This window comes from Vanessa tameamea, chromosome 15 (genome assembly GCF_037043105.1).
Source record: "Vanessa tameamea isolate UH-Manoa-2023 chromosome 15, ilVanTame1 primary haplotype, whole genome shotgun sequence".
Lineage (NCBI taxonomy): Eukaryota > Metazoa > Arthropoda > Insecta > Lepidoptera > Nymphalidae > Vanessa > Vanessa tameamea.
In genome coordinates this window covers 2,990,185-3,062,273 of record NC_087323.1, presented here as the reverse complement: position 1 = coordinate 3,062,273, position 72,089 = coordinate 2,990,185, and the positions used below count along the sequence as shown (strand labels likewise).

The 72,089-nt window shown below is 31.0% G+C and overlaps 1 protein-coding gene across 1 annotated transcript; it reads right to left on the bottom strand.

Moving 5' to 3' along the window:
• Positions 1 to 33,942: 33,942 nt before the first annotated feature.
• On the bottom strand, positions 33,943 to 36,710 carry LOC113399097 (connectin-like). The gene is made up of 2 exons (XM_026638133.2): positions 35,635 to 36,710; positions 33,943 to 34,684 (listed from the first exon to the last, which is right to left on the bottom strand). The coding sequence occupies exons 1-2, from the start codon at positions 36,686 to 36,688 to the stop codon at positions 34,194 to 34,196; spliced, it is 1,545 nt and encodes a 514-aa protein (XP_026493918.2). The 5' UTR covers positions 36,689 to 36,710; the 3' UTR covers positions 33,943 to 34,193.
• Between the last annotated feature and the right edge of the window lie 35,379 nt (positions 36,711 to 72,089).

Genomic DNA, 72,089 nt, shown 5'->3' with positions numbered 1-72,089 from the left:
AATTGTAAACATCTCGTCACTATTTCACGCCTCACTGGATATGGAACGCCAAGACGATCTCATCTGTTTTCTTAAATCTTCTGAGATTTTCCACGTACTTTTTTGTGTGGTAATTTTCATTGTATATACATGTGTGTTCATATATCATAAGAAAAAATAGCTAAATTATTTGCCTCAAATGCAGTTGAGTAATAATAAAACTTTTACCATAATATCTAAGAAACAATGTTTTTATTTTGAAAGTAGACTGAATGAGATTTGGTCGACCTTTGCTGTCAACTTTTCATTTGACACCCTGTGAGATAAATCTATACTAACGTAATAGATCCGAAAGTAACTCTGTCTGCCTGTTGCCCTTTACGGCGAAATCACTGAACCAAATTTGTTGAAACTTGATATGAAGCAAGCTTAGACCCCATGAATGGTCATAAGACTTCGCTCGCGTTTTCGGTGTTAGCTACTTACGTTTTAGGTCTTAGGCATATGAAGTAGCCTATGATTGTCCTCGGAATTCAATTTTGCTTAATAAAATTTTCATCGAATTCGGTAGTTTCATATGCCAAAAAATATATATTCAGACAGAGTTACTATAGATTCATATGACAAAATATATTGACGTTATAAAGCCCATTTGTGAAGATAGGCATATACTTAAAATATAAGTTTACGCGGGAGGGAGTAGTAGCGTTTGACGTAGGCGAAATTTCGCGAAGCTATAAAATTGAAACTTTATCTTCTGGCCCTTATGTCGGCATTGAAATTTAAAAGTGAAAGAAATACTTAGACACAATCAATATAATTTAAATAAGATATTTTGCAAGTACTCGATAAGAATAAAGGAATGCTTTTGTACAATATATATTTTGTTTAGTGCAGTAAGATGGTTGAGCGGTTAGAACACATGAATCTTAAACGATGTTAAAACCAAGCAATCGCTACTAAATTTTCATGTACTTTAATTGTACTTATAGATAATCTAGCGATAGGTGTCAAAGGAAAACAATCGTGAGGAATTCTTGGTGGAATAAGCTCCGATGCCTTCTTCAGAAAGGAGAAGAAGCCTAAGTCCAGCTGTCAGAGAATTATTGTTTCCGACTTCTGTGGCAAATCTCTGAAAAGAAAGGGAGACTTTTCAGGCACTTTGTGTGCCCAAACACTCTTTTAACCCGATGAGAAGGGAAATTCAACACGACCAGAAGGAGTTCGAGCGCAGAAACAACGGCTTTATGTGCTTTCCGAGGCACGGGTGTGTACACACTTCCAATTTCCAAACGTCGGATGATTACAGAAAAACCCTAATAACTTATTATCCTCTCGTCCTAGGTTTTGTATACAGAACCAGCGGTCATATTTAGCCACTACACGAAGGAGGCGATCAAATTACTATCACTGTTAATTAATTAAAATAATTTAATTTTCATCAAATAATAATAGTACATATTTATGAAGAAAATTTCGAAAATCGAATATTAAAACAATAACCGTTATATACAGCCTAAGCTCTAACGATAAAATTTAGAGACATTATTATTATCTATCATACGTGTGGGTTATAGTGTTACTAGATGGAAATTAACTTAGCGATAATGAACGTATCTACGCCCATATTACAGCCTGTATAGCGTACACATTCGCTTTAATAGCATATGTTACATCAAACGCCCAATATATAGGGTGTTGATTAAAGATATAGCAAGTAATCTAATGATTTAGATTATTTGTCATTAAAATAATGATTATTAAACATGATAATATAATTAAAATGTCCCTGGAAATTTACGTGGTTTCCAGTACAGTTACATCACGTAAGGAAAAAACGTTATACAATCCAGTCGCCGTTTCTTTCTTTTCTCCGTGTCTCTTTCACATCACATCACATATGTATACGGTTTTAAATAATACTAAATCAAAACCCGGCTTCGTTCGGGTAAATATACTAAACGAATGTAAATATACTATTTGGCCGAAATTATTGCTTGAAAAACACTTTCTGAACGCACTCGTCAAACATGGCCGCCCTTTGAACTGTCATGACATTGTATTCAATGGGTTGTCGTCGACTAAATAATCATTATTTTTTAACGATCTATAATTGTGGATAAGTTGCGATCGGGTCTATTGAAGACGTGAACGAAATTATTAATATAGATTATATAAACAATTTTTTTTTCTATATTAATTTTGGGATATTTAAATTTAAACTTATTTTGTTTTTATTGTGTTAATGCATAGCGGATCTTTAATATGATATTTTCTTATCATCATTCATTTGTCTCAAAAGTTGTTAATTTATTTTATTGCGTCTGGTTTTTAATACAATGAAAAAAATGTTTTTTAAGTCAGTTTGTCATTAGATGTAGAAATTATTTTAATTCCTGTAAGGCCGGCAACGCACCTGCAAGCCCCCCGGTGTTGCAGATGTCCATGGGCGGTGGTAGTCACTTTCCATCAGGTGAGCCTCCTGCTCGTCTGCCATTTACGAGTATAACATAAAAAAAAAATACCTTTTATTTACTCTCTTGTGAGAGAAATTTAAATTTAGACTTATAGAAACCAATAAATAATTATTTGCGTTTACTATAACTAGGTAAAACCTTTTTACATTATTTGTGCTGTGTTATTTGCACGTTTAATGTGATTAAACTAAAATTTACTGTTTCTGAGATATTGTATATAGGTGATATACTGCTACGTTCTTCCGGTTTGCAGAAGAGATTTGTTTGTAAATGTTGTTATTATGTTTTTACCGACACGATCCGGTACTTTAATCCCAGACCTTGGTATTTGTGGCCTTATAATATCGCTACTCGACCAAGATACTCGTATACTCTTAATAATGCTTATTTATTTAAATCACAGCCCAAGATACTTTACTTCAATTACATGGTGAAATACTTGATAGTAATACTTAGTTATTCTGTTCTAGTTTGGTGTCTGAATGAGTCAGTATAACATTAGCCACAAATCTGAGTTCCCATAGTTGGTTGTGGTAAAGTATACTATTCATCCTTACAGTGCCGACGTCTAAGGGCGGTGGATCACTTACCATCAAGTGAACCGTTTACCAGCCTACCTATTTATATATATTGTTGTGGATTTTTTTCCGTAGAAAATATAAACGTAGTAATTGAACAAGATCATCTATTATTATGATGTCAATAAAAAGTCACTATTATATGCATTTATCATTATGATATATCTTTCATCTCCATTCAAACAACTTTCCCAACACAAAAGTTAATCTTATTGCGATTGTAAACTTAATAGGCAATTACATCTTAAATAGAACGTTTCATTTATAGATCTTATTTCTTACGAAATAAAGGTTATATTTGTACAACTTAGCGAGCTCTTAACTAACATAATCTCTTTTATTAGATGTACTGAACCATGCTTTCCGCGCAATAATAGGGTACATAAAAATAAGATAAAATATAATTATATTAACACACCAAAAATGTTGTGCTAATCTTATCAACCTTATGACTATAGCATTAAAGTTCATTCTTAAGCAAAAATTAAATGATATTAATTGTAATTTTTTGCTTGTTAAAATGGGATTGGAATTAATCGTTATGCTTTGAAATGGGATTTGATTAAATTCTTAATTTCTAGGCTATAACGATATCCAAATTCAACAATTCTATTTCACGATACAAAGACTTATTAAGAGTATCTTTACACTAAAACTATTGACAAAGTACGTCGTGCAAAGATAATCTGTTCCTGATAGATTATAACACCTCGCCTGCACTGGTGACAGGAGGGCTGGTTCGTTTTTTGCCCAGAGGATAGCTAAAATGCTATAACTATTTTTAATGAAATGCAGTAACTATTTTTAATTCTTATCTGTATATATTTAAGGACTTAATGTTAATAATTCTTTTGTAAATAAATGTTTCTTCTGATAGACTAACATTGTTATTGTTTTAAGCAGTAGAGTTAATCCGTAAGAGAAACTCTTAGAGAAATGTTACAAATGTTACAAAATGTTTTTAAACTACTCGAGAAATGTTTAAAAAACCGACGTTCTCTCGATTTATGGTTAATTGAAATTAATAATTTTTAGGGTCACTGTGCTATATAACTTTTTGACATTAATTAATGATCATGTTCTACTATGAGTTTCGAGATTATTCTTATAGAATAGCTAGAGTTATGTATGAAATTATATTAAGCAAACAAGACATAATATTTGTGTCATGAAAATTAGACAGTTGTGGGACCACGACAGTCGTTGACACACAAGCTTGATTTTAAATTCAGTCGACCGCATCAATGGCGAGAGCCGCGAAGTCCATTTCAAAATATTCTCGAGGGAGTTAGTCTAAAACGTCGTTGAAAGTTTAATTTTGACATTTGGACTAAATGGACAAGAGACTCGGTTTCTTTTTAAACGTTTAAAAATAACGCACTGCGCGTTAGGCACTGGCAACTCATCTGAGCTTAGCCACGCCAAGAAATAATACCAGGTTTTTAGTGATGGTATATCAATGTTACGTCGATTTGTTTGTATGTACGGTATCTCTAGTCGTTAGTGTTATCGGTTCGATAACTTTCGAAATTGCGTTTCCGAGCAACAAAATGTAAGATATTCTCCGTTTAAACTTCCGTTAACTCAACTGACCGATGCCCGGTTTCTGAAGTTTCCAGTTACAATATCTGTGAGTGATTCACTTGTACACACACGACAAAATACAAATTAGATTTTACTTGTTAAATTTGTTTTATTAAAACGCTGATAATTTAAGGTTTGCCTTAACAAGTTTGAAACCAATAGTTAGTTCCTTAATGTGTCACTAGACATGCCTTAACAAAGAACAGAGTCTTAAATAAAATTTATATTTTTATTTAATTATGAATAATAGCTTCATAAATAGCTCATTATCATCTGTGACTTCGCTCGCATTTTATTGGTTGGTAGTCAGGTGTTAGGCATTTAAAAGTTAATTGTTTTTTCCTTATAGTTCAAGCTTGCTTCATATTAAATTTTACCAAATTCGATTCAGTGCTTTAGTTGCCTTTGAAAGAGAAACAAACAAACAAACATATAGATAACCAGACAGACAGACACAGATAGTTATATTCGCATTTATAATATTAGTATAGACGTTATGCAATGCCCAGTTTTTATTTCAGCTGCAGAATAATAAAGCGTTTCATAAATATTTTCAATTATTCACTAATGGCCTCATAATATCCTGACCAGCTGCGTTAAATAATTTAAAATTTCAAAGATAATTTAGATTCAACTCGATGGAAACATTGAAACATATTTTAATTTCCGCAAGAGCTATTCAAAGTCTACATTGATGCTAATATCGCAGTGGACGGTAAAATACAAAATTTATAATAAAATGTCAAAACTATGTTAAGCTGAGCGTATACATTGTGTATTATAGAACTCTTTTTTATATTGAAATTTTCACACGTTTATTTATTTTTCTATAGATTTTATTGTACACGAAATTACTTAAATTAAAATAAGACAGGTACACGAAGGAAAAATATGTGCAGCACAAGAGGCGGTTTTTCGCTTACTGGCGATTTCTTCCGAGCAACCTCGTTCAGGAAATGTTAATAATAAAACAGTATGTGCAACGACCATTTTACATAGAAACGTTGCGCTCACATCGCGCCTAACTAAATATTTTGAAATAATGGCCACTCCTAATTATTCTTACGTCGGACAATATAATATTGTTAACATAAAAATACCCGATCTATCTTTCGTTTACTTATCGTCATGTTGCATTTTAAATTGTAATATTATATCGAAAAGTTCAAACGCGTTTTGTAAACTGACAAGAATTTACTTCGTGGTAGGGCTTTACGCAAGTAGGTACCATTAGATATTTTACCGCCAAACACCAACACCCAGTATAATATTTTAGCTCCTGGGATTGGCGGTGCAATATTGTTATGTATGGAATGGTTGTTATTTCTTACAGCGCCAATATATATAGGCGGTGGTGACCACTTACCATCAGGTTGTCCATTTACCCATCAGCCTACCCATTACATAAACAACTGTATCAAAACAGACAAATAAAGTTAAACGTACAACATAAATAGCTGTGACGAGTATTTTAGTTGTGTGTGTACACCGCTTAATATCGAGCTTTCTGCTTTAAGGCTACGGATATTGAAATTCTACAGCGAACGATCACGTCATACGATGTATGCAATGTTTAAACTTGCATGGCCGAAAGAATTATGCATTCATCGATTTCCATACAACCATACAAATATGAGATGGACTCAACAACGGAATTATTAATGTATTGTTATCGTGCATATTTTTACATAATTTTAAATATTTCGCATCGTTTTATCGACGGTTATTAATTTTAACTGTGGATTAATTTTTATATTAAACTATGTTATAATTAATTAAGTAGATTATTTTTATATGATATCGATTCATTTCACTGCGCGCGACTACGGTATATTTATATTTCAAATTGTACGAAATATGGTTTATAAGTAATTACCATGGTCCATAGACGTTGGTGCTGTTAGAAATTTGCAACGCCAATCGCCAATGTACCACCAACCTTGGAAACTGAGACTTATTTCTCTCGTACAACACTGTGTTACGCTGGCTATTTCACCCTTCAAACCGGAGTATGTTATTGTTATTAATTAACAAACTTGCAGCCTACTTAGCTGGTATAAATATTGACAGTAACTTGATAAGTGATTTTTTTTTTACTTTTTATTTGAAAATTATTATAATGAGTAGAATTAAACTTGAATAAGTTTCCATATATGCTTATAGTTTTTTCGTTTTATCTATCTTAAGTATTTTAATAATGATGATCTCAAATTTAAACCACTTTTTCAATTGATTTGGAAGTCAAACAATTCGGCCTTTATGAAACTGCAAGATATGCATGCGGCATACAAGATATTTATCTCTTGTTTATCATTACACCAACTCATTAACTCATAACGCAACGCACCAATATAAAGTGGTACCCAAACTTGGGCTTGAAAAATTGCCTAAATCGAATACAAAACTCCCACCCAACGAATAGTAGCATACTGAACAACTAATAACATTTCATTCAATACATGCAAATGTTTTTACGACGCGAATAAAAAAAAAAATACACTATTGTTATAGTTATCTATGGTACAATACAAATCAAACAATGATACCGAAATCGAGCTTACTAGCCATTGAAAAGTTTCACTACCCAGTTCGGTTCATTATCAAAGCAACTCAATGATTTCGAGCCATTGTATTAGAGACATACTTGCAAAGTTTCAAGTCGGCATATTAAATAGAAGTTGATTAGACTATACTTCCTGCATTTGTTTCAATACTCTCTGTGTTAGTTAGAAAAGAAAAGCTGATAGAAAAGTATTTAAAACTATATAAAAGTAAAGTCTATTACATACGGGACGAGTAAAGGCAAATGAACAATTTTGAAATTTAACTGAAATGATATAATTTGTCGAGATCTTTAATAAGCTATGGTGTTCGTAATGGATGCATTAAGAAATTGCGTTTTGAAAGACGGTGAATTTGTTATCAGTAGGTTGGAAGTAAAATCAAAGTAAATATAAGTAATGAAGTTGAATCGTATTGTACTATTTATAAGATATAGCAATTGCACTTTTAGTAATTTTTTTAGTACATAATAGCTATCCTACTGTTAGTAAATTCCATTGCTAATTGCATTGTTGATCTTTATTCCTTCTTTGATTGGATATACGTATGACTGTAACATAGTACTAGAATATTATGTATATTGTATCTCAATCAATTAATTGAGTAGAATTATATGTATTTCTTCATCTTTTTTAAATTTATCACGACGAAAGCTCGTATTAATTTGCAATAAGTATTATTTATTATTTATGTTATAATAATTGTGACTAATATTCTCTCGACTACATATTTCGTTTTAAGTAAATTTATTATTATCTTTAAGTCGTCATTTACGGATCTTATAGATTACCCAACCGCGTATATTGTAGTTCACTAATGGTTGTGCAAACACAGGTGCAGTCTCTAACCTCTTGCTTTAATAATCCGACGGGATGATATTCCGACACGATCGACATTTTGCGCGCTTGCTGCCCCTTAGATTACTTGGTGGTAGAGCTTCGGGCAAGCCCACCTGGGTAGGTACCACCCACTCATCTAATATTCTAATAGTTGATGGCGCATTGGCGATGTAAGGAATGGTTAAAATTTCTTACAGCGCCATTGTCTATGGGCGGTGGTGACCACTTATCATCAGGTGGCCTATATGCTCGTCAGACAACCTATGTCATAATAAAAAAAAAAGATTTACAAGAGAGCTTGAAATAATGATATCTTAGTTAAAACTACGTTACATTTTAGTTTGGATTGATTTCTCGCTTCGCTCTTCGCTCACTATAAATTATATTGTGTTTAATCTGCCTTTATTAAAAACATAACACCAAAATATTTTTGTGTAATAATTTTTTGCTGTCCCGATTATTACAAAATAATTAAAGTTATATTTTTATTATCTTATCCGAATTGAGAATAAGTAGGAGTATATATACTTAGTTTGGTGTGATGTGAGCGCAAAGCACTGACACTTCGTTTATTATATCCGTTCTTCGTTCAGCCTCTAAACGAGAAACAACTGAAATAATTCTTACACAAATATATTTTCTTTTTTAATATATTTTTTTTATATAAAATGCAGAAAAACTGTTGAGATATTTTGGCCGCAAAGCAGCGGAAAATCTTGAATTGATTTACACCACGTGCACCTACTTTAACTAAATATATTACTTATTATGAATAATTAACATGTTCCTATAGTAAATGTATAGATATTTAGATAAATAAAAACTATTATTAATTTGTACGGAACTCCCGGTGGGCGAGTCCGACTGCAATTGATCACTTTTTGTTTACGATAAAATATTTTTGTTTTTTTTTAACATACTTAAATTGCAAATATTTGCATTTTAAATACTTAAATCTTGGCATAATAGTTAAACATTATTACTAAAACACACTTATCACAATTCATTGATTTCACTGGTGATAGGAGGTCGGGTCATTTTGCTCCCAAATAGTTGAAATAACATTTCAACAGGGAAAGATTTTTAAGACATTCTCTGCCTCGCACAACCACTCTGTGGAACCAGCTCTCGCCGGCGGTTTTTCCGAACCGATACGACTTGGGAACCTTCAAGAAAAGAGCGTACTCCTTCCTGAAAGGCCGGCAACGCACCTGCAAGCCCCCCGGTGTTGCAGATGTCCATGGGCGGTGGTAGTCACTTTCCATCAGGTGAGCCTCCTGCTCGTTTGCCACCTATAAATTAAAAAAAAAAACGGTCTTTACATTATTGACATCACTCTACGCGATCCTGATTTATATAGTAGCAATTTTTCATAAAAAGTAAATACTTAATATTCAATGGAAATAATTATTTTCTTAGTAAACATATAAACAGGAATTATAGTAAAATGCTATACGACAACAAAAGTTCAAAGAAATTTATCCGGCTTTCATAGTATGATAGTAAGCAGAAACTAAGTCTCTACTAGCTTCGAGAGACACCTACAACATCCTATCTTTACAAATGTTTTCGAGGCTAAATACATTTACAAAGTTCTGTAAGAAGTTAGGTTTCAAAGTGTCCAGTTTTGAGTTATTTCGTCCGCGGTATTTTTGGACATTTTCCAGTTTTTAACGAGCTATTTAGTTAAAAATAGGTCAATATATATAAAACAGTTTAATGCTTATATTAATAATATTTATTAATTCATTCAAGCCCGTCTACCAGGTAGGTACCACCCACGCATCATATACCATACCACCAAACCGGTTCTGTTCCGGTTTGGAGCGTGATTTAGCCAGTGTGACTACAGGCACAAGTGACATAAATTCTTTGTTGGGTTGGTGGTGCGTTGGGATATGAGGAATCATTAATATTTCTTGCAGTATTGACACTGCAAGAAATATTTATGGTAGTGGTGACCACTTATCATCAGGCGGCTATTTTTAAGTCCGGCTACTTGTGACGTAAATAATAACAATAATAATTCCCTTATACTATAAAATTAATTAATTTTATTTCGCATAATTCAATCGTTATCTGGTCAGTTTTTGATCTACTTTATAGTAATGAGTTACTATCGGGAATAAAATAAGAGTTCAAAGCCCTGTTTTAACACTGTCAGTTCATTTTTATTATTTTCCCAATCAAAACTTTTCCAAATGGAACACAATGCAGTACACATTTTATTTATGTTATCTATTTTAACTTTGCCCAAAGCATTACCATCAGTGGAACTAGTATTCATTTAAGCTAAAAAGAATATATTTAAAAAATAATTGGTATTGAACGGAACTTATTTGTAATGCATAGAAATTTACTAATAATATAATTGTCAACGGATGATAACGATAAATGTCTCCTGCAGTCGGTGCGCAGTAACTCAACGGTAACTCAGGATCAGGCTGTACGTAGATTTCTGAGTCACAGGCGAACACTACAATTTATATAGACTAGAACACTAATTTTAACTGAGAATCTCGGGTTCAGCATTCTTATCGAGATAAAATTATCTATCTATGTAGTTATCATAATGTTATAGAGCGTTATTAATTGAAAATTAGAATAACCGGTATGCTTCTAAACAACAGTACTAAATGTTCTATAACTTTTTGCGTATCGCTTTTAGTTTAACCTTTGTACATACATAAAGTGCAACTGGTATGGCTCAGTGGCGACAGAGCGGGATTAGAGATAGAGATTAAAAAAAGGGGAAAACTACAATATGAGCTTTCAGTTTCGAAATAAAAAAAAAAAACAGTAATTCCTGTTCTGGTAAAGATAAAGAGATACACATTCATCAGGCATTTTTTTGTACGACGGAGCTCTGAAATATTTGTGAAAATGACATCTATTTATAAATTTGGTTAAAAAAATGCAATTCGTGCCTCTTTTTTGAACGTAAGCAAACACATATATACACGTGCATCACTAGTAAATCATAGTACGGTAAAATAATGACAAATAAATAAAAATACACGCGTTTGGTGTATGAAGATTCCATTGTGGAAATTTCACGTCCCCAGTGAAAGCTTGGTATGCAACGTATCTACAAAAGATCTCGACCGGCTATTGGCGGACTTAAATTTTAGAAATAACACGAACATTACGTTGGAAATCAATGTAACGACGCTTCTTTATCTTCATTAATTATCGAAAAATGCTCGACATGTTTCGGAGAGAGTACGGTTCCCACGGTCGTAAAGCGGACTCGAAAAATAGTCTATCGAAATCATTTTGCCGAATCACGCTCGCTCCATGTCATGCCGATAAATAATTATGGTGGAATCAGAATACTTAATTATATACTCTATGTAGTCAGTATTGATATAAGTGAATATAGTAGAAACATATTATGGTATGATTCGTCAACCGTGGTATTGCCGCGTTTTAGAGATTAGTTGGAGTATATCTTTGGAGTTCAAGATTGCTTCATACCAATTTTCAACTATTTCGATTCAGTGGTTTGGCCATATACAGTCTTACAGAGTTACTTTCGCATTTAAAATAGATAATCATTAATAATTCATTCATACTTACAAATATTATTTTATTTGCAATGTTTTTTAATTTGTTTAGAACAAATCTTACAAATTGAATTACGACTATGTCCTACGAAGTTGAAAAATTTACATGTTGGTTAAATTTAGTTGACAATCCATTTTATGCATTTTCATCAAAATCTTGGGTTTACCTATGGGAATGAGTTGGCTCCAGACGAAAGACCTCCTTATAGATCAACATATACACGAAATTTAGTGTATAAAAGCTTTTTAAAAACACGCTCTTGCTACTTACTGTGTAGTTTTAACAAATTGTAATCTCGCGAATGACTCAGCTTAAATAAGCAAAACGAACGTGGTAACAAAATTATTTTCAGTAAAAAATATAAATATAAGTAAAAGCAAGCCGTTTTATACTTAACAATATCAGACAATGATTCAAACGGTCTGACCGTACTGGAGGGACGATGTTTTGAATTCGCTGCAAACTTTCCATTTATCCCGCACTTTATTATCCGAGAGGGTACTTGTTGCGTGCAACAACACCGTGTAAAGAAAAACAAACGATGCCAGATCGTAATAAAAACTGTTATACCATACATCTAGATCTTGACTGTGCAAGTTGCAGTTTTATTACTTTATTTAAAATCGGGTTTTATGCAAAATGTCTATGTTCCTTTAGTACACTTGGAAATTTATGATGTTCGAAAATGTTCATATACCTATGAGAACAAATAGTTTTAAGTTTCAATTTTAAATTTATTTATGTGTTTAAATTAAAAAACTACTGTTATCGAGCAAAAACAAGATGTATGATGAATTATATTAATATGTTAAAGAGACTATTATTTCTTAAACAAATGTGTACTGGTCTTATTCTTTAACACTGTTAAATATAAATGAAATAATAATAAATAAAAATATATACTGAGATATTTATATAAAACGGAAAATTTAAATTTGGAACAAATATATTTATTCTGCATTAAAGACGGTTCAGTTAAGTTTACGTTCAAATTCATTTGCTAGATAATGTTAATGTACAGCAAATCAGATCTGTGTTTCAAATCAAATCATTTTATAGGAACGTATTAACATAAAGCTCCCACCGGTTCGGAATGTATATTCTACCAAAAAGAACTGGCAAGAAACTTAGTAGTAACTCTTTTCAAAGTACAATTAAATTTATAAAATATATCCTGCGTAAAAGTAAGTATGTATTGGTCAAAAGCATTAGCGTCACGCTTTTTTTATCATCTATTTAATGTCGTGTTCACTAATATGTCTTCAATCAATTTGAATTTATGCATAAGGAAATTTAAAAAGAGAGAATATAACTTCTTGTAGCATAGTAAAAAGTAAATATCTCACATCCGGCCTCAGGCTTCCTCTCCTCTTAAAGACAAGATTTATAGCTTATGTATGTATTATAGCCATGCTACACATGTATAGTGTACACTTTCAAGCGATATTATTCGACGTTGAAAATGTGTATACCCCGAAATATTATTATGGAATTCTGAATTAAATTCTTATATAATAACTTAACAATTTGTGTTACCTTAACACAATAATTAATGCGTATTTATTTTTCTGTCAAGTCTTAATCACATCAAATGCAATCATAATAACTGTAATTTGATTACCACATTGGGTAAAAAATACGGTAGCAGATTATTCTTGTATTGTGGCAATATAATATTGAGTCAACAACAATAGAGTCCCAACAATAGCGGGGTGGACTATTGTAACAATATTGTCGGAGGTGAATTCGTGTGCGAGAAATTATAAAAATATATTGATATAGTTTCGGAATTTTTTAATAGTATGATTTTTATTTTTTCGATCAAATAAATATAATCGAATGTTTAAATGATGAAAGAATGGTTTGAGCATTTAAACATTTCGATTAAAAACAATATAAATAAATAAATAAATTTGGAAATTGTGAATAATGTATATTTACATTGATAGAAAAAATTACTTGTGACACAGTATGCAGACAATTAGAAATACTAAAGTCTAAAGTATAATTTAAAAATCCAGCCTAAACATATTTGATACACAACCAAAAAAAAAACGCGAAAGTGTGATCACTATAATTTATTTTGTATTGAATCATTGTATCCCGAAAAGTTATTGTGTATACTTGACATTGTTGACATTGTAAAAGTGCCGAGTTTCTTGCCACATATGTTTTGTTTTGTAAACGTTAAGTTGGAGTAAAATAAAGGATAACCTTATATAAAACTAGCTGACCGACAGACGTTGTCCTGTCCTAACTATGGAAATTGAATTATAATTGGTATAATTAATTCAGATATATTTTTTATTATTCTAATGCTTTATGATACACAACATTTTGAATTTTATTTTCTGGCGCTTATGAGAATAGTTTTGTACTTATTCCGACTTGGAAACTGTATAACTGGAAGTCACTTGTACATTGTAAAAAATATGGATTTTTAAGATTGATGCTACAAGTACTTATTGCCGTTGTGATATATTTATTGACATCGCATAGCATTTAAATGAAAAGTGTACTTTAAATTATGAATTGATAATTTTATCAAATTCTAATTCAATATTTTATCATCAATCGCGGCAACTGTCAAACAACAGACAGAAATCACAAACGAATAAATGTTTAAGTTTTCTTAAATTTTCTGACTATCGTCCCAAATTTATTATTTTTTTTTCTTAGATAAGACCCTCTGACAATAAGAAACTCAACAAAAAATGTATTCGGGAAATTGATCCAGCCGTTCACGCGTGATACCGTCACAAAGGAAAATAGGGATTCATTTATATAAATAAATTCACATTATAAATATTTCTAATAATAACCAAAAATGTATTAACTATAAAATATTTTTATATACTAAATTCCTCCCGCGGTTTCGCTTGAGTATGACTACCAGTGCAGGTGTCAGGTTTTCTATATCTCTGAAATCTTGTATTTTTGTCATTTGAGTAGTTAATAGGTAACAAATACATTCAATTGCATTATAATATTGATAAGGATTACTAAGATAGACTGAAAAATTAATTTAAAAATAATAAATAAATAATTGTTAGATGTGTTCGAACGCGTGCATCTTAACCGATGATTTTGGGATCAAACCCAGGCAAGCACCACTGAATTTGTGTTTATAAGTCATCTCGTGCTTGACGGTGAAGGAAAACATCGTGAGGAAGTCAGCCCAGCAGTGAGAGATTTACAAGGAGTTATTTAAAAAAAAAAAAATATTTTTTTTCAATTTTATTCAGAAGGCATAAATTTTATGAGCCTCCTCCTTACAGTATATAAAATTGAATTCTGTTATTTTCGAAGCATGTATACGTATTACATTAGTGCACGTGTTACGTATAAGATCGTTTCTTTTGTCTCTCACAGTATATTTATTACAAATTTTCAGACCAACTGCACCCAATGCGTAATTGCATAATGAATTTTTCATTACATTCGAATCAAACGTATTTTTTAAATTAAAAACTGCATATTGTCTGTTTCTGTAGTCACTTGGAGGGAAAATTTTGTAGTATTCCATCACACTGATCTGATGGTACGTGCAGGTGTGGCAGAATTTCATTTTCAACGCATTAGGTGACCTACCTCTGTCATCTCGGCTCGAATTTATTTTCTTATGAGAACCATGTGGCCTTGGAGAGCAGTGATACATTAACGTTTATTTTTTTACTTAATACTCCGTAGTTTCTATGATTATATACATGTAGCAATTTCTATCTCGTGCTAGCTAGAACTCTTTTACATCCTCGTAAGATTTCAAGGACAATTTGTCTTTTTCTTTAAAACGATACGACCACAGACTCTCAGTAGCTACTTGTAGAATAATATTTTATACTAAAACCTTTTGCCAAATGCACTGTATTCTTTAGTGTATAAGTTTTATATATATTGGCTTATGAATTTTTTTGTAAGCAATCGTCAAAAAATTATTCCCTCAAACATTAGTATAGACCTAATATTCTTTTTCACTTTTGATACAATTAAACAACGAAGATGATTTATTTAAAAACACGTATTTTTAAATAGTCTAAAACATAGTCTACATTCATTTATTTTCAAATAAAAAAAAATAATTAAACAATAATATAGATACGAACGCTATAAAATAAGGTATTAATGAAATTTTACTCGAGTGAAGCGTTTATGGTATTAAATATTACTCGTAATTTACACGGCGAACTGTAATTACAGAAGTCGAGTGATTGCAGAGTAATTTACGTTATGTGACGGCTACTGGAGACAATTTTAATTCATTTTGTTTATTTATTAAGATCGTAATAGTCGCTGTAAACGTGGCCTAAGTTAAAACCGTAAAGGTTATTTTGAATTGATTATTAATTATATTTGTCAAAAATGATTGTATTCATTGACCAACTTACACTTCACTTAAGTGAGAATGATTTCACTTGAAGATTATAACCTCATTTTGAATTATATGTTTGGAATATGATAGCTTGGAAGTTGATTTTAAAACTTTGTCATATTTAAGTATACTTGTAAGTGATTTGAAATATCCTAAATTAAGCAGTAATTATTTTGGTGTTGTTGATCTATGCTGAGTTTCCATGATATGTGCGTTTCGATTTTGCAACTATATCAATGTAATTGCTAACAATTTTTTTCCTTCCAAAAAAACTTTTTCCTAAGGTCAAAAGACTCGAGAAAATGTTACAAATTTTTAAAAAACTTTACCAATTACAAATTTTTTAGAAAAGTTAAATTTAATAATTGAGTTCATTTCATTTTAAACGACTTTTTGACATTTTGGTAAGATCTGTCAGAATTGTTCGCAAATTACGGGGCGAATGCTCTTAAAAAACATCGCCATACATATAAGGACACATATAACATATAAATATGCATTAAATTGCTATTAATTAGGGACAAAGACAAAAATCTAGTTTTATTTTTTTAGTCATTGGTAGGCGGACCGGCAAATGGGCCACCTGATGTTAAGTGGTCACCGCTGCCCATAGACATTGGCGCTGTTAGAAATAATTACCATTCCTTACTTCGATGTTATGTCCCCTGTGCCTGTAGTTACGTTGGCTCACTTACCCTTCAAACCGGAACACACCAATACCTTGTATTACTGCGTGACGGCAGAATATCTAATGAGTGGGTGGTACCTACCCAGGCGGGTTTGCATAAAGCCACCACCAAGTAAACATAATTCATTTACACCTAAAGTATGAAAAAAGACATGCACGCAATTGGTAAATATTTTCATGAAATAGAATGTAAACAATTTTAATGTCATATTTCGTGAATAGATCGTCGTATAAAATTTAATTATAATATTTTTAAACTAATGACAGTATTTAATAAATAATATATTTAATCATTCATTTTATACGCGGTCATGTGTATATGTAGCTACTTGAGGGCTTAACGTTAAGAAATATATTAACTGTACATCCAGTAAAGTACATTGAAATGTTACCGCATAATTTTATTTGCGTGTGTATGTAATATGAAGGCATAGGTACATACATAGGCATATCCACACAGATATATTTAACAACTTTAAAAATATTGTTTGGCTATAATATTTTGAAAGGAAAACATTTGTATATATATGATAAAAAGAGGTGGAGTATTATAGGAGTAACGTAGGAGATTTCGTTGGAACGAAGTTGGTTTTGCTGGTTTATATTAAAATAAATTAAATCACAATAAGATTAGATATATTATTACATATTGATTATACAAAATACGATAATAACGATAAGATTAAGTTTGTTAGACGTTTTATATTATTAAATAAAAATCTTACACTATTACAGCAAGCAATATTAAAGCAAGTATCGTGATGAACTCTTAGCCTTATTTTATTATTTTTTCATATGGTAAGTGGAGCATAAAGTGCTATAAGAAACTTCGTTCCAAAAACTTAAAATACTGCAGATCGAAAATTGTAAAAGTACTGAATATCGCATTGAGCTCAGGAATTTGGCCTCTCCGTTTGAGCGGAAGGTTAGGACGTAATTTCACCAAGGGTCCAATGCAGATCATAACTAGGCACACATGTAAAAGTTTATTATGTGACACATGCATATCTTTTCTTTTCTTTCAGAGCCTAGCGCAAGATGAAGTATTAAGATCAATTAAGCACTTTGTAAAAACTAAAACTTGAAAAATTCTGTTGTCTGATGTTGAAACCGCAATCTTCGTTTAAGTTTCACGTGGTCTAGCCTCTGGGCCATCTCATTGTACTTTTTTTCTATTATATATTGTATGTCTATAAGATATATAAGGAAGTAATCAGTATCCACAAGTAACTCACTGAACCTTCCCGTTCCCAACGGATGTACAACCAGGCCTCACAATGCGAATAATATCAATACGAAAACGCATATCTTTTTCGTATATAATATTTTATTTCAATTTTCCTCCGAAGCCGTGTTAGATGTTAAGGAAATTGATATTACAATATGGCGATAATGTGACCTGCTTTTTGTCTTCTCGGCGTCATTCTGCAATGTATCCTCTGATATTATTTACGAAATTTGATCTTATGCTCGTCTACGTTATATACAATATTAATACGCGAACATTAAATATTTTTTATTTATATTATTTGAAGGATAGTTTGACATAGATGTACGTATACGAAAAATACTATTAATTTTGACCAATATCGATATCAATGAAAGAACTTTGTAGTACTCAATCAAGGTTATTTTATCAACAAACACTAATACTTAGTATTGTATAGTGCGAACTGAAAGGTAAGTGAGCTAGTGTAATTACGCACACAAGGGACTTAGCATATCCGTACAGAATAACAGCTTATTGACGTTCTATAAAACGTATCTATATTATATATACTGCTAATATGTAAAACATTATTTATTACTTAATAAATTCATAATAATTATTCAATAATTTTTAATATGAAATAAAATGAAATACGAGAGAAAGCGTGCGACTTTCAATAATTCTAATTTTAAATCATAGTATCATTTTAATATTATTTTATTTATCTAAAGGTAATTTCCTTGGTAACAAAGATATAAAAAAAAATTACCAATATCACTTCAGTAAAAATACTGTTTTTACATACGACCACTTGTATGTACAGTAGCGATATATACTTCTGACGTTTCACGATTCCGTTCGACCCGAAATTTCTAACTCGAGTGATCTCCAAAAAATCCAAAGCAAATAATGTATTAGTTTTAACAAGTAGTGACCCTTAGTTTCGTTGGACACCTTATTAACAAGTTCACAGCGTGTGAATCTGAGGTGCTAGCTCGGGTCCATGTTTGTTTAAGTAAACTTTTCCCGTGTCCTTTAATAATGTTTTGAAATCCCACAATTTGTATTACGTGTTGAGGTTAGACCGCAATAAATTAACACACATATTAAAAGACAACCAACTGTACACACACTTATATACGAGTAAAGGTAAATAACACCTACTTCCTTCCTGGACACGTTATCATTTCTATATTACTAATCCACGGTTTTTTATCTTGGCCTATCAATGCATTTAAATCATGTCAAAAAACTATTGATAAATAAGATGTATTAATAAATACAAGAACATTTTAATGAAACGCGTGGTCATAGTACTTGTTGATTTCAGGGCAGAAATATATATTTATATACATATATATTTAACTGTATTTAATCGCCATTAACTATATAATTAAAATAGTGGATTACAGTAACTGGGTTTCTTGGTGGTTCTTCTCGGTTGAATCTACTTTCCGAAGAGGTTGTGGTTTTATCATAGCCTTTATGGACGTACTTATTAAATTACTTTTTTTAAAATATTTAATTAATAAGCGTTTTAAAACAAAGTTAATATTTTATAGCTATGGTATATTATATTAACTCCTTCGGTTATCTAGCGGCATATAAGACTGCAGATCTTTAGGTCCTGGGTTCAAACTCTATGTCAAGCAAATAAAACTTCAATAAGTTGTCAGCGGCCATGCGTCAAACATTTGAATTTCGGTCTAGCGCCTGAGCTCTGTCCGTCGTGTCAAATTACCGTACAATCAGATCATGAGAGCGAATATATTATATATATATATATATATTTCCACTCTATAATATATTTATATAAATCAATTACCTTTGATTATTCTACTTTAAGTTTACAAATTGTATGTAACTTGGCTGACTAAAAAACATTAAGAAAATAATAGAATTAAATTAATAGTTTTAATGAAGGGGAGGCGATTATTTAGTGAATTCCCTCGGCCAATCATTTAAACAATATATAAACTGGAGAAACAGTGCTAATCTAGCACAAGCAAGTCTATTTTATACACATAATTATGCAAAATAACTGTGTAAATGCTTGTATTATAAAGCTAAGTTAGTGAGAATGTTCTATATAATTAAAAATGTTTTTGGAACGAAGTTCTTTTGCGCGGCTCACAGTAGAGTGAACTGATAGAAACCGTCACGTACGGAAAAAGTGATGTGCCCCCTACTGTTGATATTTTCCTCTCTTTCTCTATCTCTCTGTCTCTTTCTATTGTATACGGTTTAAATGATATTATTAAACCTTTTTTTTAAATCGAAATTTTTCATTGTCATTTTTTTTTTCAAATGCTATTAATTTATTTCACTGTGTTTGTTATTGAATATATATGTATATTGCGAAAGCAACTTCGTTCCGACATGTTGCTTCGCTTTGCTCTCCGTATTAATCATCTGACTTTGGTCTTTGCTGGTTGTGCATATGCCTAAAAAGGTTCCTGGATAAAAATAAAAATAGAAAAATCGTATATTTATCATTCAATATAAAAGTTTAATGTAAACTCTTATTGTAAATGTACTAAGACAAATCGAGCAGCTTGATATAAGTTGTATGACTAAATATTTAAAAAAATTACAGATACGTTCGTCTTTGATTGGATAACTGGATTAGTGTAAAACCATCTACGTTTAAATCACTCAAAGGTTCAAAGATGTACCGGACGAGAACCGTTTGGATTGAAAAGTACGAGTTTCGTATAAATTATTTCGTTCATGGAAGATGTCTTAAGTTCCGTTTTCTTCTAAATTACATAAAATGTTGTAGCTTAAGGCGTTTCAGACATAAACTTGTATTAAAACGCTATCCGTTAACTGCCAGTTTCATGTAAAATTTGCAGATTGTTTTGTATGAAAAAAATTATATATAATTTATCTTAATAATCCATCCAGCTCTTACGTTATGATATGATAATTTCTTATGGTAAAAGATGTCGTTTCTTATGTCAAATAAGTAGACGGACTGGCACATTGACCATTTGATGGTAAGTAGTAGATATTAAGCATTCCTTGCTTCACCAATGCGCCATCACCCTTAGAAACTAAGAAGCTATTTTCCTATTTCCCTGTAGTTACACTGGTAGATGATGACTGGGTAGTACCTATCCAGACGGACTGGCATAAGGCACCAAGTACTGCCAATACATAATTTGTTAGAATCCATGATTGTCCACAGAGTAACAATATATATTTCTTGCAGTATATCTACTCACGTATATGGGCGTAGATAACTGCTCTTTACACGTGTTATAAAACAATATGCACCGAACAACGCGCACGTAATGAGTCTATTATATGAATTATATAGAAAAGTTTATTGTCTGGAATTGTTTGTGTTTGAGATCAAAGAATATAAAATTAATAAATGTGAATCAATTATTACATGATTACAACAAAAAAAAAACGACTGAACCGATCTTGATGAGATTTTTACTGATGCATTGCTAATATTTTAAGGATATAATTCAAAATCAGATTTGCGATTGCATATGAAAAAATAACACAAAGAAAACGTGTTCAAGCAGGAATATGTACAAAATAAACACAGTCAACTATTTCGGAATTAATTTATTTAAGAAGAAAAAGAAGTCTCCAAAATCCATATTGTATCATATAAATATCGCTGCTTCTCTATTTTGCACCACAATAAACTATCGTGTTTCAACTTATAAGTAAATCGAATACCTATAGGCAAATGAACGCTTGGGAACAGTAATTCCTGATATATTATATAATATTAATTGATTTGAGTCTACTGAAATGGCGTCAGTTAATCCCTGTTTTAATTAGTCAGCCATATCTTGTAATTGTGTAATATGATTCTAATATTATATAATCAAAACGAAACCATTGAAATGAGTTCGTGATTTAAAAAAAAAGGTAGATATTAAAAAGCTCGCTCTATGTTTATTTTTAAACAAATATAATTTTTAATTCTAGTATTTATTTATTTTATAGAAAGTGGTGCTATAATTTTTTTTTCCATTTTAAATTTGCCAAATACATATCGGACAAATTATTCCATTAATTATAATATGTCACACAATAGATTTAATAATAATATTCGTATGGTTAAGTAAGAAGTTAGAAACTTTATTTTACATTACATTAGCAGCCTGTAAATTTCCCACTGCTGGGCTAAAGGTCTCCTCTCCCTTTGAGGAGAAGGTTTGGAGCATATTTCACCACGCTGCTCCAATGCGGTTTGCTGGATTCACATGTGGCAGAATTTCGTTAAAATTAGACACATGCAGGTTTCCTCACGATGTTTTCCTTCACCGCCGAGCACGAGATGAATTATACACATTAAGCACATATTAAGCACATGAAAATTCAGTGGTGCTTGCCTGGGTTTGAACCCGCAATCATCGGTTAAGAAGCACGCGAAAAAATAAACTTTATACCTAAATTAAGCGATAACATTTGACGGAGCATTTGGAAAGTAAAACAATTGCGATTCGTCAAATGATCGATTATAAAACTATAGGCTATAAGAACAAGATGATTGACATTTGAATAGTTTCTGAAAAATTCTCGTTTATCATACATTAAGAAATGATAAAAAAAATCAAAAATGAAAGAATTAAAAATGTTTATATAATTTTTGAATAACAAATACAAATACGTACGTTACGTACTTGGTGAGATGATTGTCTTTATTTAAGTTGGGTAGTCTTATATCTTACAATTATATTATGTTTTTAAATAAAAAAGTATAGTAACAGCCTGTGAATAACTCACTGCTGAGCTCCACTCCTTTTGAATCAAAATATTATAAATGCATGCAAATATGCATTAAACGGCGTATAAGGCGTATTTGGATAGATAGGTAAATTCTCATCAGGCTTAATGTCGATCCTAAAGTTTGTGTGAATTGATCAATGTTTTCCAATCACGGAGCCATCTTAGCTACATTTTCATATTAATAAACCATTATAGCTGAGAAATTATTTTTTGCTCTTTACTAGTCCATCTGGTAATCCTATCCACGCAATAATTAATCTAGCTCCAAAAATAATTTTGTTGGGCGTAATTTTTTTTTTTGTCCAACGGTTGCTTAAGAGATTATTAATTCTTCTTATATCACCTATATATGTAATAAATTTACCATCAGGAAACCTAAATATAAAAGCAGAGTTACTTCTACATGATTATTATAAATATATGTAATCCTTAATTTATTTTAAAAAACGGCTACTTTCAATTATCTTGCTGGTTCTTTAAAGAACCTCTACTTCATACATCACAAGCTGGTCTCGTTGTTAGTGTTTGGGAACGAATGATTTGATAATGAAAAATAGAAATAGTGTTATATCTATTTTAAAGTATATAAATATTATTAAATATATAAAAGTAAATGTAATTAGTAGCAATAAGTGTGAGTACATTGGATTGGAGTAGAACGCGTAAGCGTAATAATATTAGCTCTGCGTTTAAGTCTCCTTAGCTAATATTATTTGAAGGCTTGCTTAGTTAGTCCTTCATTAATCTCATAATGGAAAAAATGTAATCATTGCTCAAGGTTATAAAGGCTCGGTGAATTAATATATTATATATTATAATATACTCTATCCAAAGCCCAAGCTGTAAAATAACTAAAATAACAGCACACAAATATCGAATGACACTTAAAAATAATTTAGCTATTTCACAGTCAAATTTAAACAGATACGAAGTCTTTTACAGACCATTCCGAGGATCTTTTTAATCTATTGAATACATTAATTGAATCCTATAAACGTTTTATAGCTGATGAATTTAAAAATGTCACTGACACTGTTGATAAATAGGCTAAAAATATTACACCCAATTAATCTTTAATTCTTTCTCAGAATTCGGGTATCTATGAAGATTTACCCTGCGTCAACAAAAAAAAAAAAGGATCGTTTTATTGAGTAGACACCCACTAAAGATGGAATTCTGGAAATTCTACCCCTAAGGGAGTCAAACAGGGGTTGAAAGCTCGTATGGAAGTCTGTTATTTTTTATGTTAAAAACTTAAAACACGATTTTTGGGATACTGATTAAAATGAGTAGATACGTATTTAAGCTTTTTTGGATATTCTCCCCTAAGGGATGACATACACCAATGTGGTATACGAAGAGGTTTTAAATTAACGTAATACGTTAAGTTAATCTGTAAATATATTCAACTTCCACGCGAGCAAGGCTGCGGCTAATTTACTAGCTATTATACCCGCGGTTTATAAATATTTTCCATAATATTATAGATTTGTATAGAACCGATCAACGTAATGACTCGTCGGTGAAGTTTTGTAAAAAGTTATGAATGCTCATAAGATATTCACGAAGCATTCAACAAAATTAATATATGTTCTGTCAAGGAGTTGATTTGTATACCTTCTAAAATCCTAAGTAAACAAAAGATATCGACTTCATTGTAAAATATTCCGAAACCGAATTCGAAGTCGTTATTTTCCGACACTTGAAACTTCTTTTTCTCTTATTAAATATTATTAATTGAATTTTTTATTACTTTAAGGAATAAATAGGTAAGCCTATTAAGCAAAATTATGTTTAAGTATCCACGCTTAAGCGTTCATTTCCAATATTTATTATTAAACAAATTACTTCAGGAATTTCTCTATCTTAAAAGCATATTAATATTTTAACAGAAAATACCACCTTGACTTGTTTAAGATGGGATCCAAAAATTTTATTCTTGTTTAGTTATTTTAATTAGTTACTGTTATTTTTATATAGATTGTACAGAATACTGTATTTTAATAAATTCTCTATTAGTATAATTCCATTATATTTGATGACATAAACGTTATCATCCTTCATTATAATGCAGTGTGTTGTTGAATCTTCACAATATTTTAAAAAACATAGTTTCTTAAGGTGAAGCATAAATCCTTTTTTTTTACGTCCAACGTCGACCAATATAAAATAATAATAATATCAAGTTTTATTCGTGGCAATTCACTGACGTGATTATAAAAGCTGTGGTGAATGGCAATAAATGAAAATTTATAAAAATAACATTATTTATAAAACAATGCTCAAAAATTTTATGCACTTTTTTCTTTTTTGTGGCGTTCATTTTGGAGCCTCATATAGAGTAGAATACTCTCGTTGATTTTATACATAATAATATACAACGTAGATAAAATGGTATGTCTCGTATTTAAAAGGCTGCTTCCTTGAAGTCTATTATTGGTTTCAAAAGCCATTGAAACCGCCTTTTCTGAAATTGGAACCTGGTTTCAATTTTCTATAGTTAGATGTCAAGTAAAATATGATAAACAGCAATCACCTTTGATTTCGTAGATCAACTATATTTCAGCCTTGTTATAGAATTATTATATTTGTAAACTTAAACGTGTACTTAAGTATCGATAATAGGGTACTGTTTTGTAAAATAAGTGCTACTTATTTGTCAATTTCAGCATTCGATTTACGAATTTATTTCGGTACAAAATTCTCACATAATTTTCCAACTTAATCTAGTCTCTATTCGATTGTTCCTGATCATCTGAATCATCTTCCTACAACTTGGGGTAAACAGTTGCATCATCAAATTCAGTTTGGTCTGTCGCGTAACCAAGGTCACTCAGACCTTTGATAATAGTTTTCTTATCGTATGTAAAAGAACGCACTCTTAACCTACTATAAGACGCGTACAAACATTGCCCTTATGACAAAGTGAGAAGATATATCACACGAAAAAATCCTAAGAGTTTAGGTATTGATGTAAATTATACCGTAAGTACACACCACAGCAGCCACAATTAGGTTTACAATCAAATACTCCATTTATAATTCGACGAAGAATCCGAGGAAGCATATCTAAGATTTTTTTAAGAAAAGTTCATAACTAAACCATTTAGTGTTGTGTTATGTGTGGATCTATACGCCTTTTATTAATATTATTATGCAATATTTTGAATGGTTAATAGGACTTGTTATCATTACGCCACTGATACAATTTATATAGTATGGCAATGTGTAAAATATGTACATTTATATTTCGGAGATCTGACTTATTATATAAACGACGTTGGTCCAGACGATATTCGAGAGAATACTGCTAAAACTTTTACAGATATAAGAAAACTTTTTCTGTTAGATTTGTAGACCAACGGTAACTATTTATATGTCTAAAGAAAGGGGAAAAAGAAACGATAAATTACACATTAGTATTAATTCTTATTATATTCGTTTTCTGTAGATGAAAATTGCTGTTTAAATTTGAAATTTAGTCTAGCAATGCTTACCTCAAATTGCAAATATTTAAAGATTGTTTTGAAAAAAACATAGTACCGTGTTATGAGCATAATCTTAACTTGATACAATATTAGCTTTACCAATATTTAGTTATTTAATGAATTTCATTCGTTTAGGAAAACGAACATTTTATCCATGTAAAGTCAAAATAGGTAGTCAAAGATAAATGAAGGTATTACTAATATTAATAATGTTTTTGAAGCATATTTACCGATTTTTAAATTTTTCAATTATATTGGTAGGATAGATAAATTCTTACATCGCCAATGCGCCACCAATCTCGAGACCTAAGATGTTATGACCCATATACCTATAGTTCATTTATTTATTCCTTCATTTATTGACTTAATTACTGTATTATAACAATATCCTTATTATTAAAGAAGTCTTGTTATAACGTAATATGACTATTAATTTAGCGATATTTTAAAAATACCGCTTATATTTTCCTCGTAAATGTTTTTCTTAATTCCACATAAAAAAAAAAGTTAAACTGGCTGATTTACTCTTCAATCCGTAACACAACAAAGTCTTGAAAACAAGTATTGCTGCTTGACGGTTCCTGCTCAGACGGGCTTACACAAAACCCGAACAACAAGTAAACTAACTTAACTTATGTACTTGAAATTGTTAGCTATTATGATAAGAATATATATATTTAAACACAAATAACTAAAACAAGACTTGTTTTTTATTTATTCCTTCATTTATTGACTTAATTATTGTATTATAACAATATCCTTATTATTAAAGAAGTCTTGTTATAACGTAATATGACTATTAATTTAGCTATAATTTAAAAATACCGCTTATATTTTCCTCGTAAATGTTTTTCTTAATTCCACATATGCAGTAAAAAAATCGTTCAGAAATGTAATACCCAAAACGTTAAGCTAATTTACAGATATTCAGAATTATTTTTCAAACGATTTCCCAGACCATGTATAAGCAGTTACAAAAGCGTCGTAGAATCATTTACGCCAAAGGAAACATCTTCAAAAGACCCGTAAGTAACCCAATCAGGAATGAATGAGTCGGAATATGCTCGGAAAAATACCTTGGAGGTGACGAAATGTGTTATGCCGAAACTCATTTTCTTTACGATACAGAGGTTTCTTGAAGAAAGAATAATAACGATAATGGTGGCCACCATTTACCGTTACAACGAAACATCGCATTAACAGGTATGATGGGGATTAGTGAGAACTACTATGAGTTCTCACTATTTTATAGTTGAAAAAAAAATGTTGTCGGGTTCCGGTAAGCTTCGTATTTTAGCAGAATTAATTCATAATATAATACAAAGTCGCTTAACTCTGTTTGTTCCTGTGTATCCTTAGATCTTTAAAATTACACAACAGATTCTGATACGGTTTTTTTAATAGATAACCATTTTTATCTTTTACTTTTTACGAACTAATGGCTTATTATCGAACCGATTTTAAGCAAAATACCATTAATCCTTATCCAATTAAGAACCTTAAAAACATTTAGCATTTTATATAGATCAATATGGCCTTTTACAGCCTGTAATAATTACAAAATGAATATTTTCGAAAATATTACAGATTTAAAACGCAGGGATGCGGTTTGTATTGTCTAATGACTGAAAAATTGTGAACGTTGTAAGACATTCTGTAGTGTATTTAGTATTAACATTGCACCCGTGCGAAGCCGGGGCGGGTCGCTAGTTGTAAGTATAACTTAGCATTATCAAACAAATAAGATATTCCTTCGTATAAGTGAATTATAAATTTGGAGTAATAGTTTATATGAACAAAATTGAAATAATTTTTGTATCTCTGTAGATATGAGATAAAATAACTCTTAAAATTGTTAAGGGACCAAGGATATTTCTATTTATGCGGCTAGTGTAGCTCTTTTTTTTTAGAGTGTAGTCTCTGAATGACGCTTCGGGTGCCTTTAGCTATTTTTGAGGATTTTCTTGAGACTGTAATCCAGGTAAGATGAGACGCCGGTCATTTAAACGGAATATAAAGGAAATATTCTCATTTCTTTGGGAGCAGGGTTATATTTTTAGTTGAATCTAGACAGATTTTAATAAGGGAAGCGAGACCTCATTTGCATGCGACGCCGATGCTCTAGTGTTTTGATTACGCGATTTCAACGACGCTGGATTTTTCTCATAAAATCCGCCCTTCATAAAACGATTTCATACTATTTTTTTTCTGTTTAATTTATACTTATTAAAAAAAAGTAGAACGAATAATAAAACCACGAGTACTTACCGTCAGGTGGGGATATCTTTTAAGTGGTCACCATCGACCGTAGATAATAGTAAAAGACTTTAACTATTAATTTCTACTCAAAAGCATACATTATCAGATACCGTTTTACAGTTGCTTTTCGCAAAAACAAAATATAAATACTCTTAAGTCCCATACTACGTAGCTTTCCTGTTTACTATGTGACCGTTACTAATTTCAATTCCATATTTCGGATACATTATAGTATAGCTAGATATAATTGAAACTCTCTCTTGAAATCACTTTGAACATCTTCATCGGTACCAATACTGTGGAGTCTATTCCAACCAGAAAAAGATCATCGACATCATTGGTCGAGATCATAGATAACCTATAATATTTATTATGGCTACATGATAAAATTGCGTTTGGAATGTAGGCGACGCTGTTATTAGAACTTTGGAAGGAAATTTTTTACCAGAATAGCCAATAATTACATAGGGTACATCCAAATTAGACGAATTGTATTGGACTGCTGCTACACGGTTGATACTCTTGATTTATATGCGAGGAGATACTACAGCAGGACGGTACCAGTACGACATGAACCGTGTCACCTGAAACGTTATACGATTGATGAACCTGGTTATACGATTGTAGTATTACTGTATTTTAGTCATTTCCACTTACACTTGGCTTCAGTCGAGCCACAGATTATTGTGAGTGCTGCACTTGGGCTCAGAAATAAGACGAATTTCATAAACTTTGCAAAATTTCGATGATTTTATACCTTGTATATTTGTAACATCCGACGGACGGTTGCCGCATGTTCTCGCGTCGAGTCATTTTGTATGAAAAACCGCTCTTGTACTGTACGATAAAAGTCCTGTTCTAATGCGGTAGCACTCCGACGTCAACCATATATATATATATATCATTGTCAGCAGTAATTACATTTTTAGTTAAAATGTTTAACGAGAGTGCATCATATGGTACCATTGGTAATCGATCTGCCCTATCATTACATCTCGGAAAACGGTCGGATCCGATGAGCGTATTAAGCGTTTATTAAAAGCGATTTATAGACAAAAGCCATCTCGACCTAAATACACCACAACATGGGATCCAAAGCTGGTACTCGACACTGTCTCCCCTTGGTACCCTAATAATGACCTAGATCTAGACAAATTAACAAAAACAAAATTGACAATCTTATTAGCCGTATGTACTTCTCACCGAGTCCAAACTTTATCACTTATCAAAGTGGCCAATATCAATAAGACTCCCTCTGGTATAAAGATCATAATATCTGACATAATAAAGACAACAGCAACTAATCATGACCAGCCTGTACTATTTTTACCTTATTTTATGGACAACCAAAGCAAAAACTTTGGGAAGATTACCTTCAAGTAACATCAGAGATGCGGTCTGAAAACACAGATAGACTGTTATTGAGCTGTAAGAAACCTCACAAAACAGTATCTTCTCAAACAATAAGTAGGTGGATCAAGCAGACTCTAGCGGAGAGTGGCATTGACGTATCTGTGTTCAGTGCACACAGTACTCGTCACGCCTCCACCTCGGCAGCAGCATCAGCAGGAGTCTGCATTGACACTATTGGAAAGACAGCGGGCTGGACTAGATCATCTTTGTCGTTTGCTCGGTTTTATAACCGACCCATAATAAATGATGGAACATTCGCACGTTCCGTTTGTGGAATTGATAATGGTTATTAATTATATAAATATAATACATATGAATAATCCATGAATGTGTGAGGAATAAAAGTTTTTATTTATTATATGAATATTTTATTGAGACGGCTACATAAAACATTATTTATAATAACCATCTCTGAACAACTACTTAGTTAATTGTATCTTCGAATGAAGCGATGAACATATAATAGGTGATCAAATGAACTTCTTGAAGTGAAGTTCGATCATTATTATATGTGTCTTCGAATGAAGCGACTCACCCGCGGCCAGACTAAAAACTTTTAATGGTAAATCTCTAAACACGAATGAAGTGACAAGTGACAATACGACATGAAAAAATAAGCTATAAAAAATAAAAATAAAAAGAGGTAGATTATGAATCGATTCTCTAAACGTGCGGACAATGCCTGTGAGCTAAAAGCTAAAAGCTACTTTCGTAGTCACAATTTTCCACAAACTAAATGTCAAGTTATTTAATTGTATAAACTATTTATTTCGGTTCCGTTTTAAATACATTGTTGTATTTTGTTAGGATAATGACCAAAACAATTCGTATGTAGGAAATATAACTGCCCAGAATGGAGCATTCCACAGGCCGATACTTCAAGACGGACATTACAGAGTAATGTAGCACAGAGCACTGCAGTGCTGTTCTGAAAGAAATCACTTCATATCCCAGTTGAGAAATAGTAAATGAACAGTATTATTTCTAGATAATTGCAAATTAGTTGCAAGCAAATATGTTTGTATTGATGTTTTAAATTTTATGTGCGTGGGTGGATGTTATGTCAGACTATGAACATGTTCGTAACCATTGGGAAACTATAAAATATTTTTGTATAAAAGATTGTTATCACAAAAATATTAAAGGAAATATCTACGACATTCTTTATATGTCTCATAATAATAATTCATTCTCAGTAATCGTTAAAATGTATATTCTTATGTAAAAAGTTCTTATATGAAATAAACAAATATTTTGGCTACGGTAAAATACATAATAGATTAATAATAACTTATAGATATTATATTATTATATCAACATTAAAATTATTGTAATTTTAGAAAAAAATGTTTTATTACAGATCCCATCACAAACTGGATGTTGTTACGCGAGTTGAATTTTTGTCGTAAAAACTCATGGCGATCTACAGTTAAAGGTTTTCCATAGACAGTTGTCGTCTAAGTTGATCTACCGGTAAATAGCACTTTAAATTGTTGTGTTCTGGCTAAAAGGACCTGTGTGCCTGTGTAGTTTCAGACACAACACATAACCACTTAGTTCTCAAGGTCAAAGGTATATTCCACTTGCCTATTATAGATAAAAAAAAAACAAAATATATAGTTTTGGTAACAGTCGTTTTAAAATTCATTTTATAAAAAAAAATCTAGACTACATTGACGTTACGAGCTATTTCCCAATAGCATACTGTGAAAATATTTTATAACACATGTTAATCCTTAAACTACAATCTATCATTTCGCAAGAGTTTCATATATATCGGATTACAAGTTATTTCGTATATCCGGATAAAATTATACTAAATAGAAAAACTTACCTATTTAAATATTAATTTTGAACACAAATATTAAATTTCATTCATTTTTTCTTATCTGTATTTTGAAGTTGAATATATATTAAAATTATAATAAAGAAACATTTATTTTCAAAATTTTATTATCCCTTATTTTACAATACATTCCAAACTTTATACAATCACTTAAAGCTTATATTTAAACAATATAATCAGGCATACTTATAAATTATAATATGTATCATTAATTATAATAAAAATGAACACAAAATATTAAACTTAATCGTATTATCGTTTATTGATATTACAAACAATAGAGTTATATGAATTCACACTAAAATAATTGTTTTATACATTTAAATTATGTTTTCAAATTATATAATTTTAAAAATAGAATGCTGATACATTAAACGCTTGTTGGCTATTGGCTGATTTCGATTCAATAACATATTTGAAAATAGATTCCATAGATATTGTGTAGATGTTTGGGGTAGAAATTAAATATATGTGTAAGAAACAAAAATATACACCAGTAAGAATAACATTTAAACTTATTGTCTTAGTATCGGCCGTAAATTTTTGTGTAAGCCTGTCTGAATAAATACTCATCACATATTCTGCCACAAATTAGAAATACTTAGTATTGTTTTATTCCGGTTTAAAGGATGAGTGAGCCAGTGTATCTACTCGCACAAAGCACATAACATATTAGTTCCCAAAGTTGGTGGTACATTGGCGATATAAGGAATGGTTAATATTTCTTATGGCACCAACGTCTATGGATGGTGGTGACCACGTACCATCAGGTGGCCGACCCATTAGCACGCCTATCTATTTTATATGTATAAGAAACAATGACTCCATTTTTATTAACGTTACTTATCGGGGAATGCTCAATAAACATCGGGAAGTTCTCGCCTGTATTGTTACCAGTATGTACCGGATCTATCGAAATCGTTAATCCAAAACAGAAAAGTAGTTTATTGTTACTATAGCAACATTTCTAAATAATATTTACCGGAAAACTAAATAATGATACATTGATGCTTGGATTTACACGTTTTACACGTTAAATAACCATTGGGAAATTAAATTCACAACACAGTATTCTATATTTAAAAACATCGATAATAAAAATAGATAAAACTTAAGATATAAAAATACCTCAGTTTATATAATATTAAATACATTTATTAAAATACACACAATCGTAAACCAGCGTCTTCAATATACACACAAAAAAAGCAATATAACTAACTATTATATTATATATACAAGTATGTCTTATCTACATAACCAACGCTCTTTATAAATTAGGAGCACTAATTATATCACAATACACTAAACTAGAAGAGAATGTTATTTTTCGAAACGCTTCCTCACAACCTTCGGATTTTTAAATTTCGAATGCAACTAAAAGCTGTAATTGGTCATAATAATTTTCTTGTTACTTAAATTATATAGTAATACATATATACTTTTAATTGCTTTGGTCACAAGCTGGATGTATACAAGGACAAAAAATATGCGCTGTGACCCATAGAAATGTTGACAATAGTCACTACGACAGGTTTTATGGCGATCAAACATTTAATCGTTTCTATGGTCTTGTACAGACAAAAAAATCTCCATTGAGGTACCCCACGATAATTCTTTTGTAAAATATTTTATGGATGCAGTTTGGTTATGCTACATGCCGTATTGGTTTATTAACAAAATTGCGAACGTATCGTTGTGTGCGTAGAACAAACACATCAAAGTTTTCTTGATTGAATTTATAAAATATTTAGTAGTAATTGCAAGTTGAGAAAATTTATTGTACATGAAAAATTTTATGGTATTTTAAAAATGTTAAGAGAATAACTCTTTAGAAATAATTTAAAGTTAATCTTTTTAAAAATTTATACGTTATAATTTTCAACCATATTTAAAACTCAGGTTCATTTTTTTTTTTTTTGGTTTTCATGTTAGAAAAAACAAAATCGTTTTAAGCGACGTGTAATGACTGTTTAATATATTTAAACCACTAAAATTGTAGAGTATATTTAACATTTGTTTTAATCCAATAGAAAAATTTCTACCGAGTCAAAAATAAATTTTATATCATGACATTACTATTTGAAAGTTTTTCGTATCTTTGAAACGATGCCAAATGTGGTTTCGAATATTGAAAATATCAATAGTTGGCTACTGAAACTACCAGAACTATAATGTGCACAAATCCACACAAGTAATTTTCACAAATATTCGATGCAATATATACAAAAAGGCTTTTAAAATTAATTAATTTCTCCATTACAAACTTTTTACCGTTTTATATTATATTCATAATATAAAAACAGATATACTTAAAACCTCTATCCCTTTCATTATAATAAATCAACGTTGTTAATTCTTTCTGATTGCGAAAACTAATCTTACCAATGTAAGCCCTAAATTCGTTTTACCATCACGCGATTCAGTTCAACATTACCATCCAAATAATTGTCTTCTATAGAATAATTTAATTACATATCCTTAACCAGTCTTCTTCATTTATTCGAATAAGCAACACAATGAGATGTTATAAGAATCAAGTCCTTTAGAAATCCATTCTAATTAATATTTCGTTCTTAATGGACAAAACTTATTATTACTAACGTAAGCACTAACGACAAACTTGATAATATCTTCAAACTGGAATTTGGTTGCCAATAACTTTCATCTTTCGATGAAAGCATTAAAGAATCTTCTCCGTTCTGTATTAGCTCTCCCGGACACGGCAAAGATTCCGTCGGTATATCAACTAATGCAATTTGATTAGGGATGGGTTTTAAAGTTGCTTCAAATTTATAAGATGGATTACTCTCTCCGTACAGTTCTTCATCATTGCCGTCCTGTTGGAAGACGTCACTGCTAGATTCCAATTCGAATAGGTTTTCAGTTTTAAGAGATTTTTGGTCCTGTACTATGTCTCCAGTCAAATCGTTAGAAGCACCCACATTTTTAGCAGTATTAGGAACACATGTTACATCGTCGATTGCTATTCGGAGGGGTTCACTTTTAGTTTCATTACGCAATAGTTGAATCCATGATAAACGACAATCACAGTTTAATTGATTACCTGTTAAAAAAAAAAAAGTCAGTATAGTATTCACTTTTATATCTGAACTCTCTATGCTAAAATATAAAAAAATATATATTACTATCAATGGTACATTCTATATCCCTTTATAAGCTCATATGAATAATAATCCGAGGCCTAATGTAAAAAAAAAAACACTCTGGCTTTATCCAACGTACGCATATCTACGGTCAACAAAAGTCGATAATAAAATTATCATGAGAACACGCCCGTTATGTTTGTTGATTTTTAATAATACATATTTCATTGTGCCTAAATCGTGTTATTACGCCATTGTTGACTCGCTAAAGGGAGCTGTTACATTCATTAATTGTCCTTAACGTTCGAAGGGTACTTTTGCTCTTTGGTAGGGGATTAGAACCCCGTAGGGAATGTGGCATTGTTTGCACAAAATATAGTTATTTATCTTTCTGTGAGTGTGTCCCAAGCAATCACTGTGTTTTATTAAATCTTTAAAAACACGTTTGTGACAACTAAAATAATATTTGTAATATTGAATATAATGATTTGTTATAAATGAGTTTTAAAACATGTATTAAAGTTAAATTACAAATATTTTTTTAATTTTTTGGTTATTTTTATAATAATGATAAATTTAAGTATTCTTTAAAGCATGTTACAATTCATTTAGAGATACAACTTTTTGTATTAAGTTGTCTCTAATATTTTGTTTATTCTTTTATATAAAATAAATAATGACTGCGAGACGACTTATCACTTAAAAAGCACACAAAAAGTCTCATCGTCCCAAGTTCGATTGACAGCCTGATAAAGATATTTTTTGACAAATATTTATCATAGACATCGGTTGACCATTTACCCTTCAGAGGCTTAAAAATAAACTCATAGAATATTTTTTACGATAAATATAAAATAAATATTGATAAATAAAATTGTAAATATATAAATGTTTGCTGATTCTAACTTACCGCTTAAATATAAGACAGACGTTTTCATCTTCAAATTCTCAAGAATTGGTTTAACAGTTTCGTAAGTTAATAATTCAATTTCATTATTTCTCAAATCTAATAACTCCAGTCCTCTTACGCCTTCCAATAGGCCCTCGTTAATGGATTGCAATTGATTTCCAGTCATAGATAATTTCTGAAGTAAAGCCAGTCCATCAAAGGCCCTTTCAGATAAATATTTCAATTCGTTATTGTCTAAAAGGAGTTCGTTTAAATTCCACAATTCTGAAAATGTCAAATCTCCAATCATTGACAATTTATTCGATCTCAAATCTAATCTCGTTAAATTACCTAGACCTTTAAAAGTATCTCTAGTTAATACAGAAATTAAATTTGCTTCAAGGACTAAATCGTTAAGGACGTTCAAATGTTCGAAACATCCATCATGAGTAAGACTGATGGCGTTAGATGATAAATCTAGGTATCTGAGATTTGGCAAATCCACAAAAACGTCCCGCTGTATTTCAGTGACTTTGTTTCCTTTTATCGTTAAATTAACAAGTGCCGGTAGATTTGAGAATGAGGAAAAATCTAATTCCATTATTTTATCATTCATTAATGTTATTTCTCTAACTGTGGATATGTTTGTAAAGGTCTTCTTCTCGATTTTATTTAATGTCGCGTAATGAATGAATAGCTTCTGCAATTTCTTTAAACGATGGATTACTTGTAAAGGAATGAATTTGAGTGCACCGTCTGACCTTACGTTGAATGTTAATCTTTCAAGATACGGTTGCGAACTAAAACTCGTCCAAATTGGATCGGTTTCGTCTATACCTCCATTAAAAACCCAGCAGTCCGCTCGTGTAGCGGTTTTTATGGCCGTGTTTTCACAATAGCAGTGTACTTTTGATTCTCTGTTTGTTATTTCGCACATATTATCCTTAGCTTGCACAGCATGATATCTCCTCTCAGTTTTATCTCTACGTTTTTCATTTAGACGGCTTTCAGTAAAGGATATTTGCACTGAGGTCAGCGCAAGAGCCAGAAGTAAATATTGAATGACGGTCTCCATATTCCCTAGCTTTTTTAGTAGAGTAATCTGTAACAAAGAAAAAATTCATTAAAACGATATTGCTTTTGATATACAAAAATACTTATAACCCTTTCAACGCTGAACTTATTTAGATATCTTGACACGAGAAAGTTTTCAAAGAAAAAAATCTTTATTAGTTTAAATTGAAATGAAGTCAGTTCTCCACTAGCAATAACTATTTCAGCGGCATTGCTTGCAATAAAATATTTCTGCACTATGCATTATCGTAGATTTACTATAACCATACTAATATATATTTAAATTAAAAAATATCGTCGTATTGTACATGCGAAGTCTAGAAGAATTGATAGTATTATAACAATATGCAAATAAATCGTACGGATTGTTTTGTTTGAGTCAATAGCGCTTGATCAATCGACTAATGCGTCCATACATTACATTGGAACTACCAAGTGAACCAAAAATTGTTTTAGTACGTTTATAGACGTAATTTTAATTATAATTATCATAATTTCAATTATATTTATCAACATTTCAAAGAATAAAGCGTGGGTTTCCTCAGTTTCTGAATATATTTTTTTCTAAAACGTATTTTTATACACACTTAGAGCGTCAATTGTTTTACCTTTAAAGGGTTTTGAAGAGTTTATAAAAAAAAAATTCCATTTACAGATAACAATGGTATATTATTAATATTAAAAGTGTGTCTATGTATACATTTGAGGATTGTTGTAATAAATAAAACCATTGAATATATGCACATTAAAATGAGCCATTATACAATACTAGTATCAACACTAATGTCATTATTAAAGTCTGAAACATATTGTCTATGAAAATGTTTTATTACCGTGTCCATTAAATGTTAATTATCTACCAAAAAGCTTATTGCGTTTCATTACGGTACATCGGAATTAAATAGCTCTTAACATATATCAACCTAAACAGAACCCATATGTATATTTCATAACCTTGTCGTATTGTTGTATAAAAATATTTGGTTACAAAATTTCATTGAGTTTGTGAAGTGTGAGTGACACATGGTTCTATGTCATTGATATTGTGGTTCAAAAACCGGTGCACTTAGCTAATTTGTGGGGTGTGGAGTTTCTAACGTCGTATCGTGTGTATGACTCATTCAATACCCTCGTTTGCTTTGAGTGTCTATAACTGTTTATCGAGTCAATACCTCGTTGGGGATCAAACAAAAGCTAACAGATCGGCTTGGAAAGTCAACTTCTATCGACTTTCATGTCGAAGTAAATAAGCGTAGAGACCTGTTCGAAGTTCTTTGTAAACTAATGTTACTTATTAAGGAGCAGCGTTTGTATATACATTTTCTGAATTGTTTTCGATTTCAGTTCATTCACTTTAAATAAAGATGACTATTTATTAAACTAACTGTTATTCATTTCAAAACTATATCTATATATAACTATATATTATAAGTAACAAGTAATAGACAGTAAAAGTCCCACTGCTGGACTAATTCATTCCTTAGGGATAAGGTAGCTCCAGTTCGATTAGGTGCTTCCAGCTAGATGATTTATATAACAAGATAAATTATAAATAATTTTAAGTACATGTATATTTAGTCAAACATTTCAAAGAGATTTCTCGATGTAGCTTTATTAAAGTTCATTTGTATAAAAAGACAATCGATACAGATCGGGAATAAATATCCACTTTTATTTTACTATATGATGTTTCACGAGATCAAAATTTTTTACGAAAATTTAAAAATTGATTAATCATAATTTTTTCGTTATAAACAAAAAAGGTCCATACGTGTTATTGTAATAGTCATTCAAAAAGTTTAAGTTTAAAAAGGTTTTATTATAAGTAGAAAGTCATTTGTTTTATAGTAACGATCTCATCAAACAATCTAGGCCGGATGGAATAGGATCCTTTGTCACCCTAAATTACTATTGTATTGAATTTTTCTAGCCCTCACGATTTGAGCTTTAATTAAAAAAACTTTTGTCACGATTTTATAATACAAATCTTTTTGTACTTTCGACTATAGGTCTTTTAATTTCTTCAAAATGTCCAGATTCTTTGAGAGTGGTCATTTTGTCTTCTTTGTTTCCATTGTGTTCCATTTCGTAATTCTTAAAGGAAAAGTATGTATAGATTTTAATATTGAAATGTCTTTGTAGCTTTGCCTTTAGACGCCGAAGTTTGATCTCTCTTTGAAGATGTTTGAAGAGACAATTTTACGATTGTAGATAAAGTTCGTGCAGGTAAAATGGAGCCACTTTTTATCGAGTTGTTTCGGAACGTCTCTGTTGTTACTTTGTCTCTTTAGACAGAATTTTTCAAAGGCATAAATATTATGTGATTGTAAGTGACTTGAATATTTACGAGGAATTAAAGAATGTTTTGTTAACCTATTGCTGATGGATATGTATATATTTTTTGCCATAACTTTTGTACGTTCATTTACATAATTTAAGTGTATAAAATTAAAACAAAATAAGTCTAAATTAATAAGAAATATAAATATGCTTAAATTCTCATTTTATAAGAGGAGGCGTCGTGAAACTCTATAGTTAACTTATCTTTTATACAGATACTAGTTGGATACTAGTATAAATAAAATAATATGTTCAATAAACTTATTAAGGATCATTGAACAAGATTACATTTTGTAGTATTTGATGTGCTTACTAGCTAAACATTTTACATTATTGAATAAAACAGTAGCTGGAATCGGGCATGCATTTCAATTAGAAGATCTAAAATATTCAAGTTATTCCAAACACCCTAAAGTGGTTCTGAGAGGGTTGATGGGAATTTACAAATACCCTCCGCGTCTTGTCTACATTGCGTGCCTTCTTTGGCTACTTCATTGAGCAAGTATTTGTTGACCATTTGTGTATATTTAATCACATATTATTACAGAATAAGACTTTTATTTTTCATTGATAACAGTTCTAAATTTAAAGTTCTTTATATATTCAGTTTGGATTGTAGCTTATACAGGAAAAAAAAACAGTAGTTATTCTTGAAAATAATTATATGCATTGGATAAAATTTTGCCATCATGCAATAGATCCACGTGGTGGAACCAACTCAATAACTTTTTTAACGATGTTTTTAATTTTTCTTATTAGTTTATAAGTACTAGCTGTTTATATAACCTATATATAAATGTTTTTTTTTTATTAAAAAATTAAACTTATTCAATATTTATATTTCAATATAAATAAAATCCTACATCATTAGATTTTAAATTTATTCCATAAATTGAATTTAATTAATATTTTAGTATATAATATGAAATAAAAAATATTATTGCTAAATAAGACTATCTTAGAAGTTTTTATCTCTATACTCTGTCAATAAAATAATTTAAATATCAACTATAATGTTATATAGGCTATAATATATATATATATATATATAATAATAATAATAATATAAGCTTTTATTCTAGACTATCTGTTTAAAGCTAACATCATCCATCATCCTTCTGTTGGAGTCTATTTTAGTAACAATCAATACGCTGATTTCAGCGTGCTGATGGCTGAATTTCGTTTTAATGAAAATGCTTGCCATTTTTAAATTGAGTATTGATTTATTATATTCATAATAGGAAATCTCGTATTATAAATGTATTATTATATAACATAGCAAGCAAGTTCTGTATTAATGTTTAATTATGATGATTTTTGTAGTAATGTTTACGTAATGCAGTTTCGATTATAAATCAGAAAAGTTTTTTGAAATACGTTTGTTTATTTCATTAGTAAAAATTAAGATATGTTATGCCCATTGGATCAAAGTTTGAATCAAAATATTCTTTATTCAAGTAGTCTCATGAATGCACTTTTGGAACGTCGTTTTAAAGTGTTGGATTATATGTAAAGCGTCATGTATATAAAACGAATCGGAATAACGCAGATTTTAACTGAATCACGGGTACTAATTTTGACAAGTATAATATTTTTCACTCTCGGCTGTGAAGGAAAATAATCGTAGGGATACCTAGCTGTTCTGCTACATACAAGAACTCCCTATGGAGCACTATATATCCAAATATTATCTTCAGGAGGAGTAGGCCTTTGCCTGCATTTTACTTCACTGAATTTTATCAAAACTGAAACATAGCTTATACAATATATAAAAAAATATAATTTATAAAGCTTGGTGTTAACAGTTTTCACAAGAACCAGGTACTCTATTTTGTACTAACGATTTGTTTCAAAAAAAAATATATATAACGATATCACTATGTCAAAGTCTAGTGTACATGGAACGCAGTATAAATGACGTTACAGCCAAACATTCTAAGCGTTATATTTTTCATAAGACATGGAATTTTTTCATAAACTTTCTACGCCGCGGAATTCAAGCAGTATGAGTTGGCGAGGGATCAAAATTTCCTTTCATCTTTGCTATTAGAAGAAGAAATTACGAATTCCGTTTAGACGTCCCTTGGTTTTGTTTTATATTATTTTGTTTTGGTTAACAAATTTACACCTTGTCCAATCAAATTAAAGGAATCTTAACAAACTCTAGATTTCATTTCATTATAATTCCCTAAATGGAATCGAAGTTACTATGAGAAAACTTGAAGGAAAGATTCCACGTGGAAAGGTGACAATCTTTATAACGCTGTCTTGACATACTTAATAACTTCACTATAGCTCAAACTTAGAGAGTTACATAAGACAATAAGATACAACAGAAAGGAAACTTTGAAAGATAAATTGCAATTAATTTCATTATTTACGCACTAATCAGTATTTTTTTAAACAATTAAAAAAATAGTAAACAATAGCAAAATTAAAATTTAAAAAAAAATGCACTTAAATTGTATATGTAACTCAAAGGTTGAAGTCAATGCAATATTAAGTTTGCCAATAGACCAACGAGGAAGCCATACAAAGTTTGTTACGTAATAATGTAATTAAATGTCAGTTCTAACGAGGCTGATACCGGTAAAAAATAGTTTAGTTTATTTTTTTGTCACTAGCTGCGTAAGCCGATCTCGAGACTTTGAAGACGATCTCTTAGCCTACCTCCTCGTTGAAATTAATCTCTTAAGATCCTTGTTGTCCACACAGTTAAGAGTAATACTTAAATAGGTTTTTTATTTAATATTGTGATGGTTTTATGATGTAAAATTTAATAAAATTTATATTATGTAAATGTAAATATAAATTATGAAAGTCGGACGTTGTTGGTCCTCGTTTGTATAGTGACAACTATTGCATACTTACATACACGAAATGCAATAAATAAACCATTATACTATTCAAAACAATAAATTGCAAACCTTCTTCGAGTTGCGGAAATCAAAAAAAATTCAAACCTATTTTTGTCTGAACAAAAGAATTGGTAATTTCAAACAGTCGCAAAATTACCTGAATCCCTTCTACCTGACAATTGTATTATACGAATGTTAAAGATTTTTTTCTTACAAATACCACAAAATGTTTGCACACTTGCTGAAAAAAATGTACCTGACTTAATCCTGGGCGCGTTTCAATACTACGAAAAATTCAATTGATTTTGAATGACAAATGAAAAAGTACTCAGTTTAGAAACCCAAAAAGTTTTTCATAATATTATAAATTTATTTTTTAAATTCGTATTTGTATAAAATAATCATTGACAGCCGCATACAAAGTCAATTTTGTGTTTATTATTATGTTTTTTCAATCTAAGTCTGTTAAAAAAAAATTAAAAAAAACATATATTCGAAAGTCGTAAAACAAAATCCATGTCACAATATAAAACAAACTTAATGTTTCCATATGACGCGCACAAAATTTAATACGCGCCATTTGTAAGCTAAAACAATCGCAAATCCATCATTGTTCTAGGATTATGAACGCAAATGCTTGTCTCCAAAATAAGACAAACACATTGCTTATTCCAATGGCGAGAGGAGTAAAGATAAACAAACCTTAGATTTACATATTTTATGCGATTTACTGATAGCTCAGCTTTTGTATGTACTACGAACAATTGCTGATTAATTGAATTTATTTATTTATAATACAACACTTACAACCTATGTCAACTTGAATTTAACTTCCAAAGTTCCGATAATGGTTTCGTCGACAAAAGGATTTTTTTTACAATTCCAAAATTAATACTATAGATAATTGAATCCACGAATGATGTGAGATCTATTCAATGTCACAGACAAATAACTATTTGTCTTTGGTCCTCCTACCGTTGAAATGGACTATATACTCATACACCATACACTTCAAAGCATCTTTAATATTCATATTCATAGCATATTTACTTTGATCGAGAATTTGCTGACAAGGCACCTTAATTTTATATTAGACATATTATTTGGTACCATCCGGCTCATAACAGTATAAGTAGTAATCGTATTTATAGGAACAGCGATTATATAATTGGCGAAACATTTCTGAACATGAAGCATTTCTATTCGAATTAGTCTGAATGGTTAATGTCCAGTTACTATATAAAATTCGATACGATTCTTACGAATTGGTTGGCGTTCCTGAAGGTTCATTTATCTATAGAATAGAAACGATTCCTACGGCTCGTTAATCGTTATGCAAATACGATACGTTAACTATAACGTGCAAAACTGAGTTATTTTTATACGGCAATATTACTACAATATATGATTTAATCATTAAAGCGATCCGAATTATTTAATTATTCCTTCTTAATTATAAACTCGTGCATATTTTGAAAGTTGAAATCTTCACCAATTTCAATTTGTGGTCAATATAAACTTGGAGACATACTAAATTTTGAAGGGTATTTTATCATTTAGCCAGTCTTGCAAAATTAATGTAAGTCGGCTTTATCACTGAACGGAAGGTTTTCGAAGTTTAAGTTAAATTTGAGGAGTTCAAGATTCAGTTTCTGCTTAAGGCAATTAGTTGTAAAATATTTACGTGAAAATTTGATTGATGGCTTGAAACGGTTACAGATTGCGTCGTAAGTTTAATTCCTATCTCTGTGAGGGCGGATAAGTTCTTGTAACAGTTTGATTTTAGTTATATTGTTGTGTAGTGTTTTGTAAAATTAATTGATTAATAAATGTGAACAAATTTATTTAGCTATTACGTCGGGTAAATAAGAAAATTGTGTCCCACGGGATGCCCGGCAAATTGGAAAAATAGATGGTTGGAATTTTAAATTAAATAAAATCAATTAATAAATTATATTAATGAATAAAATGCATACATAGAGTTTCTTTAATAAAATAAATAGCTTACCTTCTTATTAAAAGATTAATAATAACGTAACAACAAAGTTTATAGTATACGCGACGCAAATACAAGCAAAAACGTGACAGCGTGAAGCGGCTTGACGGCTTAAGAGACATGCCGCTGTCACGGCATATATTACCCTCAAGGCACGATCAAATTTAAAGTAATTAGAGACTAACAAAATAATTATATCATCGAAAAAAAAAAAAAAAATTATGCTCGTTGGTCCAGTGGCTAAATATAAAGCCGCAGAACCCGAGGTCTTGGTTCAGACCCAAGGTCGGGCCGATAAAATGTTACAGAGTTTCCGATCGATAGATTCTCAGTTCAGGAGTCTGAAAAGTTTAATATTAAAATTTAGGCGCCACTGACGATTCAAAGATTGTATATTTAATTATTTGGTACACCGTTCGCCAGGCCGGTGTAACAAAGTTTGAATAAAAAATTAAAGTGGGTACATCATCAAATTTCCAGCTACATGTGGATATTGTTTATATCTAAGGGAACAGGCATGCCATCCTTGGAGTTGCACCAGCAGCTATCTGGACACACTCAACTAGGAAACTGCAGCCGTCCACACTTAATATTTCAAATCCATGTGGTGGGTAAAAAAAAAACCTCCCGCAATACGAAATATACAGGTTCAATAATCAAGTAAATAACCAAGATATAAATACCTTTAACGAGGGATGTAAGCAGTAATTTACCTTCTGGAGGTTTAAAGTTCTGCTTATTTTAAATGAGGATTTCTACTCCGGAGAAACATTCAAATTATACATGACTATGACGAAAATCACAAATTAAACATGACTACGACTTTCTGAATTGCAAACCAACGCATTAAAGCAAAAAACAAGAATTAAAGAATTTTTTAAAGTCGGTAGAAATATGTTGTATAAAGTTTTATCAACTTCAAAACTCCATTATAAATATATTCTGAAAAGATATATGCACTGAAGTAATAATCAATCACAAATTAAGAAACTCAACTATTAAGGCACTTAACCGATATATTCAGTATATCGAATTTGAAGTTTGAATTCGGTGTTAAACCGAAGATGTAAAAATGCAAAAAGAACGAAATCGAAAGTTCTTTAAACTTTGAAAGATTGCGGGAATGTGGCCAGTATAACCACCAAAATTAAATGGGAATTATATCCATATTTAAATCAAAGAAATAATTATGGAATAATTATTTTATTTAATAAAAGCCAATTATAGGCAAAATAAATCTGTCACATTAAATTTCCGACATTTTCAAACAAATACTAACCCTTAAATTGGATGACAGCTAAAAATTAATCTGAAACGATGTAAAATGACTTCCAACAAATACAACAAATGAATTAGATAATAAAATCTAATTGTAATAATTATTTCACTGCACTGATAAAATAAATATAATTTATTTTATTATTTAAATTCAAAGAAAATGCCAAAATGAGGTATTGGGCTAGCAATACCGATACATGGGAAGTGGGAAATGGGTTAACGGCACGGATTTTAGCGAATTGACACTTTTGTGACGTTTTATATAATTTAAAAAAAAGTAATTAAAAAAATAAAAAAAAAGGTAAAATTAAAAAAAAAAAAATTAATGTAAAAATACTGACAGACGAGAATGTGTGATCCATTACAATTACTGGCACAAGGGACAAGGACAACCTTGTATTCATAGACATCAGAGACATAGACGTTGTGCTGACAATATACAACATATTATATACAATCAAAGGCAGTGAAAGGTATTGATCTTGGCCAGCAGTTTCTTTAATATAAAATCGAAAATTATGAATACTTTTAGATATGTTTGAGGTACGTTTTCTGGTTAACACTGATAAATTCACTATACTAAAATATATCGTTAATTTGTAAATAATTCTTATGTCTCATCTCGTCATTATATTTCGGATTATTAAATAAAACGAATGTTATATAATATTATACTGTAAAAAGTTACATTATAAAATCGATATATTTAAACATTAAAGTATACGTGTTAATCACAGAGTAAATGGCACTAAGTTTTAGCTATGTATAAAATAAAATAAAGTTCGGATGAATATTAAGTTTTTACTAAATAAATAGAAGGAAAACCCTGTGTTTACGAAGCTATCTAGCGGCCGTGTTCATTAAGCAAATATCCCGAAGAACTTTTCACAGATAAAGGTATAACTTAAAAATAAAATATATTAAACATATTATTTCTTGTTCTTCATTGTATAAATATGTCGCTGTGGTTTTTACGATCAGATCATGAAATAGAATATTCTCATGGAAATATTCACATAAGGGTGTAACGAAAATATGTAGTTAGGTTAAATTTAATGGCTTCAAAACATAGAAGTACGTAAAGTAAATGTCCTATTACCGAACTAAGTTTTCTTCTTCCTAGAAATAGATTTGGAGTTTATTCCGACACGACACATCAACGCGGTTTGATTTGTCAAAATGTGATCCAGGTAATGGAGCAAGCACTACATAGCAATAAATTAATTATAAATTAAGCATGTAAAAATTCTGCTGTGATATCTATATCTATCTCCACTATATGTCCACTAGCCAATCTCCGAAGATCAATTATTAATTTTTTTCTCGACTTAAAATTTCATCATCATTATTATTATAATTTCTATATTCCCCCAATGCTACAGTCTTGTCATGTTCTTTGGATATTTTTCAAACGAAACTTCAAGGAATAACGAGTATTCCTTTAATTCCTTATTGTCAATTGTATCCAAATTTTGCAAATTTGGATACAATGGATACAAAATGATGTCCATTTTTATTAATTTACAGTGTACGATAGTCTTTCTATTAAATGTGCTACCTCATGGTACTCTACACTCTGTAAGTACAGAAAAGTATTTCTCATCGTCAATGCACTACCAACCTTAGGAACTATGATGCCCCTTTTGCCTGTTATACTGAGTCACCTTTCAAATCACAAGAGAACAATACCAAGTATTGCTGTTTGGCGGTAGAATATATAATGTGATTGTGATTACATCACGTAGTTTTTACCAATAATCTTCTATATTCTTCACGTTTGAAATAAATGAGAAAACTACGAAGTCAATAAAATGCATAAGTGGATAACAAGTTCACAAAATGAAGACAAGGAAAGAATTATAAAGCCCTCATCAGACGTATCCGTATAAAATCCTTGAAAGCGTACTGCGGGAACTCGCGAAAGTTTATTATGTAATGTCTAGCTGCTCAGATATTGCTGGAACCATTTTATTTTGCAATTCTCAAATGGAAATTAAAGAGGGCTCCTTGCCAGGCTTAAGTGCTTAGTTTGATATCAGAAGTTCTCGTGTAGGAGTCGTATCGTGAGACACTCCTCGTTTCAAACTTACTTCTTTTCAACTAAAAGCGTAACAACATGTTGCTACACAATTCGTTTCCTCTTAATGTGATCATTTGGAGTTGTGGTACATTTTTTTAATTAGGGTAATATTTTATATTGCAAATATTCTTGAAGTATCTATATTTAATTTTATATATGTTGGAGTTTTTGGTGAAACTTCTTTAATTTAAATTGCGATGAGATTCAAATTTCAGTGAATTGTTTCTCTCTGAACATCAAACAAACTAAATTTCACATCGGCCACATGTGCTGAGCAAGCATTTATTTATTTACATTAGTACTATTCTGCAAGTTTTCACTTCGAATTTCACTCCTCGAATTTTTTCATGCCCATAAATGTAAATATCAGCGGTGACTAGTTTGTTCGCACAGGAAAGCATTAGATATATGTAGATAAAAATACTAGTAAAATGAATAGATAAATAAAATGTATTAATGATATTACTAATGCATATAAATACCTTGCAATGTTTTTAAAAAATAATTTTGAAGAACAAATCTACGTAGAATATTTATAATGTACGATTGTAATAAAAAACGTAAATTCAAAATGAGGACGTAAAAAGAATGTCGCGTCAAAATTTCGTCGGAATCATCTCTAGAGACAATGGTCTGATTTTTAAATCGTTACACCTGTGAATTCTCACAAAATTTCCGACACCCAAATTGTATCACGTAATACTTTGTCACATATTCCTTTTCTGAATCTTTAAATATTTCGCGAAATAATCGCTCTTATTGTTTTGTAGATTAAAATAAACTGTGTTCAAATTTTATGAAATTTGGTAAGAAATTATTTTTGACAGTGTCATGTCAAAAATTATCCGTGACAGATGTTGAAATGGTGCATATGGAATTATGCTTCAAATCTGTAGCCATCGATGAGTTAGAATCGAACCGGTGAACTTTTAACAAGTTGACTCAACTTTTGCGATCAACTCGTCCGAACAATAATGGAGAACTTTTATGGAATTATGTGGACATGAAATCGAGAATTGGTCTTATCCTTTCTGTTAAACTTTGAATGAAATCGAATCAGATGAAGTCAAAGTTTAATAACGTTTCGCTGATCGATTCAGTTGTATGATAACACGAACTTTAAGCTATGGTTTAATTCGCATCGCTTACTACATAAAGTAAGCCAGAACTACTTTAAATTTAACGGTTCGTTTAACCTTATCTTTAGCTTAGGTAATCTAAGTAACTAATTTTTTTCACATCGGAATCATCAGCTTATGAAGCAGTAGAGATATTTTTATATGAAACAAGAATGATTGCCCTCTTCTAGTTGAGAAAATAATTTAATAATATTTTATAATGAATATTAAAAGATCTTATCGTGCGATTTCAAACTTCCAAAGATTTAGCGTCATTTTTTGGCACTAGTTGCGTTGTACACATATAGTTGTTCCATGATCGCTGATGGTGATTGTTCAAGGTATTGAATATGTTATATCATTTATATTCATTACTCGCTTAGTTTCGATGTTTTTGTCTACGTATGCACTGATAGATGATAAGAGCTTCTCGTAAGCTATCAGTTTCAAACTAACGGTATCTTATTAGCAAAATTTATACAAAAAAAAAACATTATATTTATTTATATGAGTTTCATTTTTTTTAATTAACGCATAATGTGTGAATTTGAGCCGAGATGGTCCAGTGGTTAGAACGCGTGCATCTTAACCGATGATTTCGGGTTCAAACCCAGGCAAGCACCACTGAATTTTCATTAGCTTAATTTGTGTTTATAATTCATCTCATGCTCGGCGGTGAGGGAAAACATCGTCAGTAGACCTGCATCTGTCTAACTTCAACGAAATTCTGGCACATGTGTATTCCACCAACCCACATTGGAGTAGCAGTGGGAATTTACAGGCTGTTATTGTGTGTGTATTTACTATGTGAATGTAATGTGTATTTATCCTGTTTATAATACAATTATACTAGCCAGTTCTATCTACTTACTTTTATTATTTACATTAAGTCGTATGACTTTCGCTAATTTCGTAAAACCCTCAGAGATATCACCAGCTTTTTCTGTCTTACATCTAATAAATTAGTTCGAACTAAGGATCGAGAGAAGCTTTAGCATCAAACACCACTTCCGTGATCTAAATAATTCCGTACATAAAATAGTCAGGCGTCTAGAGAGGACAATCATTGAGAGATTCATCATTCATGCGCCAATTTGTACCGTTAGTTTACCTTAGTATAACAAACACTGGAAATTTAGATGCTATTGTCTTTGTTCAATTGTATTAAGCAAATGTTCTATTTAATCATTATTTATTTTGTTGATAAAAAAACAATTAAATTTTAATCAATTGTATTAATAATTTCGTGCAGGACTGCAATAGATCCGATCTAAACCTATTCACAATTATAGACCGTTAAAAATATTGATTTTTTAGTCTTAACATATATATCCACAATATTTGTATAATCGGGATATTTTTTTATTAAATCCATGGTATTCAATGATATGACAGTTCAACGGGCGGCCACGTTTGACGTTTACGGGTGCGTTCAGAGAGTGTATTTCAAGTAATAATTTCGTGCAGGGTTACGGTAGTTAGTATATTTATATTTGTTGAGTTTTATTTATTTTACCCTAGCGAAGCCGGGTTTTCATAAAGTATTATATAATTTATACCAAAATAGAGCAAGACATTTAATTTATTAAATTATTTAATATTTATCGACTAATAGATTTTATAAAGTGAATATATTTTTGTTTAAGTCTATAAGATTCTTGCAGAATAAAAAGTAAAATAAACTGTCTGTAAATGTTGCACTGCTGTGTTAAAGCCTAATTTTCATTTAAGAAAAAAAAAATTGAGCTCATTACACTACGCTGATCCAATGATTACACATATGACATTTTGTTATTCAACAGATTCAAGTTAATTCACGATTTTTTCCTTGACCGACCGACGAGCACGAGATAGGTAAATAATAAATTTCAAACTTTGATTATATTTTAGATCGACGTTTTCTAATTCCAACCAAAGAGCCAACCCATAATTATGATGATTAATTCAAGAGAAATCTTAATAAATAAAAATATGAATGTTGATTTTATATAACCGTTTTATACATCGATCACAACAAGAGATAAGTATTTTATACATAAATAGTCTTATTATAATCTACAACGAAATAAACTTTGTAACGTAGAAAGGCAACTATATCTTAATAGATAATACCCACATACATAAAGCGGCATTCACTGAAGCCCGCAATAATAAATGGGTGACACTAATTGGACGGAGATTTTGTCGGAGGAACTCATGGAATTACTTTTAAAATTTTTACCAAAATTCGATACATACTAGGAAAAATTCTTGTAACTATAATATAAAATTTGTTATATTTTTAATTATATTCGTATGCGGACGGGCGTTTAGGCCCGATGGTAAATAGTCACCGTCCGTAGAATATTGGCGCTGTAAGAAATATTAACCATGAACTGCATCGCCAATGAGTCTCCAACCGTGAGAACTTTGATGTAATGTCCCTTGTGCGTGTTACACTGGCTTACCTTACAAATCGGGACGATACGATATTTTGAGTATTGTCGTTTGGCGTTAGAATATCTTACGAGTGGATAGTAAAGAGAAAAGTAGGAAATTTTTCCGTCGAAAAGTCGAGAAGATAAAGTTTTTTCGTTTCTTATCACATGTTATTGGTTTAAGGACTTAGGTTTCCTGAAATAAAGTTTACCTTTGATTATCATAAATTGTTCTGAGCTACAGAACTTTGACATTTGAAATTTCATACATTTGAGATCAAATATTAGTTAAGAACAGAATTTAACACTAACGTAAGCTATTATAAGTAAAAATTGTATCAGTATTAAAAAAAAAAAAGTTATCTGAAAGTTTCTACACATAGTTATAAATACTTTCCTCCTAAAAAAGATCGCGTATATTATCTTTACGGGTGGTAAGCTGTTAGGTACGAATGGTACCAAATCGAACAAAGTTCTGCTTGTTTCCGCTCACTATTTCATCTCATCGTAAATTTTATTTTAATTTAAACTTTCACGCAGAGCTACTTGGGAGCCGATATTTGTACAAGTATCGGATCTCAGTCGAGTAATGAACTGATGGATAAGTGTGTATTATATAATAGACATCACATTGCAGTAATTTTTATTTAAATTAAATTTACAAAAATATAAAATAATAATTTGTATTTATTTAGTCTCACGCACACTAAGATATATCGTAAGCAAGAGCGTCACTCGTGCTAATGCACGTCTATAATAAACTTAACGTGGAGGGGCATCTTCATTATTTAATAAATATATTTGAGAATGCAATATAAATGAAATTCTTTCCATTCAACGGCTTTATATGACTTTGAATTGGCAATATGATCATATCTTTCACGTGGCTTAAATGATACCAATTCCATTTGACCGGTGTGAACTAATAGTTTATAGTTTTTTTTTACATTTAGATAACTGTGAACAGGATCGCTTTCATAGTCGTTTTGTATTGGTGGGTATTTCACGCGTTTGTTTATCCGGTTTTATCCGGTTTCAGCCGGCAAAAACCCGAACGAGGTAGAAAATTGTCTAACATTTTATAGTAAAACCGCTCGCGCGAAACGGAAATGTTTTATCGCGTTCAATAAATTTTACGGAAGTCGGTTTATATGTATTATGTGCTATGAATTCTAAGATTTTACCTGTACAGTTCCATCATCGATCGTTACATATTTAAACGTTTGTTCATTGCGACGTTTTATTAAGTCGTAGTTTTATTCGTTTAGAATTTCGATGAAACTCGAGTCTCATTTTATAGACTCACTATAAGTACATTTTAAAATTTACAAATGTTATTAACATAATACCAAACGAAATCCACTTACAGATTAACACGTGTAAATTTAGTTGTAACCGTCTACCGTGCCATTTTCACAATAATACAATACACCTGAATTTAATCAAAACTTTGATATCATACAGCACCCATTATACATTTTCATTCGGACATTGTAGCTAAAGTAAAAACATAATCATTTTAAGTGAAGCGTCGTTTGTTGATTTTGTAGCGAGCTTCTGTTTACATGGCATGGCATTGCTATTAAGAATATTAATTAACTGAATTAAACACTTGGTTTCGCTTGCATTAAACTAATTAATTACTCACTTCTCAGTTTCCAGACCTATCCACATTATATGCATTCCATTTTCAAAATAATAAAGTAAATTCCACTTAGCTTTACATTACTCTTAGTAAGATGAAGACGAAATAACAACCCCCGTTTTTTATTTAGTATGACTTGTGGTATTGAAGTTATATAAATTGTCTCCAAATGATTTTTTTTTTTTTTTCATTAATAATACTAAAAATGCAGGTTTATTTTATTTTATTTACTACTGTTTATTTGGATTTAAAATTCAGTGCAGCTTGCTTAAGTTTATCCATCTGACAACAAATTGTGAATTCCTTCAATTGTAGAATACCATAATATTTAAATTCATATACAATGAAAAATGTAAAAGTAATACCAGTAAAAATACATTACAAATTAAAAACTTATATACTAAAATTTAAGAATAGACTTATTCATTTAACCTTTATATTAGTTTAAAATATTAGTGAGACATTCTGCATTTGAACAAATTCGTTTTCATTCCTAGAAGGTGTTTTATATTGTCTACGGGCATTGGTATAGCAGCGGTATGTCCTATGTTAAATATAAACTAAATGAAAATTCGGCTTCATTCGGGTAAAATAAATAAAACTAAATAAATGAATATACTAATTTAAGGACCACTGAACGGAATTATTATTAAGAACACACTTTCTGAATGCACCTGTTAACGTCAAACATGGCCGCCCTTTAAACTTCATGTCATTGAATATCATGGATATAATCTATACATATAATAAAATTGGAGTGTCTGTTTGTAATATTAAAATAACCGCGTTTTACTAAATGCATATGTATGTATACACGGTACATATACCTAAATAACATTTTTTACAATTTTTGTTTGTCTGTCTGTCTGTCTGTTTGTTCCGGCTATTCTATGGAACGGCTGGACCGATTTTGACGGGACTTTCACTGGCAGATAGCTAATGTAATAAGGAGTAACTTAGGCTACTTTTATTTTAGAATTATATGTAAAATAATAATAAAGTCACCCTTTTTTATTAAAATCAAACGCGCACGAAGTCGCGGGCACAGAAATATATCAATTAGACGAATTTTGCGGATATATGTTATCGACTAAAAATCATTCTTTTTAACGATCTATAATTTTGGATAAGTTTCGATCGGGTCTATCGTATACCTGCACGAAATTGTTAATATCATCTATATTAACAATTTCGTTCAGATCCATTTGCTTTAATGAATAGATAATTACCCTCTTTCCATCCATTAAGTTTTCACTTTTATTCTGCTAAAGTGATTTTGGTGCAATCTCATATATTGCTCACACCCTCAGGGAGTATTTACAGTTTTTGAGGTAAAAAATATATTTTGAAGGGGGTGAAATTCTAATTAATTATTACATGTAAGTAAAACCGGATGTAAAAGCTATGTATGTTCCACTTAATACTAGACAAGAGCGGCAGAGGTTTTCATATTGTATTTACAATTAATTTCCCTAATAGCAGACGTAGAGGTGACATGATAATGGAATAGGATGTATATATATTATATTACTGCCTCGTTGGTCTAGTTGCAAGTATTTAAGGCTGCAGATCCCTAGGACCTAGGTGCAAAGCTCAGCTTAAACCGTTATAAATATATAGGTTTTCTGTGAAATTCTCAATAGCAACTAATAGAACTTTATCCATCAGATTATGATAATTTGTGAAAAGACGGTTCCAGGTGTAGTGTTTGTATACTATAATAACTACTGCGTTGTTGGATAATCCCAGTTGTGATGGGCCCCGTGGCCGAACTCTATAGTTTAAGATTTTTTTATAGCATATGTAGGTGGGGGAATTGGGCCACCTGATGGTTAACCGCCAATAATGTCGATAGAGATTTAAAGTTGCCTCTGGTTCGAAATACAGATTTTACCGTAAAATATTGATTAGAAACTTAATAATTAATACATTCGAAACAAAAAAAAAATACAATTAATATGACTTTAATACGACTCGAGAATTTCTACACGAAATCTAAAAATTCTTCAATCCAGCATTTTCATCAGATATATATTCTGATACAGCCTAAATAGGCTTTACTATCTAAAATCCCTTTGGAATGGCATATATTTTTATCTAACTTCTATAAAAAGCGTTGAGAGGATTTAAAGTCGCTAAAATAGCCGAGACCCAGTAAGCGTTAGTAACCCACTCAAACCTTTTGCAACTTACGTATGCTATTTACGAGTCAACGCCTGTATGTACCTGCCTTTGCCTCGTATTCATGTAGCTAATTATGGAACGGAGTAAAATGTTAAAAGATAGGCGGACTGCCAAGAATATAACTATTTATTGTACGTTTAGTTTCACTCAGTACAAATTATACGTCATCTATAACTATAGAACCGAGATGACCAAGTGGCTGAACACGCGAAAGTCTAACGTGGAGATTGTGTATACAAATATGTTTCACCAATTAATGTGCTTAATTTATCTTCATAATTCATCTCGGACTCAGTGGCGAGGGAAAATATCGTGAGGAAAACTGCATTTGCCTAAACTAAATCGCATTGGACTTTGAATTCACAGCTGTAATAAAGTAGGCTTCATGAACACACACTTTTGAATCGTAGTTTATTCTATATTAGACCGAAAAAAAGCAATTAAACTAAGTATTGTTTGAAGGAGCAGTGACAGCTAATGTTACCTGTAGTTACAGGGACATAAGATTCTCAAGATTGGTGAGGCTTTAGCGATGTTTAACATTTCTTACAGCGCCAATGTAAGGCAGTAGTGACCACTCACTATCAGGTGGCGTACCTGACCCTCCTATAAATCGTATTTTAACACGATTATTTTAATATAAAGCTACCAATGTACAATCATCATTAGAACTCTCTTACAATATATTCGATTATGAATATTATTTACCTCAGTGCGCATAAAGCTGTATGTCAAAACCAAATTTCAATCAACAATAAAATACAAACAATGTATTGAAAATATTATATCAGATTACAAATAGTCGTAAAATAGCAATGTAACCCATACCGTTTATGTGGCTTATTTACATTCCATTTTCAAATCAAATAACATATTTATGGTGCGGATAATTAAGGCACTTCGGAAATTTAACGTAACGATATTAATCGGATAATAATATTATGCAAATGTGATAACAGTTTACTAATGAATTCATAGCATTTTATTGTTAATATTCAATTATTGTAAATGTAAATTATAATATCAAAAGTTTCGAAGCGTTACCTATAATCTTGCAGTCTTGTTTTAATCGCAGTATGAGCTTACACTTGCGAAACTTATTTAAGTACTGCTAATCGTTAACGAAAACATTCAAATCGTAAAGGGTTTCATTGTTAGTTTTGAGTTGCCAAAGTATATTAAGATTTCATTTTACTTTTTTTTTTTTTGGCGATCTCTGTGGTCGAGTAGTGTGTACACCGGTTTTCATGGGTATGCCACTTCGAGGTCCCGGGTTCGATTCCCGGCCGAGTCGATGTAGAAAAATTTCATTAGTTTACATTAGTATAACTATGTTGTCTTGGGTCTGGGTGTTTGTACCCCGAGAACCCCCTCCAGGTGTTGGAGGCCCGCATAGGCGGGCCGACCGTCAGGGCGTCACGGTAGCATGCGCAAGCGATCCCGTGGCGCCCGCCGAAAGACGGAGAGGGTACCGCTGGTTTTTTAGTGGGTAAACCCGGCGTACCTGGGCGCACTCGGCGTCCAGGGCTCCGGGGAGTCCCACATACCCCCCCACCTTCCATCACGTGGGGGAAGCGCATAATGCGTTTTTCCAGCGAGAAAAAAAAAAGAAACGGTCTGGGTGTTTGTGGTACCGCCGTTACTTCTGATTTTCATAACACAAGTGCTGTAGCTACTTATATTGGGATCAGAGTAATGTATGTGATGTTGTGCAATATTTATTTATTCATTTATTATACCATAAAATTGTATCCTCTAAATTTTTTTTTGGGTTAGTTCTATTTTTAATTGACTTCATTACTAAGTGACTAAAGTTTATAGGTAGCTACATTAAATCTTTCCAATCAACAGATAATATATATAAAAGTAAGATATAGTATTATGTGTGTGTGCAGTGTGCATTTGCATCTAAAATTGTGCTTTGTTATATATCTGGGTCAGTACGCTATTGTATGTTAAGAAATGTCACCGTAACCGAATTTGGTCGTAAGGTCTTTTTATTTTCTAATGATATTATGGGTTAGCTACGTTAAATTCCGAAGTGATATTGGATGTAGCGCAGTGACTTCAATACGGTCAAAGTCGTTAGAAACAGATAAAATCTATACGTACAATAAAATTGGGACGAGGTCGTGTCCTTTGGTATACGGAATACTTTTTTAACAGTATTCAATATTATTGATCTAGATGTCATGAAAATTAAATAAACTTGAAAAATTAAAAAAATAAATTGAATATAATAGAATTTCATTTCAAGGTCATGTTTGAGAGCAACATTTCTACATGTGACTGTTTATGTATAAGCACGCATCGCACTGTTGAAACAACTTACTTATAATTTACTCAGCATATTACTTTACATTCAAAATCAACACATAAATTACGTGATATAAATAAAAAAAAATAGTCAAAGCACGTACTTTTATTCAAGACTAAAAATATTACCTAAATAATAACAAGAACCCACTGAGGCAGGCTTTTCAAAATCCCGCCGTAGATTAGCCGTTGAATATGCGTCTTAGAATTTATAAGACGTGCCTCATGATTCTCAGCCAGAGATTTCGTAATGAATGAAACTTTATTTTTCTTTTGAGGCGGTTATATTCTGATCTACAGCAAAATTGCCGAAAAATGTTAATATATAGATAGCTTTTATTTTCATGTAAACATTTTATAAATTATGCTTAATATTCATAAAAGGTGCGACTCTGCTTGCATATATTTTTCCGGGATAAAAAGTACGTCCAAACTTTCTCTTTGAAAAAACATTACGTTGATATATTGTTCGTTTGTATGGAAAGAAGGACAAACTAACAATACTTACACATTAATAGTATTAATACGGATATTTAACAAATGTTTCGAAACAGGTGAAATAGAATGTGTCGAATGATACTAATAATAAAGTGCCCTTGTAAATGTCTAACTGCCGGACAATTAACTTATTTTCCATACCGGACCATAAGATGAATTATAAAACACAAATTATCTATAATATTTCTTGGTAGTAGGGTTTTGTGTAAGCCCGCCTGGGAAGGTACCACCCACTCATCATATATTCTACCTCTGATTTGAAGGGTGTGAGCCATTCTAACTACAGGCACAAGGGACGTAACATCTTAGATCCCAAGGTTGGTGGCGCATTGATGACGTAAGATATGATTAATAACTCTTACAATACTTATGTCTTTGGGCAGCAGTGACCGCTTACCATCAGGTAGCTTATTTGCAAGTCCACCTAGCTACAACAAAAAAAATGGCACGTGAAAATTACCACTTGCCCGTCTTGGATCAGAAAGAGGTCATGCGCAGGGTGTGAACGGCTGTATGCGTTCCGAAGTATAGGAGATATTTATTTTTTGATAGAAGTCGGTACTGAACTTTGGACCTTGATATCTAGAACCTTATATACACTAGCAATGTTTAAAACTGTATCACACTTACATAATTTTATCACACTATAAAGCGATAAGTTTACCTAAGTTTTGTAATTATTTTCGAATTAATGCTATAACAACTAATACGATTTATATAAAGAAATAATATAACTCTTTATTTAATACAAGAGTCTGGACGCATAATATATTATTATGATACTTAAAAAAACATATTTTTTAAGCCACCGAAGCCGCATGATATTTTCAATTAAAGAAAAAATAAACAATCAGCATAAACAAAAATTTACCGAAATATTTTAATTGTTCAGTATTCTGTACGCCGTTTGTATTTGTTGAAATAATAAACACAAGCTTCATCGGAAAACCGATTGAATAAAGAATTTACAACATATACATTTTAATATATTTTCCAATATACGCTTATGTGGTACAGGGACATATGAGTTAATATTTTATTCATTTTATAATTTATTGTCGATAAATAATCAAATATCTATATATAAGATTGTTTTTTTTTTTTTTAAGTTTTCACCGTTTTATAATATTGTATAACTTTTCTCATCGGACCTATTTACTCGGTGGTAGGGCTTGTGCGAGTCAGCAGTAGGTACTCAGTATTGTTGTGTTCCGATTTGAAGGGTGAGTGAGTCATTGTCACAGGCATAAGGGACATAGCATCTCAGTTCCCATAGTTAATATTTCTTACACCGCCATTGTGTATCGGCGGTGGTGACCACTTACCATCACATTACCCATTTGCTCGTCCGCCTATCTACATATATCATCAAATATATATATATAAGGGTGGTAGGTGTTAAGAGGTCACATGATGTTAAAAGGTCACCAACACACCTGTAAGAAGCCACTTATTTTACCATTAATATGCCACGGAATATTAGATGTTATGTTCCTTGTAATACATACTGATATGCCTATTTACACTGACTCGCTTGCGTCTTGGACTGGAACACACCAATGGTCGTTACACTTTTTCCCTTAAGAATCAGAATTTCTAAAAAATTATATTCTAAAATTTACTAATTTTAAAACAGAGCGCATCTCATCGCCATAAAGCCTAGATTATTTTTTTGTAATAATTTATACACAATACTCAATATTTATAAATAAAAAGTAAACTTCGATTCTCTTCAAAAACTCGGCAAGAAGATGTATTGATATAATGAAGTCGAAAACTTTGTTTTTCAAGTTTACCTTTACTTCTCGTGATTGTAAAATATCTGTCAATGTAATAAAAAAGTGATAATATCCAAGTTTAATTTTAAATGTGGACGTACGTTACGGAATATGAAAATGAACCATAACTGTAGAATAAATGAAACAATTTATTGCGGATGTGGTATGAGGAATCGTAGAAATTTGTATAACATTTGAGTTTTTCGTATGAAAATTTTATTATATGTAAATTTAACGGCTTCTTATATTTCAATATAACTAAATCTGATGCTTTGATAGGTTTCTTAAGGGTTTTTGTAATAAAAGAGTCAATAGCTCTCAATTTACTTTCGTTTTATGAATATTGCTATCGGTAAATTTTCGGATATTAAATGTTATGATTTGAAGAATTAATCTTTTGTATATAAATTCATAAGAAGCTTGGGAAAAGTCAGATTGAATATACAAATCTCTACATAGTACAAAACAAAGTCACTTCTCCTTTGTAAGCTTAGATCTTTTAAACTGCGCAACGGGTTTTAATGTATTTTTCATCAATAAACAGAGTGATTCGAGAGAAAGATTTATATGTATAAATTTAGATTGTAGTAGAAAAATTTCAGATTTTCCTGCACAAACAATACAAGGTTTTTTAAGTTTCTTCTTCAAACATAAAATTGTATAAAGACTATTATTGTACCCGTGTAGAGCCGGGACGGATAACTAGTATGTTAATATAAATTAATTAAATTACCTGTACTGAAATAAAAAATAAATTGAATAGCAAAAGAGGTAACTATGCTACGATCTATTTCCAATAGTTACAAATGTTTTTGAAATATTCTTTTATTTTTGAGAATATGCAGCATACGTCAATATTCGTGCATAATATATATAAATAAATCCTATATAATTAAATTAATCTGGTTCAAGGAAATCAAAGTGTACATATCACTTAAGCTATATTTGTATATACTTAGTATGTAGTATTTATACTACGCCTAACAATTATAATGTTAATACTGTTTCTATTAAGTACATAAATAGAGTCTTAAGTACATGCGAACGGATGACAGGCTTCACTTTTGATTAATCTTGTGGAATAATCCAAAAGTACTCGTAAGAATCTCATTGAATAAAGTAGTGATTTTATTTAAATAATTAACCTACAAATAGATATTCGAAATTTAAATAATTTTACCGAACTAAAATAAACTGACATTATATAATTTATTCACGAGATATCAAGAAAAACGGCAGGTTTTTGTTTTACCGTAAAATGTTTAACTGTTTCAAATTTGCTTTTAAGTTTAATATAAAAAAAAATAAATATTAAAAAAGATGTTCTGAAATTTTATTTTCCAGTTGTGAAACAAATTATAATATAACTTATTTCATTGAAACACATCTTAATTTTTAAATACAGCATGATTTTGGAATTAATAATTTAATGTGAACCAAAGTTCGAGCCCATAATTCATATTTAATATAATGAATACAAGAACATAGAACATTCCTCGGAAATTGCGTTGTTATATGCCAAAATTATCCGAAAACATCCATACATGGAATCAAAGTTTTGATAACAAAAGTACAGAAACGCTGAATACACGAAATCGCTAAACTTCGTAACAACCTTAAGAAGAACCGAAATATAATATATAATAAACTTACCAAAACATCCTTTTATCTTTTAGGCACGCACTGTATAATCACAATTAGTGAATAGCAAGTCCGCGTAAAAGTTCCAATGGATATCCGAACGTATTCCGCTCGTAAGTTCCGCGTTTTCGGCAGACGTTCGTCCCGTTTCGCGAACGAGTTTACTACTGACTTACTGAGCGATGGGGCGAAGGAATGAGGGAGTGGACAATAGGGTGGCCCCAAAATTGATAGCTTAAACTAGTTTTTACGGTGTCTTTCTGGCGTCTACGATATTCCTTTATCAAGCTTTTTTTTTTATTTACAGAATGAAGGTAATATCGATGGGATGAGTCAGAACGCATAACGGAAATGGTTATTTTTTCTTACAATATTTTTTCCTTACTATTTTAGATATTTTTTATAGATAATTATTATCTTGTCAACGGTTTTTTTTTAACGAAACCATTTTTTTTATAAAAGTATGCGTGGAGCTATTTGATTCTTACATATAAGAAGAAACAAGCGGATTTTATTCTACATTATAATGAGTATCGTTCTGATTTTTTTCTATGTCGACTGATTACTTCGTTTGTCTAGTGACTTGATATGAGGGCACTGATTCCGATATCCTGGCTTCAATCCCAGGCCGGATCAATAACAGTCCAACGTCTAGAAGTTAAAAGTATGTGCACTTCCATGCCTGGGAAAGCAAGTAAAGCATGTTGGTCCTTCGCCTGAACTCTGGATGGAATTTGCCGTTCCATCGGATTATGACAGTATCAGAGTGATGGAATAGTCAGTGCACCTGTGTTGGTGCACACACTTGTGTACGTATATATGTCTATGTCTAGCGTATATGTCTAGCGTAGTTTGTCTTCCATGAGTTTCGCCACCGTGACCGAAATCGGACGGATGGCATCATCATATACATATATTTCGTTTAATTATTGTTATAGATCAAAGTATATAATAATGATTACAATTTCACATACAAATATTTTAAATTTCTATTAAGTACATAATCGGCATTCGATTCTAAAATGTAAATAGTAATTATTAACATTTAATTTATATAATAGATCAATCAAATGAATATTTATTTACGATCAGAAATAATTTGTAAAAATATTAATTAATTATCTTTGAAACGAATCAAACCTTATTTATTTAACATAGCCAAAGTATCCGATCGCAGCTGCGAACAATTTTACCTTATTTATTTTTAATTTACATTAAACTCACCCTTATTTCGAAATAATATATATCCCCGAAGGTTTAATGGTTTAAAGGATCAGATAAGATTCCCCGAAGGTTTAATGGTTATTGTTTTATGTAATATTGTATTGATAATCTCAGTATGAAGTCACCTGTCTATTTTGATATTAAGGAATAATATTTTGATTTCAACACGATTGGTTCGTCGGCATCGTTTGACGATAATGTTTGGTTAATGCTATCGAAAACAAACTTCACGCAAGTTGCTTTCATTTCGTATTATCAACGTATTACAGAGAAATGGATTAGAAAATAAATATGTTTAGTTTATTTAAACTTGACCATATAGATTTATTTAACAATACTAGTTTATAAAATCCGACATTGCGCGGTGTAAATTATATTTAATTTTTTAACGCTCGATGCAAAAATAGGCTTGTATAAGTTCGACGTGTGCATCTTGGTTGTGACGTTTAATTTGACCGTCTGTAGCATCGTAGCTTTTAAACAAATGTAATTATTAAGATTTCGTTCTATTTCTGTTTGAAAGTTGGTTTGATTGAGAACATTAGTTATTGTTAGTATTATAAAACAAATTTTGTTTAGTTGTTTGAAGATCATCCCAGCTATATCTAAATGTTGAAGGATCGATCAGTTGGATTAGAAATTTTCCATCCTGTGACTGTAATATTTTTACAATCACCTACTAAGCCATACCTGATGTTGCAGCATCATCTGGGATATCAGGTCCAATGGCAAAATCATCATCTCAATCATGTTGACTGATAGCATGACTTGTAGCAAATGTATCGATTTCAAGTTGATTTTAATTGTCTCAACGAGTAAGTTGTAAATACAAATTCTTTTTAAATGTTCCTTGCGTCGGGATTATTAAAAAATTTAATTGTTTTCATAGATACATAATAAAGCAGTAATGTAATCAGGCCTTATTCAAAGTTACCATCGCATCACCGCAAATACAGCATGTCTCAAATTATAAAGTTATAAGGTAATTATTTTTTACGGGATATGTTTTTTAATATCTTATTTCTTGATACGAATATTACATATTACGATTACAAGTCATTTATAAAACTTTACCTATAGCATACAAACCATCGCCCCTCATTATTCTAAAAGAGGGGTGAATTAAAAAAGAGGTCTTGTCCATACCAAATTTCAGCTAAATTGGTTCGGCGGTTGCGTGAAGAGGTAACAGACAGAGTCACTTTCGTATTTATAATATTAGTATAGATAATCTTTGATTGTCTAGTTTGTTTAGTGGTCTTAGACTCTACCTCGGAAAGGACCGATGAAATTTTTATTAGGTTCTTCCGCCTAGAAATTCTTTGTAGTAGGCCGAAATGTAGAATTTAATACTTACCTTCTCGCGCTTTGTAAAGCCGTTGATTCTCGTTAATCTTATCAAAATGATCGTGACCACAAAATGTTATGAGAATCTGATGAGAGTGGGCAGTGGAATTTATTCAAGCTGTTACTCTAACATTTTTTTATACCCTAACATTAATAACATCTTCACGTAACACTAATTTCCAAAATTAATTTTAAACAATTCCTTCGTTATTTCACGCAAAATATCAAGCATAAAATATTCGAGAGAGGTTTAATGGACTTACTTTTAAAGTATAAAAGAAAATACACAGAGACAACAATGCAAAGTGTAGTCTTGAAATATGCACTTGAGAAGTGCTACACAATAATTTGGAGCACACAATAAAACACGGGTACACACTCAACTTTCTTTCAACTGAGTAATAAAAAGTCATAAATGCATAAGACAAAAGACGAAAAACAAAACTTTAACGCCATTGTTGAATTTAACAAGTACTCAGGTAAAATATTTTATGATACTCTTGTTGAGTTTTAAGTAAGTTTAAGAATTTAATAATTAATTTCCATACAATTGTCTATGTAATTCTACCAAAATTTAAATTAGGAATAGTATGTTTTGATTGTATATTTATTTATCTCTAATGTTTTAGTTGTTTTTACACTTTATTCTGAATAAAATGTATTCACTTAATAACATTTATTCCTTATTTGATATAATCTTACTACAATTATTGTTTTATACTTATATTGTTCATAAAATAAAATTTCAATTTGTTTCTGCAGTTTACATTTGATCCTAAATCAACATCTATTTAACAGTTTTTTGTTTATTTGATGCTAAACAAATAATAAGCATTTTGTTATACCACAACCAAACAAAAAATATTGATTCTCTATTGTATTAGAAATATATACTCTTTATATTAAGAATATTGTTTTATTGGTAATTCTATTATAAATAAATAAATGCTGAAATAGGAGTACGGTCGATTTTTAATGAAATTGATTTTATATTTAAGAGAATTTCATCGTAGAATGACCCAGGTTTCAGTAGTTTTTTGTTTTTAATTAGTCATATAAATATATCGTTACTTAAATTTAATTAATACTGACCGAAGTGGGTGAGTATTAATATCACAGAGGTAAGTTTGGTTACTTTATTTTTTCGAACTTACGGAACGAAGGTGAGTACTAAAAGAGTCTTTTTGAAAATTTTTCTTTAAATAGGGAAAGTTTGTATTGAAATTTGTCATATCTTATGTTGGAAATCGGTATGAAGAATTTTGTTGCAATGGGTTGGAAGTCAGTTAAAGAGTTTTGGAAATTCATCACCCAAGAGGATGAAGCTGCATTTGTTACAGCCTAACATTAAAATATGGCGCATTGATTAATGTGAGTTTCTTAATCATGCAGGCAACATATTTGGTACAGAATGTACCCCCAGGCTTCAAACTATATAGTCTAAAGCAAATTTTGAAGTTTGAATGGAAACTATTTTCATCATTTGATTAAATATGTATGTAGCAAATAGTTTACATGTGAGTTTTCTTTTATTAGGTTTAGTATTTTATTAAGTTTTTGTAGCAGTTTCTCTAAACTAATAATAAGGTAACAAATAAGTTGAATTATTGTTGACAATTATTGTAACATGTATTTGTATACAGTGTAACTACAGGCACTAGGGAAATGACATCTTAGTTCCCAAGGTTGGGCGCAATGTCTTTGGCCCGCGGTGATCACTTTCGATATTATTTTTTAAACGTTTTGTACAAAATGACTGACCTGTGACAGAGTTTTATCCAATAAACTGTTTTTATACGCTTACGCCCACTAAACGTTCGGAGATATATCAAAACAATGTACAAAATTGTGGGTCTCAAAAATGTACAAAGTTGATTTCTCAAATAAAATACACAGTTGACTATATGTAGAATAGAATTAACATAAATAATAAATAAATAAATATTGGACAACATCACATACATCACTCTGATCCCAGTGTAAGTAGGTAAAGCACTTGTGTTATGGAAATCAGAAGTAAAGACGGTACCACACCCAGACCCAAGACAACATAGAAAACTAATGAACTTTTTCTATATCGACTCAGCCGGGGATCGAACCCGGGACCTCGGAGTGGCGTACCCATGAAACCGGTGTACACACTACTCGACCACGGAGGTCGTCAAGTAAGTTAACTACAAGTAATTGGATATTTTCTTTTCCTTAAAAACCTGAAAGTCAATACTATCCAGTATTTAATTTAAAATTAAAGATGGGCGATAGTCAAATCTTGTATGGTATACGTATAGATTGAGTGTTATTATATTGCAGTATTTTGACATTTTTAAAGGAAAAACAAAATACGACTATTCATTATAAAGTTTGAAAGTGGCACCGCTAACCGAGACGCTATCTGGAAACCGGCTGTCATGGTATCGGGGAGGAATGAGGACCATGATGTGAGAAAGGTTTTGAGAATAGATGTGAATGGATATAGAGGTAGGGGACGATCAAAGAAACGATGGATGGATTGTGTGAAAGACGATATGGTTAGAAATAATGTTACTTGTGAGATGACGTCCGACGGAGAAGTATGGAAGAAGATGACATGCTGCGCCGACCCCAAATAAAATTGGGATAAGGGCAGGATGATGATGACATTAAATACTTCATATATTATTTTTACAAATTTTAACAAATTCATCCGAAAACAAATAACAAATATTCTTATGCAGAAATGTTTTAAAATTAATAACTGATTACATTATTCTAAGACGAATAAATAACATTTACTTGTGCTTAAGAAAATCGTAAGCAAATTAAATAAAAATAGTTTAGTTAAAATAATTCTACGAGAATCTTTTTAATAAACCCATATGAGGACGGATCTCTACAGAAATCAGCTAAGGGTTTGCAATATTGCGTTTTTTCTTGGATAAATCTACATTGAGAACCGGTGTTAACTTTACAATGAAAGTTTTTGGACGATTTTTAGGTTTGAAGGAGTATATTAAAAAGTAAATTTTATGGTCTAATATAATATGTCAATCGTTGGCCTCACTTATATTACAACTAACTCTTATTATTTTAAATAACGGATTTTTTTAAATCGAGATGAAATACGTAGAATATTTAATCACTTCAGTAATAGAGTGATGTTCAATATCACACAAAGCAAAATCTAAATTATAATATACTTTATGAAAGTAGGCTTTTGAATGGTTATTTATAGAAATATATTAAATTTAAAGGCGGTATATCTTTTATACGGTCGAAATGTAGATACTACTTAGAAGACCCAGTAAGAAACTTACCTAGTTACTTTTTTCGAGCATCTGAATTACAACGTTTGTCAATAATACTATTAAATTTATAAAGAATATAATATATTTATTAATTATATTTAATACACGATTTGAATTTATGAATTAGCAAAATTAAAAAAATCTGAATTTTACTGTAGAGACATTGCCCCAGGAAGGATTTATTGACTTTGCGGAGTTGGAAACATGGTGTTATAACCTTATACTTCTCGTGTTTAAACAATGATTAATTGTCGTTGATTCTACTGGAATAATAAATGTTATAGTGAATATAAACATTTTTGTAAATATATTGTGACGTCAGTATTCCTATTATGTCAAAAACAACCCTTCAGGATAAATATTGGCTGAAGAATTGTTACAAAAAAAAAATTACAGACATTATAAAAACTTTTTGTTGCCTATTATTTTAAAATACTAAAAGAAGGGATTCGTGCAGGCTCCTTTGAACTTGTGCCACTCACTCAACAATTATTATATACAGGATTACCTTGTATTAATGTTTGCTATTTCGGTCTGAAGTGACCTCGTGTTATTACAGGGATAAGAGTTATAGAATCTTACTCCCCATGGTTGGCAGAGCAGTGATAGGGTAAGCCATCGTTAATATATACAGTAACAATATCAATGAGCCACTGACCACTTACCATCACGAGGCTCAATTACTGATAGGTATATTCATAAATAAATTTAAAAAAAAATATGGAAAAGTTAGTGTTAAGTTTAATCAATAAATATTTTTTATTGATTAAGTCTTACATCAATTGCTAAAGTAGTTGACTCATGAGGACTTTGGGTTATAGGACGACGTGACAATGGATTGCTCATGTTATTTTAATAATTAATCAACGCTGGGGCAAAAAGTTCCTGTCCACTGACCGTATCTTTATAATGAAAAAGTAGGGTCAACATAACATTTTTTATTTTTCATTTTATTATTTAATATCTCAATATATACACTGCATTCATTATAACCACTCAATGCGAAATGAGAATCCTCATTGTTGTGGAGACTATAAAAAAATCAAAATACGTGTTATATTACAATCCCTGCACCCTTCGTTATGAAATTATGGTAATAAGTCCATATTGTAGCAATACAAAGGCCCAATTGTATAACCTTTATTGCAAAGAAATAAGACTTATAATTGTTAAAAATATATGGTGCAATAGGAGAATAGGGGTCATGGTATTTGGTTCCATTTACCATGAAGAGATTATTAGAAAAAATCTTCTATACATTCTCATCGGCGGACGCGCGTCGTAATAAACTGAAATATAATGCGTTTTATTGAACTTTACTTAATGTTATTTTATATAATGCCTCATTAATAAAGGTTTTATATCTTTTAATGGTATCTTATACTGTTTGTAAATAGGAATTTTATACATTTCGCAAATAAATGAACCACATTAGTTGTTTCTGACTAGATCTTACTGACACATTTATTGTGTATGTATTCGAAGGACAAGAAATTCGAACATCTAAAAGCACCCTCATCATTAATTTCATACAAAGGCTAAATTTATTTTCTAAGTATTTATCCATCAAGAAATATCCAAATAATTACAAAACCTACCTTTGGTTAGGCTATGGTGTGTAATTTGTAGTTACATTTATGTTCAAAATAAGAGAAACGAATTAAACGATCGAGAGATAAACATTCATTACATTTATAACAAAATTCAAATACAGATTTTATAATAGCCCATCGGTCTGCCAAAAACAACCCTATCCCAATAATGGGTGCCTGAACTAATATGAACAGACAAATATAGAAAACTCCCAACAAGAATCAATGATTAATCCTTTATTATTTATAGCTCTTATCGTAATCTATTTAAGGGCTATATTACAACAATATTGAAATTAAATCTGATAGAAACAGAGGATAGTATGAAATTTTATACATAATGGATTTTAATAATGATATTTTATAACAAAGGATGGATATTATGTGTGTATTTCTGAATCCTGTTAATCATATTATGAGATTTGAGGTTCTTATTTCACTATCATGCCTGCGGTTTCAATAAAATCTGTGGACGTAGTAATATAAAATGGCTACATCTATTTAGCGAACTAAAATATAATTTGGCCTCTTAAAAGGTAGTCCGAATTCGTCAAGAAATGGTCAGTGATTTTTAGTAATTGGTCAATACTTTTACACTGACTACAGATAGTTTAAAATTCGAAGGTCATTAGCCACATTTTGGACCTCAAATGAATCCCATAGATTTGATCTAAAATAATTTTGAATTGGTCACGAAATAGTCACAATTGACAAAGCAATTCCTTAAGTAATCTAAAATGTCTTTTTCTGATTACCACCTGAAAATTAATTTTTTTGCAATATCAAGCAAAGATCCTGGAATGTTACGAAATAGGCACGATTTATCAGAAGCTTACAATAATTGGTCAGCAGTGTAAAAATGATCACAAGGAGCTCAATATTACAATAACGTCCGCATCATACGTAGATATATTACTTCGATTTGAGCTTTCAGATGAGTTTTGAATTGTTAGCAATTAGGATGCATGCTATTTTCAAGGTCAAAGTACATTCTACGCAATAAATTTTATGCTTAAATGGTCCACCTACTGTTAGATGGTTAACTTTGAATTTGAACTGGTCGCATAGATAAAGTATTCAACCACGGGATACGTGATGTTAGGTATATGCATTATATTTGTAATTACACTAATTTACTCGCCTTCAAGCCGCATAACAGCAATATAAAGTACTGTATGTTGTAAATGTCATTATTGTTAGAACAAATTCAAAACTCGCTGTAAAATCGATCGTTAAATATCGAAAGTGATATACGTGGTTGGCTAGAGTAATTAATTTAACAGTTTTTTAGCGTAAGTTATTTTTTTGAATTTCACTAAGAGTTACAAGATGAGTTCTCACAGAATATCACTGTTAATGTTTAGTTGACTAACTAGTTCTAGAATAAACAATTTATTAATTGATTATTCGGTGCGGCTTTTTTTAACGCATACAAGTGCTTCGGAATCCTACGTAATTGTGTTTCGTGTTCTGTCGTTTTTCGAATATGTATCAATAGTAAAAAAAAACATCTACGTACATTTTTAATAACATTCAAATTTGAAAACGCGAAATAAAAAATATTCCATTTATTTTTTGATATATATATTTTTAAATCTACTCCATAACCAGAAATATTACCTATCAAATAAGTTTTTTAAGGCTGAAAACTGCGTTGGACGGCAGATAGCTGTTTACTTTGAATGCAAACTCGACGAGGTTTTTTTTCCGAGTTCGAGTTGCCTTCAAAGCAAGCACGCTTTTGTATGTACACGCAGTTTGACTCAAAAACTAGCTACGGGGTAGAAAATCTCTTTCGAACTTTTTGCCGTTCACTTTGTAATATTTGTTTGCCTTTTTATTAACAAGCTCAACAATGTATTCCATTATTAGAATTGCCTAAGTTATTTTGTTAATTCAATTATCTATTAGTATATTCTCCTTTGTAGTTCTATAAATATTCTTATATTTTTGTGACGTGTTAAATATGATCTAATATGTATTTTTATTTCATAGTTAGGCCAACTTGTGTCGTAACGACTGGAAGTTTAGCGAGTCCCACGTGACCAACTAATTTTATTATATATTCTTTTTGTATTTGCTGAACACTTAACAGGTTATGTACACGTGCGTCTAGGTCACCTATTCTTTAATTATTCTAGCGATCTTTAATCCTGAGTGTCCCAATGTAATACCCACAAGATGCCATTAAAATATAAGATTGTTCGTCAGAGATCATGGTTCGTGAACGTGTGGCGATGTGTGGACGGTGTAAGGTATAGTTCATTGATTATGTTTAATTTATATATTTATTACATATTCTATACTATGATAGTGCATGATGAGACTATCTGTTAATAGCAGAACATTTGCCAAGATAATTTTGATGTCATAATGTACCCACTATTGGTTGTCCTATTGAAAATAAAATAATATAAAATATATTTTCGATGTCCAATAATTGTCACATTCGCCCGACTAACTTACTCGTTTAGCTATTATAAGATAAGTAATTATATTATAGAGAAGCGATGAGAATAACAATCTATTGGGTACATATTGTATATATCTTATATACTTAACACCCTATATGCATAATGCATTAAATAGCCTATAAGCATGTGTTAGTAACGTATTAAATCCCTGACCTAAACAGGTAAGCTCCTTATACCTGACCCAATAATTTGGCAACAATATGAATGAAGTTTATTTATTTAATAACGAAATATACCATAGCACACACACCAAGTGGTACTGTTGATATCAGACAATGGTATCGCGAGTGTAATCTGAGCCGTGATCGATCTTTAGAATTGGATATGGGGATGAATAGCGCAGATGTTAAAAGATTACTTTTGTTACTTTGAACGAGCGGGTTTTACTTGAACCGTACGGTCCATTTGCAATATGGAATGACGTCAATATTATTGACGTTACTTTACTTAAATTGTGGTGTAAAAATAAGAAAAAGTTTTTATATTGATAAATAAATAGTAAAACATAATCAGCCTGTAAATTTCGCACTGCTGGGCTAAGGCCTCCTCTCCCGTTGAGGAGAAGGTATGGAGCATATTCCACCACGCTGCTGCAATGCGGGTTGGTGGAATACACATGTGGCAGAATTTCGTTGAAATTAGACACATGCAGGTTTCCTCACGATGTTTTCCTTCACCGCCGAGCACGAGATGAATTATAAACAAATTAAGCACATGTAAATTCAGTGGTGCCCACCTGGGTTTGAATCCGAAATCATCGGTTAAGATGCACGCGTTCTAACCACTGGGCCACCTCGGCTTTTATATTAATACTATGATGTAATGGGGTAGTGTTTTTTAAATAACCAGTAGAAGATTGTTTTCCTCTAAGGCGGTCATTTCAACGGAGCCTAACTGCGTTGTAGTTGCAGTCCAATGGGATGTAAATTTTAAGGACGATAGATCCGGTGTTCCAGCGTCTGTACGCGTAGTTTACCGAAATCTTACACACAGATTTACTAATAGATTTCTCAATACATTAATTTTTAAACCTCAGCAGTTTACCTTTAGTGGTATACGAGTCGCATTGCCTCGCAAATGAATGACGCGTGGCCGATTCAGTACCAGCTTCTAATATAAAGCTTCTAATATGATGGTAGCAAAAACAGGGAACGTAATAAATCCAAAAGGCACTGATATCATTCTTTTAAATAAAACATTCTCATTGAACACTAGATACTTTTCCCTTAAAATAGGTAGTATTCATTTGATTTATTAATAACAAGCTGTATACCGCAACTCAATCGACGTCAAGTTAATTTAATCCGGAGATCCTTATTTATTCGTAAATTC

Excerpts from the sequence above, each read along its gene's own strand:
- LOC113399097 (XM_026638133.2), bottom strand. The coding sequence starts at position 36,688 with ATGGAGACCGTCATTCAATATTTACTTCTGGCTCTTGCGCTGACCTCA. Across the intron at positions 34,685-35,634 it reads GTCTGTCTTATATTTAAGCG|GTAATCAATTAAACTGTGAT; the intron begins GTAAGTTAGAAT and ends TTTTTTTAACAG.